At 40.0% G+C, this 72,089-nt stretch overlaps 1 protein-coding gene across 1 annotated transcript; it reads left to right on the plus strand.

Moving 5' to 3' along the window:
* The first annotated feature begins 695 nt into the window (after positions 1 to 695).
* LOC124238175 (plasma membrane ascorbate-dependent reductase CYBRD1) lies at positions 696 to 31,115 on the plus strand. The gene is made up of 4 exons (XM_046658817.1): positions 696 to 1,430; positions 14,536 to 14,744; positions 28,398 to 28,552; positions 29,110 to 31,115. Exons 1-4 carry the CDS (start codon positions 1,238 to 1,240, stop codon positions 29,408 to 29,410), a joined length of 858 nt encoding a protein of 285 aa, XP_046514773.1. The 5' UTR covers positions 696 to 1,237; the 3' UTR covers positions 29,411 to 31,115.
* The last annotated feature ends 40,974 nt before the right edge of the window (positions 31,116 to 72,089 follow it).

Raw genomic sequence — 72,089 nt, forward strand, 5'->3', positions numbered from 1 at the left:
CACTAATTCGTTGGCCTAAAACCTTGTCTTTTCCGTTGAAAATCACTCCGGTACACTTCCTGAATATTCTAAGGTCTTTCAAAATGGCAAGACAATATGGTAAACTAGTCCCTGGAGATGAGCTACAGGAGACAGAAGAGAATGTTCCCAATACATTCTAGAAGTCCGAATAGCCTAATAGCAATAGATAACACTGACACTTTTCTTGTCCAATGGAGAAAGAAGGGTGATGATAATGTTGGAAAGAGGGCAGGGTGTCAGCTTCACTTCATCAAGGCGGGGTTTTGGTCCAAATAGGTTTGGGCAGGTGGACACTTTTAAGATCGATTTTTTATTACACTACATAGGCAAGTCCAGGGTCCTCGAGGTGTCTGTCTTCCCTCTCCAAAGCACAAACTGCAAGTAGTTTCCTTGCAAGGTAAGTCCAAGCCCATGCCGCCCCGTAGGTTCCTTCCTGGGCATCAAAGACAGCCAATCTCGGGGCGCCTGGTGGGCAGTGCTTAAGTTTCTGCCCCCCGCTTTGGGGCCGGGGGTTTGCACGTTCAGATCCCAGGCTAAGACATATACCCCACTCATCAATCCATGCTGTGGCAGCCACCCACGTAGAAAATAGAGGAAGACTGGCACAAATGTTGGCTCAGGGACAATCTTTCTCAAGCAAAAAGAGGGAGATTGGCAACAGATTTTAGCTCAGGCCAATCTTCCTCACCAAAAAACAAACAAACAAAAAGAAGACAGCCAATTCTTCTAGGACCGGGGCTCAGGGGGCTTAGTTAATCAAAATCACACGCGACTCCACCCAGCGGACTCCTGTCTTCTGTTAACCGAGAGTGCACACCACTGCCTTACTCAGCCTCCCCACAATGAAGGAAGAGACATCGGAAGAGTTAAAAGAAAGTGGTAGGTTTGGAATCCTCGGAGCTCTCGCTCTGAACTAACTGGACCAGTTACTGGAACCCCCGGCAAGCTCAGATGCCGGGACAGGGGGCGGCTACTGCGCAGAGAGCGCTGGGCGGCCGCAAGATCCCAGGGGTGGGGCTGGTTTCTGAGCGAGGGCCAGCTGCCCACCCACCGAAGGCCGTACATCTCTGGCAGGCCGGCGAGAAAGCCCCTCCTCCCGGGCGGAGACTGCTTCAAGAAGTCGACGCCCGCGTCCGGCCGCGGGGCTGGTACCCAGAGGCCGCCGCCGCCTCCCTCAGTTCCTGTGGCTTGCCCAGGCGCGGAGTATGGGACTCTGATGGCCATGGACGGCTACAGGGGCTTCTTGGGGCTGCTGGTGTCGGCGCTGCTCGTCGGCTTCCTGTCCGTGATCTTCACCCTCGTCTGGGTCCTCCACTACCGGGAGGGGCTCGGCTGGGATGGGACCGCGCTGGAGTTTAACTGGCACCCGGTGCTTGTGGTCACTGGCTTCGTCTTCATCCAGGGCATAGGTACTGGGCGTCTCCTGGGAAGCGACGGGGAGGGAGGCGCGGGCTGGGGGTACTCGGCCGAGTCCCGACGGAGTGGGCCCGACGAGGGCGAGCGAGGGGGTGAGGGAGGAGCGCCGGGTGCGCGGGGGCCGGCGAGCCGGGTGCGGAGCGCGCCTGGGAGCCGAGTCGGCGGGGCGCGCGGCGGGAGGGAGGTGGGCGTGCTCCTGCCGGGCCCCGGGGCCGGGCAGAGTGGGACTTGGGCGGCCGCGGGCGATCGCGGGCGTGGCGGCGCTGGGGCGGGGCGCGCCGGGCCCGGGGGTCGCTGTGAGACGCATCCCGGGGGCGCTGGGCACGGCGGCGGCGAGGCGGGCGCCGGCTGCACCGGGTTAACTCTGCTGCGAGCGGCTGGGGCTCGCTCGAGGCGCCCCAGCGGCACCGGGAACGGGAACGAAGGGGAGGTGCCGGAGCCCACGAGCGCCCCCAAATCGTCCCCTGTGGCCCGAGCGCGCGCAGTCAGGGGCGCGGAGCCGCTCTGGAGGCGAGGCCTTTCGCTGAACTTGCTTCAAGTTGGGAGAACTGCAGATCGGGAGAGCGAGGCAGCCGGGGACAGTGGAGGGGCGAGCATTTGCCTTTTCGTCGTCAGCCTGAGTCAAGGGGCCGGCCAGCCACTAGCCGGGGTGTCAGCATCTGGTTTCACTCCTCCCAGAGCGTTCGACTCAGCAAGCCCGAGAAGCTGCCAGGACTCAAAAGGGTGTTTCGCGGCCCTGCCTGGTCGTTGGTCCGTCTTGAGCCCAGCTTGTTTTTGCGGCTGTCGACCGGCGAAAGTTCCCTTTCGGGGCCTCCTGTGCGGCGCTGCCGGGAACTGGGGCCGGAAATGCCCGCAGGCGGCGCGCGGCGGGCCAGCTGCGGGCCTGCCTCCTCGGGGTGAGGCTGGCGCGCGCGGAGGGCTCAGGCCGTGGCGTTCTGTTTTGCTTTGAGCTATAATTGACATCTGACATTCTGTTAGTTTCAGGTGTATAACGTGATTCTATATATACAGCGAAATGATCACCACACTAAGTCTAGTTAACGTTTATTGCCTGGCGTAGTTACAATTTTTTCTTTCTCGTGATGAGAACTTTTAAGATCTACTCTCTCTTAGCAACTTTCAGATATATAACAATACAGTGTTATTAACTCTTGTCACCATGCTGTACATTACTTCTCAAGGACTCATTTGTTTTATAGCTGGAAGTTCGTACCTTTTGACCCCCTTCACCCATTTCACTTGCTCACCCGCCTCTGGCAACCCACAATCCATGGCAGTTTCTATTGTCCTTGCATAGCGCGGCTCACGAAGTCCTGACAGTTTCCTTGGCTGCTGTTTGGCTGAAGGAACCTCTAGCTCGTGGTGAAAGCGCCATTTATTTGTAAGCACTTTCCAAAAAGTGAAGTCAAGGCCTTGGCAGAGAAAGTCTTTAGAAAAAGAAGGTAGTGGACTGGGGTCATGTCGCAGAAAATAATCGAGAGAAGAGGAAAGGGTTCAGAAGGAGGTGCCCACCGGCTGAAACGTCTAGCCTTGCCTCTGAACAGCCTGCCTTGTCTCCATCAATAGTTAACTCTCCACAAACAAGCGAACAAAAAAGCGCCGACCTCATTCCTAAAGAAAAGATTTTTGTTTCCACTTAAAACTTGTGCTGCAGCCTTCGGCAGGTGTAGCCGGCTTTCTCCCACTCCGAGATGTAGTGGGAGATATTGGTAAAGCCCAGCCCTGGTTCCGAGGCGTCCTAGTATGAGAATTGGCACCGGCATGTGAGTACCGCTGGCCAGCTAAGTTATTTCGTTGCATAAGTCCCAGTTATTTCGCCACTACACTAAAAGGAGAAAAACATAGTCAAGTTCCAAAGTCGCTGACATCAGAAGCACTCTTTCCTTCCTGGTGGAGCCCTGATGTTTGGCCCCAGCTGTCAACACCTTCTGTTTGCTCAAAGTAGTAGGAACAGTCTCTTCATCTCTTCCAACCAATTCTTCAGAGCAGCTCCTAATACCAAGAAACTTTTCGGAGGTTCTGGAATATCTTCTCCTCATATTTGAGGGTAAGAGAAACTTCCTGACTTACCAAGAAGGAGACAAAGTCAAAAAACAATAGCTAACATTTGTTGAGTGCTTTCTGTGTGCCCACTAAGGGCATTATTTCACAGGTTTATAAGAGTAAACAGAGGCACTGAGCAGTTAAGTAACTTACCCATGGGAGTAGTATAAGTGTTTTCAGTGGCCTTATTTTCAGGGTTCATTTCTCTGCTTTTACGGCCATATGCTTATTTTCTGCAAAGCATTCTTTTAAGGGGAGCAAAAAGCTTCATCTAAAATACACTTTGAAGCTCTTCATTCATGTCGATTACAGTTTTCCTAAAAGAATTTCTAATTTTTATAAACTTTGGAATTTTCTTAATCTGTTTATACTCACTTTTGGGCAAAAATGTGTAAATGGATATTTTGACAATTTTCATGTGCTGCTTTTATGCAAACCTTGTTTTCTTTAAGCTTAGTTACTGTATTTGTATTAGTTTTGGAATGTTTGTCCTGTCAACGTTACCTATCCTGTTTACTATTTGGATTCCAGATTTGCAAAGCGCTTTAATCACATAATACATTTAACTGACGTGAACATAAACTTTTTCATACATATAGGCACATGCATAGTACTCCTGAGTTCTTAGAAATCTTGGCCCACCTGCACCCCCTCACATCCAGCAGTAGGAGGGCTCCAGTAGAAACACTAGGAGTAGATGGCTGACTTTATAGGGCAGGAGGGAAATGCATGTGTTACAGACCAGCCATGTTATAACAGGCTTTTTTACTGTGTGTAATTGCTTCAGGTAGGAAATTTTTAGGCCATGCTATTTCAGATCTTTAATAATGAATATGATATGATTGAGTTCTGTGATACACAAATATTTAGAGATGAGGAAGGGAAGGCTGAAGTACAGTTATTACTCTAAGCATAAAATGCTTTACAAATGCAATATACAAACAGTAAACAATATTTGAAACTGTGTGGGGACAAGTATGAGTTCTTTGAAACACCTTTAAGAAATAAGCTCTGAAGAAAGCAAGGCTAACGTAGAAGTTACAAAATAAATCTGTGTCTGAGTGTGTACACGCACATACACCCACTCAAGTATATTTTGGAAAATACATGTATTCTGAAATAAAGTGTAACAGACTATAGGATATCTGAAAATAAAATAATGTTTTAAACTAGTAGGAAATCTAGAGAACATGAATGAGGAAAAGTTTCAAAGAGAACTTTAGAAAAGGCTTTGCGCTTCTCTAAAAGGAATGTTTCCCATGAAATAAGTATACTACCAGGAAATCAGAGAAACGAGCCTTGAAAAGAAGGCCGCAGAAAAGACTGAATCAAATAAATGCTCTCAAAGTGGCAGTTGACCTTTTAAAAGGTTCAGTAAGGTGGAATGTGTTCTTTAGTAAAAAGTAAAAGGTAGAAAATTCAAGTGTATAAATTTAGCAAAAAGAAGTCTCAGCAATTCTATACTCCTTACTTTTCCACAGGTAAGACTCTTTTTACTCGATAAACTGAAGGAAGAGAAATCGAATAGTCTAATGATCTCCAGTTGGTTTTGTGAGAGACTATAAGTACATTTAAGTAACATTTAAAAGACTAACAAAAAGAAATTCAGTAGTTCTTAAAAGGCAGTTGGAATATCCCATTAATGTATCTAACAGTGACCACATTCCGAGACCACTTAAATGTCTTTGAAAGGGCTCCCGGGTAAAACCTGGCAAAGAAGAGCCCAAAATACCTGCTCCAGAACCAGTCTTAGGGACACCATTGGTAATCAAACCTATCAGTCTTAGGGAAATGAGGGTTTTTATGTAGCATAAAGAGAGGATTTAAGACAACCCCAAACACATTTTTCGTTGCAAATAAATGCGTGCAGGTCTCTTTATAACGTAACTAGTAAAAATGTTTTAAATGTGATTATTTTCCTCACTGTTGTGTCCCCAGCAAGTAGAGTAACACCTAGAACTGGCACATGGTAGGCCAATAAATAGTTGTTGAATAAATGAATGGTTATTTCTGTACTACCATTTAATTGTTAGTAACAAAATGCAATTTTACAACCACTCATTTGAGTTGATCATAGTAACATCTAAAGTAAAAGTGCCGTCCCTTCCCCTAGGTGATTATCCTGTTTAGCCAGTTGGGAAGCACTGGTTTAGTAAACCTCAGGGGAGAATGGGCATCATATTACATTGGAAATGTGTCTTTATTCTAAGGCCTCAAACTCATTACAGTGTTACTGCCTAAATACTATCTGTGCCTCCTCTTGCCTACCTATGGACATCCCTTCATCAATTCTCCCTTTTTCCTTTCTCATCATTAAGTTTCTCCCCCATTGGATTATTTCCAACATGTTATAATTTCTATCATGTCAACAATAACCAAACTCTAGACCTCATAAGCTACTGCCTCAATTCTCTGCTTGCTTTGCCACAGAACTTTTCAAAATTTTTGCCAATACCTGCAGTCTCCAATTCCTCTCCTGTTCTCTCTTGAACCCACTCTAATCAGGTTTTCTCTCACTGCTCCACCAAAATTGTTCTTAACATAGTAGCCAATGGCCTCCACATTGCTAATTCCAGTGGTTAGTTCTCAGTCCTCATCTAGCTTGACCAGGAGGCAGCATTTGGCATAACTGACCCCTTACTCATCCTTGAGACACTTTCTTCACTTGCCTTCCAAGACACCCAACGCTCTTGGCTCTTTTCTCACTGGCTATTCCTTTCAATGCCCTTTGCTGGTTCCTCTTCATTTCCCTGGGCACTTAAGATTAGAGTGCCCGAGGCTTAGTTTTCTGACCACTTCTCCTTTCTTGATACACTCATTCCCTTGGTGACCTCATCCAGTCTTATGGCTTTAAACACCGTCAATTCACGGAACCCCCCTTGTATTTATATCTTCAGCCCGGACCTTCCCCGAACTCTGGACCCCAATATCCATCGATCTACTCAAATTCTTACTTAGATGTTAAATAGACCTGTCCAGATCTCAACTCTTGATCTTCCTCATATCCCTAAAACCACCTCTCCCATAGGCTTCCCCATCTTAGTAAATGGCGACTTCATCCTTCTATGTGTTCTTGACAAAACTATATAGTCATCCTTGATTCCTCTTTTTCTTCCATGCTTCTCATTCTGTCCATCAGAAAATTGTGTAGACTCCAAATTTAAAATACAGTATTATCCAAATTCTGACCACTATTTTAATTATTTGTTTACTCTGTGTTCTCCTACTAAAATGTAAGCTCCCAAAAGGGAGAGACATTTTCTTTTTCTTCATTGCTTCATCCGTGATGTGTAAAACGTCACCTAACATGTAATAGACATTCAATAAATACTTACTAAATTCATGAAAGCTCAGCCAACCCTTTAAACCAGGAGTCATACCTACAAGGACAGGATATAAAGTAAATAGGTGAAGTGGATTGGGTGTATAGCACAAACCAGGGTGTCATCCTAGGTTCAACTAACCATTCAGACACACAAGACTACCAAGACCACAGTGGGCACCAGTCTCTCAGAAGGATGGAGGATGGGAACTAGCACGTGCTGACAGGGCAGCATTAGGTACTTCTCAGCAGGCGTCCTTGTAGCAACAGTACATGTAGCTATCCACATAGTCCTCCATAAACTATCCTCGCCCAGGGGACAGCTCAGGCACTGGGAGACGAGAGATCTACATTGGAGGGATCAGGGCTTAAGGTCCTCATGCCCCACAGGAACCAACATCTCTTTTTTTTTTTTTCAAGGATTGGCACCTGGGCTAACAACTGTTGCCAATCTTTTTTTTTCTTTTCTGCTTTATCTCCCCAAACTCCCCCTGTACACAGTTGTATATCTTAGTTGCACGTCCTTCTAGTTGTGGGATGTGGGACGGCGCCTCAATGTGGCCTGACGAGCGGTGCCATGTCCGCGCCCGGGATCCGAACCCTGGGCCACCGCAGTGGAGCGCGCGAACTTAACCACTCGGCCACGGAGCAGGCCCCCCAACATCTCTTGTAATACTCTATAGGCCTGGTTTCCAGTGCCTCTGCAAGGGATACATAGTGGCTGAATAGTGGCCCCCCAAAAGATATGTCCAAATCTTGTTTCATGGACCTGTGACTGTGACCTGAGCATCTTTGCAGATGTAGTTGGGTAATGGATTTCAAGATGAGATCATCCTGGATTTAGGGTTGGCCCTAAATCCAATGACTGTTGTTCTTATAAGAGAAAAGAGAAGGAGCTTTGAGACACAGATGCACAGAAGGGAAGGCCATGTGAAGATGGAGGCCGAGACTGGAGTGATGTGTCTACAAGCCAAGGAACACCAAGAATTGCTGGCAGCCACCAGAAGCTAGGAGACAGGTGTGGAATGGATTCTCCCTGAGGGCCTCCGGAAGGAGGCAACCCCACCAACACTGTGATTTTGGACTTCTGGCCCCCAGAACTGTGAGAGAATACCTTTCTGTTGTTTTAAGCTACTCAGTTTTTGGTAATTTGTTATGGTAGTCCTAAGAAACTAATACAGGATATAGCAGTTACCATTGCACTATGGGAAGCCCAAAGTATGGCATTCTTATCAAGTATTTATAGATTTTTCATTGTTCCTCCCAGTCTAGACACAGTTTGCCAATCAGGGGTTGTTTTTATTATAAGCAATGTCACCTAATAACATTGATGACAAACCACTTTATCTGTTTAGTAGTACAGTTAACCGAAGGTCGGATCCTCGGGCAGCGGGATGTAGGTACATGCCGCGTTTGAGGGGTGGGAACTGTAGGGAACTGGGCAGTGCCTACTCCTGGCAAAATAGGAAACCTCTACTTAGCTCCAGCGGGTTGTGGCTGTATGGGGATGCCAGCCCAAGGTGGCCAGAGCTTCCCATTTTCCAGGAGAATCCAAGATTTTTAAAAACTGGTTCGAGCTAAAGTAAATAAGCCACAAAACCAAAACAAAACTCCCAAATCATTGTGCTGATTAAATAAAACACATCTGTGGACCAAATCCAGTCCATACCTGCCAGTTTACAAGTGACTTCTGCTAGGGTTTTCTGTCTTGACTTTGTGTGACTTTAAAGTTTTCCGTTAAAAAATTGAACAATCTTCCCTTTTCAGAAAGAGAGACCAGAAATCTTTGTTATAACTTTTTTTCTTCCTACAGAAACTTTCTTAAAAGATCAAGACAGGTTTTGAAATGACTGTACAGACTTCGGCTGTACATTTTTTAGTTCATTCGTTTATTCATTCATTCATTCTATTCCTTCATATATTATCCTATTTATTTAATTAGCATGCGTTTATTAAGTGCTTAACTGTGTTCCAGACACTGTGTAAAACAAATGAGTAAGATGTAGCCTCATCTACAAGCTGTTCAGATTTGAGTTCGTTAGAGCTGAGTTATGGTTTTCTTTTAGAAAACCTGTGCCTTAAATGTTTCCAGGTGGCTGGGATGTGAAGTTCAGCTCCTTATCTTAGAGCTCAAATGTCTGACCAGGGTGAGACAACCAGGTGATATCAGAACCAGTACTATTTCTAAGCTGTCATACACTGATATGCAGCACAAAAAAATATAGCTGATGTTTCCAACAACTCACAATTTCTGGGGGCCGGCCCGGTGGCGCAGCGGTTAAGTGCACAAGTTCCACTTCTCAGCGGTCCGGGGTTCACCAGTTTGGATCCCGGTTGCGGACATGGCACCGCTTGGCAAGCCATTCTGTGATAGGCATCCCACGTATAAAGTAGAGGAAGATGGGCACGGATGTTAGCTCAGGGCCAGTCTTCCTCAGCAAAAAGAGGAGGATTGGCAGTAGTTAGCTCAGGGCTAATCTTCCTCAAAAAAAAAAAAATTCTGGATGTTTGTAAATGTTTAGCCAGTTAATTGAATTTTTCTCTTTTCATACACTATTTGGTACCAAATCTGCCTTTGTGAGGATTTCAATCACTTCAAAGAGATGCTTCTAGTACCAAGATGCTAAAACAAATCTTCCAAATCATCTGAATCACTTCCTTCATTTTGATTCTCCAAAGGTTTTCATTGTCCTTGTATTCATGCTATGAGACAGTTTGAATGCACGGGCATGTTTCAAAGCTCAGATGCTCTGTGATAGCCACTGCAGGGATCTTTTCAAGAAGTTTATTTAAAGAGACTTCTCTGCTTTCACATTTAAACTTGAAGTCCTTTGGATAGAGGCTGGTAAACTCTTGTGTGCACAGGGAAATGAGTTGTTAAAGCTTGATAATCCTTCTCTGAACATTCAACCAAGGAAGGCAAAATAATACTTTATTCAAAGAGTTAAGAAAAGTGTAATGGGCACACCATATTTAAGTAAAATTTATAAGTGTTTTAAAGTTCCAGTGTACTTCAAACTCAATAACTTACTCTTATTTTATTTTGGGGTTCACTTAAAGCTTACCTAAAACTGTTGAGTGGGTCCAAGTGCAGAATGCTTTTTACGTATTTGAAAGGACTGTTTGGTCTTATATGAAGTAACACTTGGGTCAGCAGTACAAATTGTCTTGAGTTTTTGATTTGTACATTTTAAAAGAGGATCGCTCATTTGCTAGGGAACACTGAATGAATTACTGGGCTGTATTAAGATTTATTTATTCAACACATACTGAATTCCTACTATGTGTCAGGCTCAGTGCTAAATGTGGATGTTAGGGTAAACAAGATAAACGTGCTCCTACCCTCATGAATCACAAGATGTTAACATAGAAAAACATAGAGTCAAGTTGTTTTCTATGCTTGGGGACATTTCTTTCCCGCCAACTGCCCCTCTCCCCGGTAGAATTTGACACATTCTAAATTTGCACTGCTTGCTGTAAGACAAATTTGTGTACATGGTTTGTAGTGGTATATGGATGGAAAGCTGATGTCAAACCAGAGATTACATTTTAGAGAATATATATTTTCATTGATTGCTTATTTAAATACGTGGCTAGGAGCTGAGAAATTTTCTAATTATTAAATTCAAATTCAAGTTACTGTACTTTCCTCTTCATTGTCCAAGCAATAATTATACGCAGGTCTTCCTTCCTTCCTCCCTCCCTCCTTTCCTTCTTTTTTAAGTTTATCACAATAACATGCTCCACTACCACTAATTTTTCTTTTAAAAAGATTTAAAGTGTATGTCTCACGTATACGTGTTCATGTTTCCCTTCATTTTCTAGGGGAAAATGGTCTTGCCAACTAGGGCCTCTTAACAGAAAACCCTTGTTTCAGTCACAAGTAGCTGTTTGATACCATTTCCCCTCCTCTTGGGCTTATGAAACCTTTTTATTCCTTCCCACTGAACCTCAGGAATGGTGTCTAGGTAAGTGCCAAGCCAAAGAAGCAAGAAATATTTAAATTCCACTCTCCAGGCAGTTTTTATAACTGTTGAGAATAGCTTCTTGTTTAAGAAATGTGGTTTGATTTGTTAAGGTTGCCCTTTTCTCCTGAAGTCTACCGTATTTTGGTTATTTATACATTTTTAAAAGTATGTAAACACCTTATGCAAATACAACATTTTACGGTTAGCCTTCCTTTATTCTGAGAGCATTTTGAAGTATTTTCTGCCATCCAGCAGAGTTTCTATATAGGCAGGAGAGATGCTGAAGACTCCATGCCTCACTCATAGGAGAGCCCCTCAGATTTCCACATCTACCTATTTAGTAGTTGACGCTAATTGGCAGTTGGGCTTGCAAGCTTACGAAAATATTGTTTTAATTTTAAAACTATTATGTACTCTTTCAACCATACAGAAAATAATATAACAGATCCCCGTGTACTCACCATCCAGACATAACAGATATTAAGATTTTTGCCAACATAAAAATTTATAAGCTAGAACTTAGAGCTGGTAGGAATAAAAGATAAGGTAGGATGATGGAGGGGAGAGGTTGGAGTTAGGCACCCTAACCTGAGCAAGAAACTAAAAAAAGAAATAGAAAAACTCTAAACTAGACCCAGGACTAAAAAACCATGATTGTCTGGGCCCATTTTGATCAGAGGCAAGGACTTCCTCCTTCCAAAGCCCCTAAGGGCTTACTCTTATAGTAATGTGACAGTGTTTTATTGATAATCCCAAATCATCAATGAAAGATTAAATTGTGTTCCATTTGTGCTACTGCTAGAGAAGGAAAGCTAGTATGCAATTGATTTGAAAAACGAACACATCCTGAGTATTTCCTTTTCGTATGTAGATGTTCAAATTCATTCATCTAATGTTCCTTCCCCCTGGGTTGTGCTTGGATGATACGATGATGATGATGATGATGATATGATAACAATAATAGTGTTAATTTTAACATACTAACTGAAATTGAGCCGGCTACTTAACCTATCTCTACCTCAGTTTCCTCCTCTGTACAACGGCAATAATAATTGTACCTTCCTCACAGAGTCAAAGTAAAATTAAAGTGTAAACATGTAAAGCGCTTATCAATGTGTCCGCTGCTGAGCAAGGGCTCAATTGCGTGTGTGTGTGTAATAAATGACGCTACGCCAGGAGCGGGGAGATGTGTTATTAGGTCTTCACATATTACACATTTTAATTTTAATACTACCTGATCTCAGATTGCAGAAGGCTCCACTGAGTGCATAAAAGGTCACAAGTCATTGAGTAAAGAGGCCTTTGGTTTCTTTGAAAACCAGAGAATCATATAGGGTGTGCTGCTGAATCATCAGAGGAGAAAAGCATGAGAAGGGGAAACCACAGTGTTTGAGTTGACATCAATTGATTTCTAGCTTTGATCAGTCTGCAGAAAGTGCTTTACATTTATTTGTTTTGAAAATATTAAGGGTCACATGCACAAATAAATAAAACTGATGAAATCTGAGTAAGGTCAGTGCATTATATTGACATGAGTTTCCTGGTTGTGATATTGTACTATAGTTATGTAAGATGTTACCATCAGGGGAAACTGGGTGAAGAGTACGTGGGATCTCTGTGTATTATTTCTTAACACTGCATGTGAATCTACAATTATCTCAAAATAAGAGTTAAAAAAAATACTTATGCAGCTGCATACTTTGAGCCCAGGGCTCCTTTTGGCTCAGGGGATACAAGGAGAAACAGCAAGTTGTGTTCCTGCCCCCAGAGAGGATGAGAAGGGCCCTTGAAGTAGCTTTTAAAAGTATACCCTTTAAGGTGTTGCATTAAATGGTTCGAAAGATACATTGAATATAGAAATGATTATCCGAAAAGTCTCCATGTTCTCAAGGAAATATAATCAATCAGCATTTATAAGATACCCATATAAGCAGTAAACTTAGTAGGTAGTAAGTAGACTTTGGACTAGATAAAAGGAATACTGTCCTAATGGTGAGGGCTGTCAAGGAGTTGCAGTGAAACCAAAAAGTAGGAAGATTGACATCTTGTTCTGAAAGCTTTAAAGAGGCTGAATTCGCATCTGCCTTTGTAGGTTTAGATGTGTTTCTGCCGGAAAACGGACTAGATAATCCCTTACATTCTGATGATCCTATGAAGTTTTATATATTTAAATTATAAGTGTCTTTAGTAGGAAGAGGCACTTTTTTTGGCTGGAATTAAGAAGTGTACAGGATACTGAGTATAGTGGAATGCATCTTCCAAAGAAGTATTCTTTAAACTTTTCAATCTGCCATACGTTTTCAGAAACCTAAATTTTCCCTGACGTGGGGTAGGGGCAGGATATCGTCTTCAGGACAAAAATTAATTGGATGCTGGTTAAGGTGGGCGTATAATCTACTGCTTTAACAGAACACTTAAGAAAACCCTCTTTTTAAAAATCTTTTTGTTGAAGTTTAATCTACATGTAGAAAAGTGCACATATAAATGTATAGCTTGATGAATCGTCCCTCAGTGAACGCCTATGTAATCAACACCCGGATTGAAAGACAGAATATTAGCAAGAGCCTAGAAATTCTTTGTGTGCGTCCCTTCTAAGTAGCTATACCCCTTCGTCACAAGGGCAACCACCATCCTGACTTTTCGTATTGCAGAGATGAGTTTTGCATGTTTTTATACTTCCTATAAATTGCATCATACAGTATATGCTGGTTTATGTCGGGTTTCTTGGGATTGACGTTATAGGTTGATCCATAACGTTGGGTGGAGTTCTAGTTATAGATCATCCATTCTCTTTGCTGTATGTTACTCCATGTTATGAATATATCACAATTTATTTATTCACTCTATTGATGATAGGCATTTGGGGAGTTTCCAGGTTTTGGCCACTACAAATAGTGCTGCTAATAATATTCTAGTACATGTCTTTTGGTGAACACATGCCCATATTTCTTTTGGGCATATACACAGGAGTAGAATTGCTGGGTTATAAAGTATGCATAAGGTTAGCTTAAGTAGATACTGCTAATTTTCCAAATTGTTCTCATTTAAACTCCCATCAGCAGAACATGAGAGTTCTAATTGTTCACATCCTCTGCAATATTGGTATTTTTCAAATTGAGCCATTTAGATATGTGGTAGAGATATTCTCATGTAGTTTTAATTTGCATTGCTCTGTTGACTAATGAGGTTGATATCTTTCTTATGTTTATAAGCCACTTGGATGTACTATTTGTCTATTTAAATCTTGTTGCATATTTTTCTATTCCTTAGTCTGTCCTTTTTTAAAAAAATCAATCTAAGACAGTTATACAAAGAAACCAGATCATAAGATTAAGAATTTAATTTTGATGTGTTAAGTTTGAGATATCTTAGAGGCATCCATAGGAGATGTCAAGAAGCTGTTGGATTATGTGGGTCTGGAGTTCAGAAGAAAGTTCTGGGCTGGAGACATAAGTTTTAGAGTCTCTGCCATGTAGGTAGCATTTCGGTGAAAGAGTGAATGAGATCACCCACAGAGAGTGCAGAGGGAAGAAAATGTCCTAGGACTGAGCCTGGGGGGCACCCAGGTTCAGTCACAAGTCGGGAGTAAAGAAGATACCAGCAAAAGAGTCCAAGAAGGAACCACTGAGAGGCAGGCAAGAGAGGAGAAGCCAAAGCCAAGAGAAGAAGGTTTCATGGAAGGGAGTGTTCAGTGTGTCAAACTGTTCATCTTGTGTTGATTTGAAAACACACACACACATTCTGTCCCTTTTTGTCTCTTCCCAGCCATCATTGTATACAGACTGCCATGGACTTGGAAATGCAGCAAGTTCCTGATGAAATCCATCCATGCAGGATTAAACACTGTTGCTGCCGTTCTTGCAATAATTTCTCTGGTGGCCGTTTTTGATTTCCACAATGCCAGGAATATCCCCAATATGTACAGTCTGCACAGCTGGATTGGACTGATAGCTGTCATACTCTACATGTTACAGGTCAGTGTCTCAGTATATTTATAAACAAGATATAAAAAGTAAAACAATGAAATACTGTAGATGTTTTCTATGCATTCATAGGTTCTTGGAACTTATCTTATTCCCACTAGTGCTTGTTATATTTGTTGCCATTATATTTTCCCCTGAGGGGGCACTGGAACTGCAGAACTGACAGTCTGTGAACTTGAATGTGAGATTTAAAATATGGACATATGTATGGAGGGAAATTGCCACCTCGTAACATCTAGACTCCCATTGTTCGGACTCTAAGTTCTGTGTGCAGAATAAACTAACATAGGCAAGAGCTTTAGATTTCTTTCCCACATTCTCTGTCCCTTCTATTTTCTAGATGTAGCTTCATGAGTGAAGAGATGAATTTCTATCTCTTTGTTACTTTGTTAGATTTTGAAGCCTCAGTAGTTAGTTTATTTTTGCTCTGTCTTCTCTTCACTTACTAAAAACACATGCTCTTGAGAGCACTGTACTTAAACATTAAGTTAATAGAGTGTGATAGGGATTTGGCCGTTCTAGGTGGCTAAAGTAAAGGTTAATTTTAAAGTCTTTTTGGTGTTAACCACTTTGTTGAAAAATCTTTGTCAACTATGTTGATTCACTTTCCTTCCTTGGTTAGTACAATGTACATCCAGCTACCTGATTGGGACATGATGGTGAACTTTATTTTTCTGTGAATATAGGAGAAGTAAGAAACCAGAGGAAACCCATAAAACACCAAGGTGTATCTTAAAATATATGACTGTATGACCTCTTGAAAGTAGGACCTCTTATCAGACATTAATTTATTGTTTTTCTTCTTCTTAAAGAAAGGCGTTTGAAGTGATAAGTTTTTTGAGTTTTAATTAAATAAAAGTTACTATCTGTATGGACACTATTAATTATTTGTTTGCCTTACTGTGCCTGGAGCAAAGGATTGGGGAAGGGAACCATGTCAGACAGGAGGGAAACACAGAGAAAACCCTGCATCAAACATGATCTTCCTGATTAAGAAGGAAAAAGGAGAATATCTCAAACTGGATGGCTGAGCCAGCTCAGATCTCCTGTCCTCAAGGTGGATTTTCCCTCAGTGTTCTCAGCTACTGCCACAGATCTGGGAGCAGCTTCCTCTGCCACCACCAACTGGTGGACCCTTTCCCCTCAGAGAGTAGGATGGCAAGAACAGGGGCCGTTGAGATGCTGCCGGTTGCTTTGAGGACCTTTTTGGCTTACTGGCATCTCTCCAAGACTTTTCTCAGCTCTTTCTTCTGCTTCCAGCCATCTGTTCCTCTTGCTTTGCTTCACTTCCTCTGCGCCGCGTGAGAATGCAGAATGCCAGAGCCTGAGCACAGTGTGAAGCAGTCTACTTATCTCACATAGTCCTTTAAGTGAGATAGCCTTTACAGATGCTGAGGACACACAGGTTACACAGCTAATGGCAGAGCTGAAACTCAGGCCCAGGTCTGTCTAGGTCCTGGGCCCTCCCCACAAGCACTCGGTTCTGTTGTTTCCAGGATGTCCCCAGGATCACTCAGCCTGTGTTAGAGCATCCTTAGTAGAGGTCCGTATCTCTGAGGAACAGAACAGAAAGCAACCAAACTCTACGTAGCTTCCATGGGAGAAGGTTCTGTGGTTCTGAGTACAGTAGTTACGATGGACTGAATAAAATGCCTTTACTGAGTTAATTATATGCCAGGGCGTTCTCTGAACATCTGGAAAGATATACACCACCAGAACCTTAGCAGTAATGCTCTCTAGGTGGCTGGATTCTAGGTGATTATTTTTCTTTTCACTTTCTATATCTTCTAAACACACATTCATTTCTTGTATAATCATCATCATCATCATCATCAAAGCTTTTAAAGCTAAAAAAAAGCTTTCTATACCAAAAATGCCTTTTAATCTGGACTTTCTAAAAACCAACTTACACTCTGCTCTGTATCTTAACATGTAAAATTAAGAAATAGCTAGGAATTAGCAAAAAAAGAGAATATTCATTCTGAAATCTATGGGTCTTAAGTAAAATGGTTCTCAGAGGAATATAGGCTTAAATGCTTTTAATATTTTTTTTTGTGGGGGGTACTTAAAATACATAAACTAAGTATATGTTTAAGAAACTAAAGGAGAACAGCAAAATACACCAGGAAAATAAAGACAAAAAAAAATTCATGGACAGTTATGTTAGTTTTCTTTTGTTGCCATAACAAATTACCAGAAACTTAGTGGCTTAAAACAACACAAATTTATTACCTCACGGTTTCTGTACATCAGAAATCCAGGTTGGTTTGACTGGTTTCACTGCTCTAGGTCTCACAAGGCCAAAATCAAGGTGTTGGCCAGCCTGGGCTGTAATGGGGAGACTTTGGGGTAGAATCAGCTTGCAAGCTAATTCAGGTTATTGGGAGAATCCAATTCCTTGTGGCTGTAAGACTGAGGTCCCCATTTCCTCACTGGCTGTCAGCTGAGGGTTGTCTTTAGCTCATATAGTCCTCTCTCTGCTCCTTGCACATGGCACCCCTCCCTCTCAGAGCCAGCAGTGGTGCATTGAATCCGTCTCACTGGCTTGGAATCTCTCTGACTTCTCCTACCTCTTCCTCATCTTTTCTTCCTCCAGCTAGAGAAAGTTCTCTGCTTTTAAAAGGGCTCATGTGATTAGATTGGGCTGCCCATATAATCCAGGATTATCTCTCAGTCATAAGATCTAGAAGCCTAATTACATATGCAAAGTGTCTTTTGCTATGTAACATAACATATTCAAAGTTTCCAGGGATTAGGGCATGGACATCTTGCGGGTGGGGGAGCGTGATTCAGCCTACCACAACTATAAATAAAAATTAGAAGAAGTTATAAATGAAATGCAAAGCTGGTTCTTTAAAAAGCTAAAATAAAATAGATAAACCATTTCAAACCTGATTGAGGAAAAAACAGCATTCAGAATGAGAAAGAAATATGATCATAGGCACAGGTAATATTTTAAAATTAAGATGTTATTAAATTTTAATATATGGTAGTATACTTAAAAATCTTAAAGAAAGAAAAAAGGATTATTTTCATACCAAATATAAACTACCAAATTTGATCCAAAGAAGAATCAGAAAACCTAAACAGACCAATAACATTAGAAGAAATTTGTAAGGTCATTTGAAACCTATCACTAAAAAAGGCATGAGGTCCAGGTTGTTTTGTACCTTTAACCTTCAAGGAACAGATCCTTTAGACTATTCCAATACACTGGGAGAAAACAAACTCTTCTTAAAGGTGGCCCGTTGTGCACTATATACTTCCACATCTAAAGTGATAGCTCTGATGATAAACACCTTTACCAAGATCCAACAGCAAACATCAGCTTAAACGGTGAAATACTGAAAACATTTCCATTAAAATAATAATAAAGACATTGACGCTTACTATCATAGTCATTCAACTTTGTTTTAGAGGTTTTAGCTAATATATGAGATAATGAAAAACATCTGTATAAATAACAGAGACTTTGTGACTCTTTTTTTCTGTTTACAGATCATAAAATGTATGTCTAGAAACCCAGGAGATGACTAGAAGTAATAAGAGAGTTGGAAACATGGCTGGATATAGGATAGCCACATATAATTCAATAAATTTTGTCTATACTAGAAATAACCACTTGGAATAAAAGTAGAGTCTATTTATAATATGGATAAAAAAACTACAAAATACTTGGGAAATTAAACAATGAAAATATAAGATCTATATGTGGAATATGTAAAATACTATAAGAACAGAAAACATGGTATGATTAGAAAGATACCATGTTACTGAAGAGGAAAATTAATATAAAAATATCTTTCCCTCTCCAACTAATATTTATGATTAATATAATTTTAATTTTAAGCCCAATGGGAGTCTTAAACTTTATGCAGAAGAGCAAATATCCTAGGATAACCAAGAAAATTTTGAAAATTTGAAAATTTTGAAAAAGAAGTGAAGGAAGACTTGCCCTATTCAAAACAAGTTATTAACACAGGAATAAACAAAATACATTCATGGAAAGAACAGAGAGGACAGAAACAGTCCAAGTGTGTGTGAGAGCTTATTCTGTGACACGGTGGTATTTGAATTTAGTGGGGAAAGAATGCTTATTTAATAAATGTTACCATCATAGTTGGCTATCTGTTTGGAAGAAACCAACCAAGCAAAAATACTGTGCATCACACAAAAGAAAACCGAAAGATTCCAGATAGAGTAAAGGCCTAAATATTTAAAAAAAAAAAAAAAGCCAAAGAAAAGAGAAAAATAAAGTTAGGAAGTATATAATCTGTTTAATCTGAGGTAGGGGAATCCATAAGGTTGACAAGAAATCCAGAAGCTATAAGGAGAAGAAAGATATATTTGACTACATAAAAATTTTAAAAATTATATATGACGAAAGATAATCAAAATCAACAGAACTGCACAAAGAAATATGGGGAGTAACCGTGTCCTGTGTTAAGGGTTGGTGTGTTCCATATACAAAATAACTCCTAAGATTTAATAATAAAAAGGCAACCTCATAGAAAAATGAATAGAAGGTTTCAACAGGCAGTTCAAAGAAGAAAAAATTAAATCACCAATAAGCATATGATAAAATGTCCCACCTCACTAACAAATTAAGGAAATGTAAATTAAAATAACAATAAAATACCATTTCCCCCCATAAGACTGACAGAACAAGGAGAAGTGATGTCTGTTGCTGGCGTGGACGTGATTTAGAGGGTCCTCCCTTATGCTGCTGGTGGAAACGTGAACTGTTACCAAATTTTAGGAAAGTAGTTTGTTAATATCTATTGATTTTTTAAAATATGCTTACCCTTTAACCTAGCAATCCCACATTTTAGGAGAGCAGAAATAAAATGCCATACTTCACATAAGAGACTCTAGAAAGAATTTTTAGTGCAGCATGGTTTGTGCAGGCAGGAAATGGGAAGCACCCTAAATGTCCATCAATAAGAAAATAATTTGTGGTAAACCCATGTCAGATATTATACAGCGATTACGAAGAATGTTGCTGTGTCTACTGACCAAGAGTGAAATAATGATATGTTCTTCAGTATAAAAAGTACTAAAGAGTAATGTGCATAGTAAAATGTCATTTGGGGGGAAAAAAAGAGAAAGAAAGAAAGGAAAAAAAGAGTATGTGTGTAGAGGTGTAAAGAAAGGTATGGGAAACTATACCAAACTACTACCATTGTGGGAGTGAGTGGGATTGGTTGAGGGGTTATAAATCTTAAAGTATATCTTGTTTGATTTGCTTGAACATGTGGCTCTTTTAAATATAAGCAAGTCACATGTTACATAAAATATCATAATTTTTAAAACTAAGTGAAGGATGTCCCCTTACCACAGGTTGTAAATACTCATGTCATACTTGGTGCCTTCTGGTTGTTCATTCAGGAACCAGGTGAACAGATTCCCATCCCTATTCTGGGAAAGATGACTGCATTCCAGCTTTATTCCTTTTTGCCTAAAAGCCATTTTTACGTGATTTGCATTGCTTCTCCATAGCAGTGATAGAACAGATTACTCAGGTGTGCTCAAGAAGAAATTAAATGAAAGAACTTTTTGTTTCCCACTGGAAGGAAAAAATGCTAAGCTCGTTTTCCTCACTTTTGATAGGAGCTAAGCTCCTTTCTTATTATGAGTTAAAAAGATTCCTGCCTCCATACTCTTAGTTGCAAAAATTCATGAGCCACAAAAATACACTTTGACAGAGATGTGCTTCTGTCAGATTTCTTAAGTTAAAAGTAAAAAGGGGAAGCGGTTTCTATTTCTGCATCAGGCCGAATTCTCTGTAAGTGGAGATTCTTGGAGCTGCCTCTCGTGGTTGGAGAACAGGAAGTTCTCCCTCTCTCTCGGAGCACTGCCTGCTTGCCACTCCCTTGTGCAGCCACAGCTGGTGTGCACTTCAATCACAAAGTATAGTTGCGTGCAGACCATTCATCCCAGTTTGTCAGGTCAGTTTGCACTCCCCCCACGTCCAGCTCAAGAAACAAACCTACCAGAGTATGAAGAGTGTGGGAGAGATTGTTAAGATCAGATCTTCTCACCTTAACACTGTTGGGGTTTGGTTTAGCCACTATGTGTAAAACCAAGATTTACCTGCCAAATGAAGCCAGTGTTCAGCTTGTTTCAGTAAATAAAAGAAGGAGGGAAGGAGGGAAGCAAGCAACAAAACAACAGAACCAAAAAACACTGAAAGTTCTTCCCCCTTCCTCATGTTCATCCGTGGATCATAAAGCATTTCAAGTGTAGAATTCTTTCCTACTTGTAAGATCAAGCCTCTGGGGCATTTAAAAAAAATAAAATACGTATATAGAAGTTATGAATCATAATGAGATTAACTCCTATGATTCCACCATCAACCTAATTTAGGAAACAGAACGCCTACCTTCCCCCACCTTGATCCCACAGTTGTACCTATCCCAACCCATAGAGGCAACCATTCTCTGAAAGTTTTTTTCTCATTCCTGTTTTTCTTTATAATTTTACCATATACGGTGAATCTCCAGACAATACATTGTTTAGTTTTGCTTTTTCACTTTTTACAAAACAATCTCATAATATATGTATTCTATTGCAACTTTTACAAATTCTATTGCACCTTTTTTTTCCTTCTACTGATTCAACTATATTGATTCTTCTAGCTGCAGTTCATTCATTTTTACTTTTGTATTCCATTGTCTAAATATACCACAAGTTTATTTATTTGTTCTCCTGCTATTAGATGTTTGGGCTATTTTCAATTGTTTTGTTATGAACAATGCTGCATTGAACCTTCATAACACATCTCCTTGTCCTCATAGGTTTCTCTGGGCTTATACTTGGGAGTGGAATTAGATGCTCAGCCTAAAAAACTAATGCCAAATTGTTTTCCAAAGTGGTTGACCCCAATTATGTTCCTGCCAGCAGCATATGAGTTCCCATATGCCGCATCCTTGCCAACATGCATCCTCTTCAAACTTTTTAATTATTGCCAAACAGAGGGTCTAAACTGATGTCTTCTTCTTGTTTTAATGTTTGTTTCACCGATTACTCACGTTTCCTTTCCAAGAAATATCTGTTTCTGTCTTTCGTCCATTTAAGAAATGAGTTTTTCTTTTCCTTAAAGATTTGTGGGAGTTCTGTGTCAGATTCCTTTTCATTTATATGTGTTGCGTCTATCTTCCAGTTTGAGGCTTGTATTTTCTCACGTTTGTTACTATTTTTTGATAAATAGGAATTCTCAATTTTAATATAACAAATTAATCATCTTTTCCTTTAAGGTGTTATTTTTTGTTTTGTTTTGGTGACTTATTTATGAAACCCTTCCCTTCCTGGGGTCAAAACAAACCGGCCTCTCAGGTTCTATTTTAGACCTGCTGGATCAGAACCTCTGGGGGTTGGGTCCCAGCAATATGTGCTTTCCCAGGCCCCTCAGGTGATTCAGATGCCACTAATGTTGGACAACAATTGTCCTAAGGAAAAAGCCTGTGAACGGCCAGGAGGTTACATTAGAGTAATGTTAATGAAAATCTTAGTTTCTCTTATGTTTTCTATTAAGAGTATTAAAGTTTTTGTCTTTGATATTTAAGTAGTTAATTCATCTGGAATTAACTTTAGTGTATGATATGATGTTGTGGTCCAGCTTCATTTTTCTCCATCTGGATAAACTGTTTCCCCAGCATCATTCATTGAATTAAACCTCACCTTGACACTTAACTGCAATGCCAATTTTGTCATGTATCTTTTCCGCTGCATCCTCGCCAGTGCAGTATAGAATTGAAGAGTATTCAAGTATTGAAGTATATAGACGTGTTTAGAAGTATTTACAAAGTACGGAGTAGAAGTAGAGGTAGGAATCCTTGGTTTGTTCTTATTTTAAAGAGAATGCTGAGAATATTTTACTATCGAGTACAAATGTTTCACATTTCTTCCTATTCCAGTTTGTGAGAACATTTTGTTTTTCTTTTAAAATCATGAATGGATGTACAATTTTATTGAATACTTTTTCTGTGTCTGTTGAGATGAATATGTTTTTCCTTCTTTAATCTGTTAATATAGTTAATTAGATCTATAGATTTTCTAATATTGAACTTGGATGAATTAAAAACATTTTTAATTGTCTCAAGATTCTCTTTTGCTCTCTGACATAACCAAATTCTTATATTCTTATGTTTTATTTGTGTGCTAAGTAGGCTTCTCAGAAATGTCGTTTCACAACTTCATGACTTTTGTTTGGCAGGAGAAAATTTGGCCACTGGCTTCTCTTCCTTGCTCAGATCCAGGGAGTAGGCAGCATTTAAGAACACAGGACTTGCAATCAGGGTGACCTCAGTTTGAATTGGGTTCATCCGTTTGTAGCTGGTGACCTTGGACAAGTTACTGAACTTTTCTGGACTTAGTTTGCTCACCTATAAATTAAGGCTTTTGATGCACCCTTCACAACATCGTAAGAATCAAAGCCAAATATTATATGGAAAGGCTCAGCCTAGGCCTTAGGATACTGGAATGACACAAACCAGCTGTTGTTACTAGGAGTGTACATCTTGTGGTAGTCTCCTTTATGACCTGAAGATGGCATTTTTCATTTCTACTATAGATCATAGGCACCTTCATGGTTGAGAACATGCATTTTATGTCAGTGAAATTTTGTTCGTGAATCTATCCATTTATTCAACAGAGTTAAATACTTATTATGTGTCAGATTCCTTGCTAGGCTGTGGGGAATACATTGTTCCACAAGACAAGCATGGGCCCAAAGAGGCATGCTCTCTGCCCTCATGAAGCTCACAGCGGGAGACAGGTCATTGAGTATTTGATGGTGGGTGGGCATGGAGTGTTATGGGAGAGCTTTCATATGATGGAGGGGATAAAGGAGGTCAGACAAAAACCTGAAGTCATGAGCTTAATGTTGAAAGGGGAGAGAGTATTCTAGGTGGATGGAATAATATGTAGGTGAAAGTTTGCTTTATTTGAGGAACAGAAAGGAGGACAGGATACCCAGAGAGTGGTATGGAAAATGAATTGGAGGCTGGACAGAAGTAAATATAGGGAGACTAGCTTGAAGGTGTTTACAGAGATTCAGATGAGAAATGATGGTGGCCTGGAGGAGTAGCAGTAGCAGTGAGCAAAGTGGATAGTTTCTAAAGACATTTAGGAGGTAGAATTAATGGGATTTGAAAAGTCAGTGATATAAGAGATGAGAGAGAGCCACTTGCAGGCTCGAGCAAGTGGGTGGAGGAGAAAGGGAACATTAGAGAGGAGGGGGTTTGAGGAGTGTCAGCTGCTACTGAGAAGTCAAGGAAAATAAGCTCTAGAAACTGTGCATTGGATTTAGTGACCTGGAAGTCACTGGTGACTGCGGAGAGCAGTTTCCTTGGAGGACAGAAGCCAGATTTCATTGAATTGAAGAGGGAGTGGAAGGTGAGAAAATAGACAACTGAGCCAAGAGGTTTGGGTAGGATGGGGAAGAGAGAAAGAAGATGGTAACTGGACAGAGATGGGAGGCAAGGCAGGTGTTTGGGTACTTTCTGTTGTTTGTTTTAACTTCTTTTCATTGGTAGAATCTTGGGCATGTTTAAAATGCTCACAGGATAGCACCAGTAGAGAAGGAGAGGTTGCAGTAATCTATAGCTAGGTCTTTAGAAACAGGTTGCAGAGAACAGCTAGAAAATTGGAGGACTCCAACTCCATTGTAATTGAAGAAAGGAAGGAAGTGTTGGCTTGGGATGATTTTTTGGTGTGTTGGCTCTTCTCTGAAGTTGCCTCTGTTTTTTGCATGAGGTGGTGCTAAGATCATCTGCCAGTAGTGAAGAGGTACATGGGAGAGTCAGAAGTTTGAGGATGGGGGAGCACACAGGACCAGTTGATAAATCAGACAATAGAAGGATTGTTGAGCAATGTGGAAGTGCTCATAACTGTGATGAATTTATAGTGATGCTAGTTTCCTTGAGTGTGTGATTTACTTCAGTGGTACCTAGCAGACCAGGGGTAGTCCTGAAGATGGCTGAGCCGGGGTTGGGGTATTGCCAGGTGGACGTGATGAAAGACAATGCAGCAAAGAGATGTAGGATATTGACAGGAGACTTAGTACTCAATTTGAATGTCTGTCCTCCCTCTTTAGGAAAAAACTATGGACATATTCTAATTGGTGCTGATTAGATTTTTTTTTACCCCAGAAGAAAAGCGCTGTTATGTTTGAAGAATGCAACTTGGAAATGACCTAAGACAGAGCTCCTTAAAGTGTGGTCCCTAGAATAGCAGCATTAGCATCACAAGGGAAATTAGAAATACAGCTTCTCAGGTTCCCCCCCAGACCTACTGAATCAGAAACTCTGCAAATGGGGCCCAGCAATCTGTGCTTTAAATGAAGGAATGAGTGAGTGTGTATAGAAAATAGAAGAAAGATGAAGAGGAACTGGGAGGAGCCTCCAAATAATAATCTGTAAATCATTTGATGGCTCATTAAATCTACCTCTACACTTAAAAAAAAGCAAATCAGGGGCCCACCTGGTGGCACAGTGATTCTTCATGTGCTCCGCTTTTGCCGCCTGAGGTTTGCGGGTTCGGATCCTGGGTGCAAACCTACACACCACTCATCAAGCCATGCTGTGGCAGCATCCCACATACAAAAAATTGAGGACGATTGACACAGATGTTAGCTTGTGGACAGTCTTCCTCAAGCAAAAAAGAGGAAGATTGGCAACAGATGTTAGCACAGAGCCAATCTTCCTGGCCAAAAAAAAAAAAGCTAATTATACCTTATACAAAAGCTAGCTAGGTAGATGTTTCCTGGTTTCATTAATGACCTTTGCAAATAAAAGCTTTTGTTATGTCTAAAGGTTTACACATATCTTTTTTTAAAAAACTCATTTGTTTCATAAAGTGAGATAAAACTGGCATAGTAAAATACACTTGTATCTTTAAAGGACAGTAATAATTAACTGAGAAAAGCCCAGTTATTTAAAGACAGAAACTTTAAAAGTAAACTTTCATTGTCTATTTTTAATTATAAATGTAATGTACATTAATTTAAAAATTTATAAAATACAGAAAATATAAAGAAAAAATAAAAATCACTGATCAGGCCATAATCTAGAGATATCATTCTATTTTGGTTTATTTCCTTTAGGCTTTTATTATGCCTTTGAATATATATGCATATTTAATTTATATATATAATTTAATATATATATTTCATTTTTAAGCATAATTAGATCATACTACATGTTTTCAGCAGAGCTTCTAGACTGAGATAGACTAGGAAGAAGGACTAGCCACCCAGTTGTGGAAAACTGGCCGTGAAAACCCTATGAATAGCAGCGGAATGTTGTCTGATACATAGCTGGAAGGCGAGAGGACGGCGCAAAAAGATTGGGCAGAGTTTGCTCTGCTGTGCACAGGGTTGCTGGGAATCAGAACTGACTTGAAAGCACTAACAACAAACTACATTTTCACTTTCATATCTAAATAACTTTTTATGAGATTTTATTTTTCTTTAGCTCTCGTAGGAACTCCATTGGGGTGAAGAACAGCCTTCTGTAGATGATGGTTCCTAAACACTGGAGCACTTTATTTGCACATAGTTGGCACTTAATAAGTGACTGTAGCCTGAGGATATTGGGAGATTCCACTGTCTTCACTTTTAGGGGTTTTCCAGACTGCAGTTAACCCTATTCTCAACTAATTTGAGTGAATCAAAAGCAGTGGTCTTCAAACTTCAACAGGCATAAGAATCGCCAGGCATTCTGTTAAAATGCAGATTCCTGAGCCCTCCTTCCAGAAATTCTGATTTAGCAGATCTGGATGTGGCCCAGGGATATCTTTAAACACCTTACGTGTTTCTGATGCAGGTCTTCTGTGAACAACACTTTAAGAACCACCGATTTAAAGGGACTCAGGGATTTTGTAACTTTCAGTCCACTAAGTTTTAAGTTACCATATTCACTTGTAAGATGGTAAGGCTAAGACGGCTAAAAGGAAATAAAGAATAATTATTATAAATTATAAGTTTTTATAAATTATAAATTGGCATAATTTGGAATACTTTCAATCAAAGTTAAGCATTCTACAATTTTTATCCTTTCCTTTTAAAAGCAATTTTTTTTGTTGATAAAAATTTTTTTAATGGTGAAAGCGAGATTTAATTAGGCTTGGGGTCCCATAAACAAATTTCTGACATCCCATCTGCTTAGATCATTGAGCCCTACAGGATTACAAGAGACACACATGATAAATCCTGAAAGAAATGAGAGGAAACAGTAAGAATCTTAGGAATGAAAAGAGGCAGGAGAACAGGAATATGCAAAATGTAGGTTTTTGTGAGCAAGTCACAGACAAGAAATGGTGATTTGCTCACAGAAATATATTTGTGCAAAATCCTTGACAGTCACTAACTGGAGCCACATTTTCACATAGAAAGCACAACCTGTACATCAGGAAGCTTGCCCTTGGATATTAATAGAATCACCAGAGTTCACAGAAGGAGAATTAGGAACATTCTGAACCACCAGGGGGGAACCCTCTGAACCATTTCTAGTATATCCAGGCATTTGTGGTATTAAGTAGACAATAAAATGTAAGCCAGCCTATCAAATGCATTTTTGGTTACTTTCCATTCATTGCCATTGCCTGTAAGGTGATTCTAAATGTATTTTAGGGCCTCAGACCCCTTCTGCCTCTATCCTTCTGGCATCCCATCCCTGATTAGTCCTTAGATCTCAATCAGGAAAGATGAACAGTGATGTACGTGTTTTCTCCCATTCTCCTCTCTTCTCATAGCTGTTTTGTTAGGGTGGTAGATCCTAAATAGGTCCCTGAAAAACTTGGTAACTCAGTGGCCACCAAGTCATCTTTATTTTCTCGAGGAGAAGAGGATACTTAACAGGCAGGGAGTGTGGGGCAACAAAACAAAAGTGAAAGTGTTAACAGATTTCAGTTTACATGGGAATCTCACTGGCTTCTCTGCAGAGAAGTATCCCACTAGGAATTTAATTATCGAGGGAATGGAGATTACTTTTCTCCAGAACTCATCTCTTCCTTACAAAACAAAATTATCAACGTCTTTTCCCTGACTTAATGTGTCCTATTGTATTTGGCTTAAGTGACTTAAAAACCTTTTACTTCCCGTTTTACCTGGAATCCTTCAGGAAACTGATGAAAACAAACAAGTACTAGAATGTTCACTGTAGCCTTGTTAGTGATAGCAAAAAACTGGAAACAAGAAACGTCCATAAATAGAGAAGTGCATAAATATGTTACATCTTTAAAATAGAACGTTAGCCATTAAAATGAATAAACTAGAAAAACGTGTTGATAAGAAAAGCTCTCCAAGATATACTAAGGGCAAAAAGCAAGATACCTAACAAATGTGGATAGTAAGATCCCATTTATACTTTAAAAAATTCTCTCTCTCTATACACACACACAACACACACACCCACACACGTGCTTGTATAGGCATAGAAATTTTCCGGAAGGACATTGGAGAGAGTGATAATGGTGTTACCTTTGAGTGGTGGAACTGGAGTGGGGAAATTTACTTTTCGCTTTCTGCCTTTGTTTCTACGTAAAAAGTTTTCTCATTTTGCACATATTGTTTTTATAATAATAATTTCAAAGTTAGCTAAAACTTAAAATTAAATGATAACCTTTGCACTTTTTGATGTTTAGCTTCTCCTAGGTTTTTTCATCTTTCTGCTTCCTTGGGCTCCACTTTCTCTCCGAGCACGTGTCATGCCCATTCACGTTTACTCTGGCCTTCTCATCTTTGGAACAGTGATTGCAACAGCACTCACGGGAGTGACCGAGAAACTGATTTTTGCCCTGTAAGTTGCAGTTTTCCTAACTGTAATACTTAAGCTATAAAATGTTAAATACCTGTTTGTTGGGAAAATGTAATATAAATGTAACAATTTTTTTAATGTTAAAAATAGAAAGTTTTTAAAACATTTTTTAAAAATTTATTTTATTATATATAACAAAATATTACTAAAAGCTTAGAAGAAGGACCAAAATGTCCAACAAATTGTACCACTCTTACAAAATAACTATTGAATTTATGCATGCCTTTTTAATCTTTTTGATGTACATGTTTATTGTAATTATAGTTTACATCTACTTCTGTATCATCCTTTTTAAAATTTTTAAGTGATACAGGTGTTTCAGATGCTATATTATTTTCATACTTATGAATTTAACAATTTCATACTATTCCATTGAGTGAATTATAGGATAACTTAAATTTCTTCTTAAGATCAAGCTTTAAGGGAATTTACATTGAAGCTGTACCAGTATGCCTTTTGAGCAGATGAATTCAAGACTGTTTGCATGTTGCTGTATCACCCTATTTGTAACTGAACACGCTCTTTCTTTTTTTTTGTAGGAAAGATCCTGCATACCATTCATTCCCACCAGAAGGTGTTTTCACAAACACCCTTGGCCTTCTGATTCTGCTGTTTGGGGCTCTCATTTTTTGGATAGTCACCAGGCCACAATGGAAACGTCCTAATGAACCAAATTCTATCCTTCTTCAGCCAAAGGGAGGTACTACAGAGGGATTGGAAGGCTCCATGGCAATAAACGTTGGCAACGTGGACAAATCAGATTCAGAGTTAAACAACGAAGGCTCAGCCAGGAAGAGAAACTTCACCCTTGATGAGGCTGGACAGAGATCCACCATGTAAAATGTTGTAGAGGTGTAACCATATAACTTTGCTTTTAAAAACTAGCTCTACAGTTTAGCTTTTCCTATTTAGCCATAAGATGATTGAGCTCCAAAGAGTCAATATTTATTTTAATCATAAAGTAGGATTTCTTGAGAGTCTGTATTGATTGAAGCCTGTGAGCTTACCTGAATTGGAAAGGAGATGATCAATATAAATAACAGCAGATATAAACTGTGGTTATGTTACCACTTCCTTGTTGAGGACCAAGGCGTTTAGCACAGAGCCTTGCATAGAATAGATGCTCAAAATGTGTCTATTGGTTAGTAGATTTGATAGACTGCCAGCATCCGTGGGCTCTTATCACGCAGTCATTTCCTGTTAATTCTGGGATCCCAGTGATTTCAGGAGTAGGTGGAATCAGTTCTAAAGTTTTAGAATCAGATCTTGAATATCTGGGACAGGGTTTATGCTACACAGATATCATGAGTAGACAACAGAAAAAGTTTTAGGAAAATAACTGGTTCTCTTCTCCCTGCTCCTGCCCTCTGCTCCCTCCCCAGCTGGTTTGGGCTCAGACTGGCCCTGGAGACCAGGGTTTATATTAGTGTATTTTGGAGCAGGAACTGGTCTGTGGGTACCTGAAGAGATATTCTCTAGTTAGACCTGGAAGTTTTCCAAAACTCAACTTAGTCCCAAGCCTTCCCCAGAGTTTAGTGTACTTTATGATCCAGATTCCCAACCTAATGAGAATGAGAATATGCCTGAATGCTTAAACAGCAATAAACTGCTCTGTAAACCTCAAGGAGCATTTTCCCCCCCAAGTTTCTGTTTTTATTTTAAAAAGTACTTACATGGCACTTACTATGTCCAAGACACTATTCTAAGCACTTTATAAATATTAGCTCGTTCAATCCCCAGATAAACCTTATGAAGTAGGTACTATTATTATCTCCATTTTACAGATGAGAGATCTCCATCTGGGAGAGGTTAGTAGCTTGCCCCAAGCTCATGAGTGGTGGAACTGAAATTCAAAACCTGGCAGCCTGGTTCCTCAGTCTGCGATCCCAACCACTTCACTATGCAATTTTTTTTTGTTTTATGCTAATTTGCACCTACTTTGATGCACCCCTGGATAAATCTCAATTGCTGGAGTGCAGTGGAGTTGTTAAAGTTTACCTTCTGGCTCTCCTTTTCAAGGCAGATTTCCCAAATAACCAAGGAAAAGGGCCCACCCATGCCTGGAAATAGATCGTGGGTACCCTGCCACTGCCAACTAGCCATGGCCTACTGTGATGCCCCTTGGATCTTAAAATTCTGTCTTGGTGACAAAGAAAGGTTCAGGCAAGAACATCTATAGCTTTCAAGATTAATCAGTTGCAATTTTTGTTCTTGAGGATCTTAGCTGCTGATTAGCTTTGGGTTTGAAGATTGGAGAGACTTACGTCATGGTTGCTCTTCCCCGGGGTAGCAGCTGGGGTCCTTCCTACTTTTGTTGGAATTTTAGTGGATATCTTGGGTTCTCAGTAGTGAATTGAGACTCAGAAGTGACACGTTTGTGCGTAGAGCTCTCTGTCTAAGCTCTGGGCTGACTTAAAACCTAAAGTAGTGCTTATGCTGGAATGATGCTTTCTCATTTTGGTATTGTTTTTTGGTTTCCCTGCAATTTTAAACTGGAGCATTTTGATGTGGATAAAACATTACAGTTTATACCAGATACCTTTAACGTTTTTGGTGCTTAATGGATTTCCTTTTAGGTAACTAATAATTGCTGCCATAGACTGGATATAAGCTACACTCCATCACATTCTTTAAGCTTCACAGATAACCATTCAAGATTCGCTCCCTGCAAGTTTTTTTCTTATTTAATTAATTCTGTTTCTGAAGTTGGTGATGGTGTCAGAAGGATCCCCAGCGCCCAACCCAATGCCTGGCACATAGTGGGCACGATGAAATTCAATCTGAGTAGAGCATGCTGCAGTTTTGGTGCTAGGTGGAAGGAGTAATTGCATTGTCACTCATAAACATCTTTTGATAAATGGATGTTTCATTACATAAAGGTGCACAAAATTCTAGTCTTTTGGGGGGAGAGGTTAGTGACAGCCCCAAGAATCGAAGCTGCCATTCCATTTTCTATAGGCCAAGAAAGAGGTTATCAGTGAAAAGAATTATGGATTTGGCACTCAAATAATCTGCTCCATTGCAAAGTACTCAAGCACCCCTCCTCTCAGCCCTTTATTTCCTCTCTCCTGTGGGCTAATATGAGGGTAATCTTACAGGTATTATAGGAACTTCTCTTCTTTCTTTCTCAGCCTTTATGAAAACAATGCATAGTAAAAATATCTAGAAAACCTTTCTGTTTGAGAGTCTTTTAATGGGCTTTTTATTATAATGATAATTGTACCTTTATCTTTCAAAAGCTGGTATTTTCTACAGAAAGCTTCTCCCCAAAAAATATCTCATTAAAAAGCCCACAAAAAGAATAGGGGGGGAAGAAAGCCTTAGGTATCAATTCCAAAACCAAGATTGAAATCTCCCCAAATAATTATAGCTTATATCTTCTGCAGAGATAGTCTGGCTTGGCTTACCCCATAATCTAATTTCAGAAAAAAATAGCTTTATTTTAACACTCATCTAAATCAACACTAAAGCCTTTTCTCTCAAAGGGCTTATTGAGAAACTCAAATGAATATACTTTTGCATTAATATTATCAAAAGTGTATAGCTTCCTGTGCTCCTGTGTCAGACTGAATCCATTTCCCAAAGTACTTTCCTTTCCTTTCCTTGTGTGGTTTCCTCTAAGCTGTTGATTAGAAATAGCATGTAAGACCTTACAGTCAAATGACAGAGGAGGCCAATGCACTTTTTAAGGAATACTGACAAGTGGTTTCTGTTCTCCAAAGGACAAAATAAAGAGGATGTCTTGTTTTCAATTAGGCTCTTTTCCCTGCTGAGTTGGAAATTCTAGTGCAAAACCAGCTGACCACAGCTGCCAAATCTAAGAGAGCAAAGGAAGGAGTAAAGCTTTATGTTAACTTTAATGCCATATGATAGAATTTTTATCTTGACATGTCCTTTTTTAGATAAGTACAACAGAAAGCTTTAACAGCTATGTCTTAGAGCTAAACATAGGAAAGTATAGAAGAAGGAAAACTATAGAAAGTATAGAAGAAACTTTGTTTCCTACAAAGTACCTGAAAAGTTTAAGTGGAAAAGATTTCTTTGTTTAAATTTATCTTTTTATCTCAGCACATTCATGGAAAAATATTAAATAGCCTGAATATTTTATAATTTTGTAGGAAAAAAATGCATCTATTTTTTCTTGACTTGTTTTTATATAGTAATAAAAGTTATTTTGGAAGCTATTTGTGTGTGTGTGTTATCAATTTTTCCAGGCTGGAAGGTGTAGGCATTCTTCCGAAAGTTTATTTCCCATGATTTTTTGTGTTTGTTTTTCAATGGGAGATTTTTTTTTCCCCTCGGTAAGGAAGATTGGCCCTGAGCTAACCTCTGTGTCAGTCTTCATCTATTTTGTATGTGGGACGCCACCACAGCATGGCTTGATGAGAGTGTGTAGGTCTGCACCTTGGATCTGGGCCACCAAAGTGGAGCATGTGAACTTAACCACTATGCCCCCACCCGGCCCTGGGAAATTTTTCTTTTTTAAGTTTCCTTATTGAAAATGCTGTCAGAGTTCTCTGTAAGTGTACTCTGAGTACCACACCTTTTACATTGCTAGAAGGATTCAGAGGACTGTTTCAAAACTGTCATGGTTTTCTCCTCCATACAGATCTGAACTGGAACCATACTCTATAGTGTAGAAGGGAGCCAAGATGTAGTCACCCAAGGCAGATGCAGTTTAAGTTGGAAAAGCATGGAAGAAGAATCTATTAAAAGTGCTGGTTATTGCAGAACTCTGTGTTTATAGAAACTTATCCTTGAGAAGGTACATAATTCATAATGGATAAATTGTTGGGGTTTTTTCCAAATAAGAAAGAAGGATCATTAGCATCTAAATAGAGTCAATACTCATCCAATCCTAATTTCACAGCTCATTTAAACTTTCTTCACCAACTTTTTATCTCCTGGGAAATGTTAATGGTATTTTATGTTGTGTAGCTATAATAACATAATACTATATGTCCTATTATGCAAAAGAACTATAATAGTGTGTGTGAACCAAATTTTTGTGTTACATATTTTGTCACTGATTTATATTATTAATTTCGGGGGTACTGTATTTCATTTCAGATTGATCTTAATTGGCAAGTACTTTTGACACTTTATAAATATATGGCTCAAATCACATTACCATATATTTTACATATATTAGCTCATTTAATTTAATTTGCAGTTGTACTAGACACGTCAATCATAGTACCCACTATGCCCTAGCTTCTCCAAGGCAGCTCTGTTTTACTGACTTCATATTGTCTACATTTCCTCAGCCACAGCTAATTGATGAGGCTGGGAGAGAACATGCCACACAAATGCAGCCTCTCCACGGCTGGCCAAGACACTATGAATCTGCCTGGCGTGAAATGAGAATGTCCTTTCATTTCATTTCACGTTAAGGAATGAGGATTTTGGAAGATTTTGGTTCTCCTTCTTCTAGGAACTTGAACAGGGAAATACTTCAAGAATATGTCAGTGAGAACAGAAGCTAAATAAATGCCTAGAGACAAGAGCCATGAGGGAGAGTCTAGACCAGGGATCAGGAAACTGCAAAGAGCCAAACAGGTTTTGTGGACCACACAGTTTCTGTTGCAACTATTCAACTCTGCCATTGTAGCCAAAAGAGGCCACAGACAACAGTAAGTGAATGAGCATAACTGTGTTCCAACAAAGCTTTATTTACAAAAGCAGATGGCAGGCCCTATTTGGCCCACAGGCCGAAGTTTGACAATTCCTGGTCTAGACCATTAGGTGGGGCCATGGTAGTTCATGGCAGGCAGAAGTGATGAGAAATCAAGAAATATGTAGTAAAGGGAAAATACTGATGGTAGAGAGAAAGAATTGGTAGTTAATGACAGGAAGTACTAGTGGACAGTGAAACAGTCTTGGGGAAGGTGGCCGACTCAAATTAATGGCAGGTACTAGGGAAGATCCACGAAATCCTGCTGAGGGTTCCTGAAGGTTGATTTGGATCTAGTTCCAGTTCTCTTGGGGACTGCTCTTCTGAGAATTGTGGGAGATCTCTGTCTCCTTTTTTGGCCCTAAATAAAATTCAGTGAGTTAAATATATTAACTCCACTTTACAAACAAGAGAACTTAGGTTCAGAGAGGTTAAGTGTTTGCCCAGTCACCCGACTGGTAAGTACCAGTCAGAATAGACACCTAGGTCTTCTGACTCTTAATTCCAGATTGTGTTCCACTGTACCCAAAATCAACAGTTTAGCGCATTTAGAAAGTTGCTACTTAACAAAGCTCTGGGATCTACGAAGCAAAGATTGCTTTTTGTAAGATAACCATCTATTCATTTGTAAACTTTAAACATCTTCCATAAGGCATACAACTCTGTGCTTTGAATGGAAATTCTGGTACCAAATCTCCCCTGTGATAAATAATCTCCAAAGACAACCACCGTCAGTTCCTCTTTTCCCTGTAGGCACATTCTGCTCCTTATACCAGGAGGTGAAGTCCATTTCCTCTTCTCTTGAATCTGGGCTTCCCTTTTGGCTTCCTTTAACCAATGGGATGTAGAAGTGACATTCTAAGGATTTGAGCCCACGCCTTAAGAGAATTCACAACTTCTGTTCCCTCCTCTTTGACTCCAACCATTATGCTGTTGAGCAAGTCTGGACTAGACACCTGAGCGACCTGAAGAGAAACCCTGGAGGATGAGAAGTCATTTTGGATGTTCCAACCCCTTCTGAGCTCAGATGCATGAGAGATTCCAAGTGAGACCAGCAGGACTACCCGGTCAGAACTCCCCTGAGCTCCAGTCAACTCACAGAATCATGAGAAACGATAAAGTGTTGTTATTTTAAGCCATTGTGTTTTGGGGGTAGGTTATCATGCTGCAATGGATGAGATACCCCATTCTCACTTGAAAAATTGAAATGAATGTAAACTAAATCTAAATAGGAAGTATTTTCCAGAGAATGTTATACAGGGTTTATTTCATGTTCCTTAGAGCTTTTGTTTATTTTGTTTTGTTGAAAAAAGAAGTTTGATAAAAACAGAGTTAAACAAAGTTAAACAGGTTTCCAATGTAGGACTTTGCAGACCTTTTCTCCAATATCGTATTATGAACATTTTCAAACATCCAGAAAAGTTGAAAGAATTACCAAGTGAACACGCATGTACCTACCACCTAGAGTCTATAATTAACAATTTACTATATTTGCTTTATCACCTTTCTATCTATCTATCATCTATCTATATATCTTTATTCATCAAATCCTTTTGTTTTTTTCAAAACTTTTTCTTTGTCTTTTGTTTTTGGATTTTTGATTATCATGTGTCTTGGCATAGATTTCTTTGTCCAGTCATTACAAGCATATTCTCATTTATGTCCCAGAGCACAGTTACAATAGCTGCTTTATAATCTTTGTCTACTAATACCAACATCTGGATCATTTTGAGATGAGTTCCCACTGATTGCCTTTTCTCTTGAATCTGAGCTCCATTTAGTTATTTCTTTGTATGTCTACTAATTTTTATTGTATCCTGGACATTATGAATGGTTGAAGAAACTCTGGGTTTGAATACTCTCAAAAGAGTATTTACTTTTTAATAGTCGCTTACCTTGGTCAGACTTAAACTGTAAAGTCTATCTGCCCGGCAGCAAGCAGCAGCTGAAATCTCCACTCAGTTCTTTTAGATTTGGATGGGTTGCTTGGAGTCTGCCCCATGAGTGTGTAGTTCAGGGTCAGCCAGAGATGTGAGTAGAGTTTATGGGCAGAATTTAGGGATTTCCCTTACGGGCTTTCTTCTTTGTAGGATTCTCCCCTCACTTTCAAGCTGCTGTAGTCACACTGAATTTCGTCCTCTGGTTCTTTAAGCCAGTAAAACTGAGAATTTTCTATTGAGTTTTAGCCTCTTTGCTGTCCAGAGTCCAGGGCCTTCTCCCAGTAAAAACACTTAAAAATGGAAACTTATCCAGTGCCATTCCTTTCTTCCAAATCTAGGCTCTACTTCAATTTCTGCCTGCTTTTCATTGCTTTCCAGTGTCTCCAGTAGTTTTTCAAAAATATTTTTTCCAGAATTTTTAATTGTTATCTGTAGAAGGGTTTGTCGAATAGAACCTACTCCTCCATTACCAGAAGCCAGAACTTTGTAACTCCTTTAACTGCTAATATGTAACATGAATCTCCAAGATAGAGAATATAATACACAGTATTTTACTAAGTGACTTTGACCAGAAAGCTTTTTTTTTTTTTTAATGGAACAGCTGCAGAATGACTGCTTTGCTTTGGGAAAAGCTGATCAAAGGACAGCCTCAAGGTGCCCTTACAACTTCTCACCAAGTACAGACCTGGCTTATTATCCACTTAGCTTTAATGCTCACCTAATTAAATGCTGTAGAAAACACACCTGCTTTAAATACCTTGCAATTAAAGGTGAGAGTTTGACCTTCATTAAAAGATAAAGATGATAAGGGAGTGATTGTGATCTCCACTTAAAAATGTTTGAGTGTGGAGCCAGCCCTGATGGCCTAATGATTCAAGTTCTGCACTCTCACTGCTTCAATGGCCCGAGTTCGCTTCCCCGGTGCAGAACCACACTACCCATCTGTCGGTTGCCATGCTGTGACAGCAGCTCACATAGAAGAACTAGAAGGATTTATAACTAGTATATACAACCATGCACTGGGGCTTTGGGAGAAAAAAAAAAAGAGGAAGATTGGCAACAGATGTTAGCTCAGGGCGAATCCTTTCTTGCAAAGTTAAAAAAAATAATAATAATTTGAGCGTCTAGGTTTGCGCTACTGGACCAGAGAACAGTTCTGAATATGAGGTTGTATTCTGGCAGCTTGACACTTTGAGATGGTAATATAGACAAAATAAATATAAATAAAGATAGGTGCAGGAAGCAATATGCATCACGTGAAGGCAAAGGCGTTTTTTACATGGACTCTGAAAGGCATCTACTACCGACCAATTCAGTACTTTGTCCAAGTGAGCAATCCATTTGCATTTTCACAACTTTTTACCTTTAAATTTTAAACTGTAAAACAATTGGAAAAAACAGTATAATAAACACACATACCCTTCAACAAATTCAACAATTATTTACGTTTGCATTTACCACATTCACTTTCTCTCTCTCACTCCCTCCCTGACACAGTTTTTAAGGTAAGTTGCAGGCATGATAAGACATCACCCATAGATGCTTCAGCATCTCCTAGGAATAAATTAATTGAATAGCATCTAATATCCACTTGAGGAAAGTATATAGATCTTGTCCCAGATGATGTCTTTGGGATAAGTCAATTTTCCTCTTTAGTACAGAAATCATATCCCTTTTCAGAAAAGAGATGGTAAAATACAAGAGGGAAGGAGAGGGAAAAAAGAAGGAAAAGATCTTGTGAAGCTAATATTGGTTACTAATTTACACTAGTCCTGAAAGTACTATTGTATAGCACAGGATGCAATACAATGCTATTCTAGTATACTACACATCGTTGGTTTAGCAAATTAACTGCTCTAAGTAGTGGTTCCCTGCTAGGCTTAGGACCAATCTCTGCCCTCAAATAGTTTACAGGATGGTCAGGATCTTGTAAAACAGACCCAAATATCATGTACCTTCTCTACCTTGTTAAATTCAGCACCTCCTATAAAACCCAGACCAGGCGTCACCTAGAAAAACCCTCTCTGGCTCCTGCTGCTTCTCCTTTGCCCCTGGTCCCACCTTGCCTTGGTCTGGGTGGAGTGTTTCTCCTCAGGGCATTCAAAGAACTGGGTTCCTGCCACTAGTCCATCTTATCAGACTGTACCTGTTGCTCATTGGCGCTCCCTCCCTGATTTCTTTAAGTGTTGGGGAGTTGGAATTTGCTCCTCCAGGCTTATGGTAGGACCAGATAGATATTTGTGGACTGTTTATGAAGGGTTAATCAACAAGATAGGCAGAGTACGATAGCAAGAGAGAGGGTCAGTGGTGGAAAAGAGAACCAGTGTGGGGCAGCAGACCTGGCGGGAGCTGCCCCACTGTGGCTGGACAGTAGGGATTGTTGGCTTGACCCTAGACTGAATTAAATCTCCTTTCCCGGCTCACTGGCATTTTTTCCTAGTCTCTCCCCTCCCTAGTTTCTCAGTGCCCTAACCCTACCATTTCTCTCTCATCGAAACCATTCACATTATCTGGAAAAACGCCTCTGGAGCTACAGGCCTAGCCTAGTGCAGCAGCGGCCTCCGTTTGCTCCCGCCATTTGAGCAACCAGCTAGCCTGTCTCTCTACCCTTTACATTTTTTCCAGTCGGCTGGCCAGTTACTCTGTCCTTAGCCAGCACTTTAGAAATCTGGAGATATCTAAGGCATTTCTCCTTTCAGACAGTCTGTTCAGCTTTTTAGGTAGCCCTCTTAGACAAGACCTAAGACGACTTTTCTCTATGTGCCTCCCCTGGGTGTATATCTCTTCTTTAGAGAGATGTGGACTTTCTTGCATGATAATCAGATGCATGAAGAACATGAAGAACTCTTGGAGCCCAGAGAATAAGTCTTTAATTAGAGAATGTTAGGCTTTAGGGAGCTACAAAAGAGGAGGAGGAAGCACAAGCTGAAAAGGGCTCCCCTCACTCACCACAGAGGGACCACCCATTTTGAGGACAGGCAAATTTGGGTGGAGAGGATGCTGGAGAAGTGAAGTGTATTGGGTCCCACAATCTGCCAACCTCTGTTCATATTGGAGATAGCCCAACATGCTCATCTATATGGCAAATCTGGATAAGAGTATACTCGTTTTTTGTCGAAAAGACAAAGAACTCCTATAAAATTACCCAAAGCCTGTTCATTCAGATCTTGCTACAGTGAGGGAGCCAGCTACCACCACTTTCCTCTGGTAGGGACTTGAAGGTATGTGAAAGGAGAGTGAGGGTCATAGAGTGAAAGGCGGAAGTCTTACGCCAGTCTTTGATTGCCAAGTGTTCGATCAGGGTGGGAGTCCTGGAAGTGGGGGAGGCTTTCTGATTGACTCTGAAGTCCATCTGGCAGTCTTTGATTGGTTCATTCTCTACTGGTACATAACTGAGAGCTTTCCAGGCTGTTGGGGGGGGGGGGGGGCTGTATGTTTCAACCGGAAGGATATCTGTTTCAACCAGCAGGATATCCGGTCGTCAGCCTCGGGATCAGAATCTCGCGTAAGCAGCTCCTCCATTTGGTTAATGTTACAGCAGATTATTCTGAAGTCTAGCCCAAATAAATATTTTACATGTACTTATATCGATTGGTATGAATCTATCACATTGAAACTAGACTGAGACTTGTCACCAATTTCCTTGTTGAGAATGAAGGTGAAAAGGAAAAATGTAAGCATTGGATAAATGTTGAATGGGATAAGGTCTGAGGTTCCTCTAAAGTTAAGATTCTGAGGCGATTTCTTGAATAGGCCCCTATTCTGTAGCTCAGGGGCTGAAGGGACTCTGAAGTTGGACTGGATGAACTCCAGAGGACAGCCCCCAGCTCAGCTGTGGCACAAACAGGCAGGTCGTGGTCCTGGGGACACTGAGAGCTCTTTCCTCCCTGGCTGCGGCCCAGCTGGGGTGAAGGCAGAGAGAGCTGGAAGCATCCTTGCCCTTCCCAGACTCATCCAGCTCCCCTCCTCTTCTATCAGAGTTCATGTTTCCCTCATATCTCTAGCTAGGTGGTCTTGGAGCAGACTGTGGAAGATTCTGGGCCCAGTGAACTCACCTGGAACACTCAGTGAAGGAAGGAAAGTGAAGGAGAGCAGAGGCAAGGGGAATAGTGACAACTTGTAAGTGTGACTTTGTTTACCCAAGAGGGTGCAAAAGTACAAACGTAGCTCAAGTGTGTGCAAGAGTGTGAGTGGTGATTATGATTCAGGTCCCATGGGATAGAAAAATCATCTCTTTCTTACCTAGCCTTCCACTCCCATTCTCTATCTCTGTCTGTCTGTCTATCTGTCTGTCTGTCTCTCTCACACACACACCACACCCGTCCCTCCCTAACATGCAGTTTGCCAGTTTAAATCAGCATGAAAAACTGGATACATGTTTCTTTGCCTCATTAAAAAGACTTTTTAAAAATTCTATATCCAATCTTGAAAATTATATTAAATCTGTAAAGTTGTTCTCCTCGTCCTCTGCCCAATTCCCAGATTCCCGACATTCCCAACTACAAATACTTGATTGATTTCAAGAAGGAAACTCACAAGATCTGCAGGTTGTGAAAATCCTTATTCTTCCTTAAGGAAAACTAGGAGAGGGGCCCTGACGATCAGGCGGTCAGGTTCCGTTTTCCTTTGGAGCTCTAGCGGATGCTCGCAGCCCAATGCACACTGTCACTCTCTCTCTCTCTTATTTCCAGAGCACGGGATTGCAAGCGGGATGAAAGTGGAGACTGAGAATCACTACTACAGTGGCGATCTGAATGGCGAGTCATCTTTAAAGATTTCTTGTCTTTGGAAACAGTGTCCAATAGAGAATGGATAAATACAATGTCATACTGCAAAAAAATTATGTCGTCCAAAATTGTGTTGTAGATGAGTATTTCACAATATGGAAAGATGTTCATAAAATATTAAGTAAAGTAAACGTATATAAAACAATGTATAAATGTGAATGTGCATGCATATATGTGCATATATACGCAACTGAAAGCATACATGCCAATTGGTTAATTAGTTAATAATGGTTGTCTTTGGGGTAGAGTAGAACAATGGGGATTTTAAATTTCCCTCTTTTTGTTTTTTTGGATTTCCCATAATTAACACGTATTACTTTTATACTGAGGAAAACATTACAAGCACTTAAAAAACATGTATTATCGGAAATCCATCTGCCTGGTTGACATCATCCAAATCTTTGTTTAGTCAAATTTAATAAGAAATCAAAGACAATATTTTAAAACCAAAATAAATGCTTTCTTAACACCAGGAAAGAGGAACCAAAGCATTTGCCAAGAGCCCAACTCGATCAGACACCGACTGGCCTGAGAAACCACTTGCTTTGCCGCGCTGTTGGTCCCCAGATCCCCAGAGGCAGAAACATTCACAAGTCTTCCAAAGGTGATGCAAATTACTGGAAACTGGGCCACGTAGAATGGTAAGAACTGGACAAGACAGGAAGATCCGGATTCTTTAAGAACTCTACCATGGTCAGGAATGTAGCCTTGGACAAGTCACTCTCTATCCTCTACAAAAACAGGCCCTTTCTTATTCACTCGCCAGTTCAATTTTTGAGCCACTCCTGTGTCCATAGGCACTGTTCCTAGGTACTGCCCTAGGCTCATGATAGAATGCTATGAGTCTATGTTATTTTACAGACTTGCATCCAATTTAATATATACCATCATTTCTGTCCTTCAGCACAGAATTATCCAGAATTCTCAAAGCTTAAGAGTAGAATAAACCGGTGCCGGCCCCACAGCTGAGTGGTTAAGTTCGTGTGCTCCGCTTCGGCGGCCCAGGGTTTCACTGGTTCAGATTCTGGGCAAGGACATGGCACCGCTCATCAAGCCATGCTGAGGCGGTGTCCCATGTGCCACAACTAAAATATACAACTATGTACTGGGGGACTTTGGGGAGAAGAAGAAAAAAAAATTTAAAAGAAAAAAAAGAGTAGAGTAAACCTTTTGTAATCTAGATGATGAAGGCTCCGGAAAGGAGAGGCTTTGTAAGGTTGACAAAAGAGACGAAGCTAGGATAAGAGATAAACTGAGTAAAGAGTTAGAGACGGACCAAAGTGGAATCCACCCGACTCAGAAGAGCTTGGGGGCAGGGGGCAAAGGGGAGAAACCCTGAGCAAAAGCAATGGGGAAAATCACAGATCGTGGTGGTAAATTCCCAAGCACAATAATCTCAACACCTTATTTTCCTCATTGTACAATGCACAGCATTCATTATTCTTTTCAGGCAATAACAATCTGTGCTGAACAATGTTTATGTGTTTGCTGTCACTGCAAGAGAGGGAGCGATTAAGCTAAACATCTTTGTTCTTGAAGATCTAATACTGTACATAATGGTTAAGATCATAGGTTTTGATGAATACGGGGAACATGAGCCAAAATCAATAAAGACTGGTGTATTGTTCCAGAAAAGCTCCACAGACTGTGCACGACCATAAAGGGCACAATAGGGTTAGGCAAAGTTATTTTTATACTTCTCCGAAGATATTTAGATACATTGCTGGGCACAGCAGTCTGTTTTGGTTTTAGCATATTATAATTTGATTGTTTTTCCTCATTGCACAACAATTTTGGGCAATTGCTTGCTTTTCCTCATTGCACAACAATGTGCTTACCAAGAAAATTCAAAAGGCTATCAGTAATAAACCAATTATTTAAACCAATAAGCAACTGGAAAACAAACTAGTTGGAACATATGCACACAGGACATGCACTCACATTCAAAGACATACACACGCAGGCACAGATAAATCTAAGGAAAAGAAATACAAGGTATTCATTAAGGAAGATTGACTACTAATCAGAAATCTAACTATGAGGTCAAAAATACCTTTGGGCAAAAGTTGGTGAACACATTCTTTATGAAAGCCCAGACAGCCAAATGTCATTTTATTTAAAGATCTCCCCTGTGCTCAGTTATCTTAGCTAAATATGAGGCAAATAAGGTAAACGTGCATTGTATGTCAAACTAGAGGGTGGTTGATATAAATAAAGAACCTGGTTAGCTGCTTTGTCACAACTGAAGATACTTCTGGCCATTATGACAGTTTGAGTTATTAAATGAACATTAATGGCAAAATAAACTCATTTTCTTTATACAAAAAAATAATAAAGTTCCTTTATTATTTTCATAACCCATATGGCTGATGGGTTCTCTTACTTGTGTTAAGAAGATAGGAAAGTTCAATTAAGATCATATTAATGTTTACTCTTTGGCATCCAGAAATGTGCCATTTGAAGATTTTGGCAGATATTACATGCATGGACAAGTGCTCTGTATATGTTCTAACATTACTAGAGTATTTTGTGTGTGCAAAGACCTAGCAGAAAACTTCTGCCCTTACCTCTCTCTCCTTCACACGTCTACAACTCTGCTTTCCTAAGGAAAATGTTGTAGCATTGTAATGCTTTATGAGTTGTATGTTACATATTATATATTTAAATATGTAAAGTATACTTTATGGTCCAAAGCCTTATCACTTACTAATTGTAAGACCTTCAGCAGGTCAGTCTCTCTAAAGTACAGCTTCTGCATCCCTAAAATGGAGCTAAGAGTATCTTTTTATCAGTGATTAAAAAAAAAAAATTTTTTTTTGAAGATTGGCCCTGAGCTAAGATCTATTGCCAATCTTTTTTTTCTTTCTCTTCTTCTTCTTCTCCCCAAAGCCCCCAAGTCCATAGTTGTATATTCTAGTTGTAGGTCCTTCTAATTCTGCCATGTGGGATGCTGCCTCAGCATGGCTTGATGAGCAGTGCTAGGTCTATGCCCAGGATCCAAACTGGTGAAACCCTGGGCCACCAAAGTGGAGGATGCGAACTTAACCGCTTGGCCATGGGGCTGGCCCCTAATTTTTTATTTTATTTTATTGAGGTCACAATCTTTTACAACATTGTCAAATTCCAGTTGTACATTATTATTTGTCAGTCACCATATATGTGCCCCTTTACCCCTTATGTGCACCCCCAACCCACTTCCCCTCTGGTAACCAATAATCTGCTCTTTTCATCCATGTGTTTGTTATCTTCCACATATGAGTGAAGTCATACTGTGTTTGTCTTTCTCTGTCTGGCTTATTATGCTTAGTATAATACCCTCAAGGTCCATCCATGTTGTTGCAAATGGGATGATTTTGCCTTTTTTATGGCTGAGTAGTATTCCATTGTGTGTCACATCACATCTTCTTTATCCATTCCATTGTGTGTCACATCACATCTTCTTTATCCATTCATCAGTTGGTAGGCACTTAGGTTGCTTCTGTGTCTCGGCTATTGTGAATAATGCTGCAATGAACGTAGGGGTACATAAGTCTCTTTGAATTGTTGATTTCAAATTCTTTGGATAAATACCCAGTAGTGGAATAGCTGGGTGGTATGGTATTTCTATTTTTAATTTTTTGAGAAATCTCCATACTGTTTTCCATAGTTGCTGCACCAGTTTGCATTCCAACCATCAGAGTATGAGGGTTCTGTTTTCTCCACATCCTCTCTAACATTTGTTATTTTTTGTCTTGGTGATTATAGCCATTCTAACAGGTGTAAGGTGATATCTCATTGTAGTTTTGATTTGCATTTCCCTGATGATTAGTGATGTTGGATATCTTTTCATCTGCCTAGTGGCCATCTGTATATCTTCTTTGGAAAAATGTCTGTTCATATCCTCTGCCCATTTTTTGATCAGGTTGTTTGTTTTTTTGTTGTTGAGTTGTATGAGTTCTTTATATATTTTGGAGATTAACCCCTTGTCAGATATATGATTTGCAAATATTTTCTCCCAGTTGGTGAGTTGTCTTTTCATTTTGTTCATGATTTCCTTTGCCTTCCAGAAGCTCTTTAGTCTGATGAAGTCCTATTTGTTTATTTTTTCTTTTGTTGCCCTTGCCTGAGTAGACGTGGTATTCAAAAAGATCTTTCTAAGACCAATGTCAAAGAGTGTACTGCCTATATTTTCTTCTAGGAGCTTTACGGTTTCACGTCTTACCTTCAAGTATTTAATCCATTTTGAATTAATTTTTTTATAGGGTGAAAGATAATGATCTACTTTCACTCTTTTGCACGTAGCTGTCCAGATTTCCTGACACCATTTGTTGAAGAGACTTCCCTTGTATGTTCTTAGCTCCTTTGTTGAAGATCAGCTGTCCATAGATGTGTGGTTTTATTTCTGGGCTTTCAATTCTGTTCTATTGATCCCTGTGTCTGTTTTTGTACTAGTACCATACTGTTTTATACTATAACTTTGTAATATATTTTGAAGTCAGGAATTGTGATGCCTCCAGCTTTATTTTTTTTCTCAGGATTGCTTTAGCTATTTGCAGTCTTTTGTGCCACATATGAATTTTAGGATTCTTTGTTCTATTTCTGTGAAGAATGTCATTGGAATTCTGATTGGGATTGCATTGAATCTGTAGCTTGCTTTAGGTAGTATGGGCATTTTAACCTATGTTTATTCTTCCAATCCATGTGCATGGAATATCTTCCTATTTCTTTATGTCATCATGAATTTCTTTCAATAATGTCTTATAATTTTCACTGTATAGGTCTCTCTTCTCCTTAGTTAAATTTATTCCTAGATATTTTGTTCTTTTTGTTGTGGTTGTAAATGGCATTCTATTCTTGAGTTTTCTTTCTGTTAGTTCATTATTAGAGTGTAGAAGTGCAACTGATTTTTGTAAGTTGATTTTGTCCACTGCAACTTTGCTATAGTTGTTATTTCTAATAGTTTTCCAATGGGTTCTTTAGAGTTTTCTATGTATATAATCATGTCATCTGCAAACAGTGAGAGTTTCACTTCTTCCTTGCCCATTTGGATACCTTTTATTTCTTTTTCTTGTCTAATTACTCTGGCCAAAACCTCCAGTACTATGTTCAATAAGAGTGGTGAGAGTGGACACCTTGTCTTGTTCCTCTTCTCAGAGGGATGGCTTTCAGCTTTCCCCCGTTGAGTATGATATTGGCAGTGGGTTTGTCATATATGGCCCTTATTATGTTGAGGTACTTTCCTTCTGTACCCATTTTATTGAGAATTTTTATCCTAAATTGATGTTGGATCTTGTCAAATGCTTTCTCTGCATCTTTTGAGATGATCATGTGATTTTTGTTCCTTGTTTGTTAATGTGGTGTGTCACATTGATTGATTTGTGGATGTTGAACCATCCCTGAATCCCTTGTATAAATCCCACTTGATCGTGGTGTATGATCCTTTTAATGTATTACTGTATTCGGTTTGCCAATAATTTTTTGAGGATTTTTGCATCTATGTTCACCAGCAATATTGGCCTGTAATTTTCCTTCTTTGTGTTGTCCTTGTCTGGCTTTGGGATCAGGGTGATGTTGGCCTCATAAAATGTGTTAGGAAGTGTTCCAACTTCTTCAATTTTTCGGAATAATTTGAGAAAGATAGATATTAAATCTTCTTTGATTGTTTGGTAGAATTCTCTGCCATCTGGGTAGGCTTCTCACCATCTGCGCCTGGATTTTTATTTTTCAGGAGGTTTTTGATTACTGTTTCAATCTCTTTACTTGTGATTGATCTATTCAGATTCTGTATTTCTTTTTGATTCAGCTTTGGGAGATTGTATCAGTCTAAGAATTTATCTATTTCTTCTAGATTGCCCAATTTCTTGGAATATAGTTTTTCATAATATTTGCTATAATCCTTTGTATTTCTGTGGTATCCTTTGTAATTTTTCCTCTTTCACTACTAATTTTCTTTATTTGAGCCTTCTCTCTTTTTTTCTTAGTGAGTCTGGCTAACAATTTGTCAATTTTGTTTATCTTCTCAAAGAACCAACTCTTAGTTTCATTGATCCTTTCAACTGTTTTTTTTTTTTTTTGGTTTCAATTTCATCTATTTCTGCTCTAATTTTTATTATTTCCCTCCTTCTGCTCACTTTGGGCTTTGTTCTTCTTTTTCTAGTTCTCTTAGGTGTATTTTAAGGTTGCTCATTTGAGGTTTTCCGTATTTGTTAAGGTGGGCCTGTATTGCTATGAATTTCCTTCTTAGGACTGCTTTTGCTGCATCCCATATGAGTTGGTATGGTGTATTTTTATCTTCATTTGTCTCCAGATTTTTTTGATTTCTCCTTTTATTTCTTCAATGATCCATTGGTTGTTCAGTAACATGTTGTTTAGTCTCCACATATTTGTCACTTTCCCAACATTTTTCTTGTAGTTTATTTCTAGTTTCATATCATTATGATCAGAAAAGATTCTTGATATGATTTCAGTCTTCATAGATATATTGAGATTTGCCTTATTTCCCAACATATGGTCTATCTTTGAGAATGTTCCATGTGCACTTGAGAAGAATGTGTATTCTGCTGATTTTGGATGGAATGTTCTATATATCTATTAACTCCATCTGTTCTAGTTTTTCATTTAGTTCCACTATTTCCTTGTTGATTTTCTGTCTGGGTGATCTATCCATTGATGTAAATAGGATGTTAAGGTCCCCTACTATTATTGTGTTGCTGTTAATATCTCCTATTAGGTCAATTAATAGTTACTTTATGTACTTTGGTGCTCCTGTGTTAGGTGTATATGTATTTATAAGTGTTATGTCCTCTTGGTGAAGTGTCCCTTTTATCGTCGTATACTGTCTCTCTTTGTCTCTCATTGCCTTTTTTTTATCTTGAGGCCTACTTTGTCTGATATAAGTACAGCAGCACCTGCTATCTTTTGTTTGCCGTTAGTTTGGAATATCATCTTCCATCCCTTCACTATAACCCTGTGTTTGTCTTTAGAGCTGAGATGTGTTTCCTGGAGGCAGCATATTGTTGGGTCTTGTTTTTTAATCCATCCAGCTACTCCGTCTTTTTTTTTTTTTTTTTGGTGAGGAAGATTGTCCCTGAGCTAACATCTGTGCCAGTCTTCCTCTATTTTGTATGTGGGATCTGCCACAGCATGGCTTGATGAGTGGTGTGTATGTTTGTGCCTCAGATCTGAGCCTGAGAACCCTGAACCACCAAAGCAGAGCACGCAAAGTTAATCACTATGCCCCTGAGCCAGCACCCACTTTGTGTCTTTCAATTAGAGAATTCAATCCATTTACATTTAGAGTGGTTACTGATATATGAGGGCTTAAAGCTGCCATTTTATCACTTGTTTCCCAGTTGTTCTGTATTTTCCTTGTTTCTTGTCTCATGTATTTTAGACTGCTAATTCAGTTTGGTGACTCTCTATGATGGTTTTCTCAATTTTCTCTTTATTTATCATTTGTGTCTTTGTTCTAATTTTTTGTTTAGTGGTTACCACGAGGTTTGTACAAAAGATCACATAGATGAGATAATCCATTTTCTAATAGCCTCTTATTTTCTCAATCTAAGCAGACTCCATCCCTTTCCTCTTCCCCATCTAAGTTATTGTTGTCACAACTTATTCCATTTTGTGTTGTGAGTTTGTGGTTAAAATTAAGTGATTATATTTATTCTTGATGTTTTTTTTCCCTTTATCTTTTTTTGGGGGGGTGAGGAAGATTGGCCCTGAGCCATCGTCCATTGACAAACTTCTTCTTTTTGCTTGAGAAAGTCTGTCCCTGAGCTAACAGCTGTGACAATCTTCCTCTGTTTTGTATGTGGGACACTGCCACAGCATGGCTTCATGAGCAGTGTATAGGTTCCTGCCTGGGATCTGAACCTGTGAACCCCATGCTGCTGAAGTGGAGTGTGTGCACTTAACTGCTATGCCACTAGGCCAGTCCCTCCTTCCCTTTATCTTTAATGTTATAACTAAGTGTCTGCTAACCTGTTTTGATAGAAAGTTGAAATTTTCTGATTTTGTCTGCCTATTTGTCTCCTTGTTCAAGGCTTTGTAAACCCTTTCTCTTTTTTCCAGGTGTGAGGGCCTTCCTGATCATTTCTTGTAGGGGGAGTCTTGTGGCAATGAACTCCCTCAGCTTTTGTTTATCTGGGAAAGTTTTTATTTCTCCATCATATCTGAAGGATATTTTCACTGGATAGAGTATTCTTGGCTGAAAGTTTTGTCTTTCAGAATTTTGAATATATTATTCCACTCTCTCCTAGCCTGTAAGGTTTCTGCTGAGAAATCCACTGAAAGCCTAATAGTGGTTTCTCTGTAGGTTATTTTCTTCTGCCTTGCTGCCCTTAATATTTTTCCTGTGTAATTGACTTTTGCCAGATTTACTACTATATGCCTTGGAGAAGGTATTTTTACATTGATGTAATTAGGAGTTCTATTAGCTTCTTCCTTTACAAGTAATTCCAGTTCCTTCCCCAGGTTTGGGAAATTCTCAGCTATTATTTCTTTGAACAAACTCTCTGCTCCTTTTTGCCTCTCTTCTCCCTCTTGAACACCTATAATCCTTATGCTGCATTTCCTAATTGAATCAGATATTTCTTAGAGAATTTCTTCGTTTCTTTTTAGTCTTAGTTCTCTCTCCTCCCCCATCTGAAGCATTTTTATATTTCTGTGCTCTAATTTGCTAATTCTTTCCTCCATAACATCAGCTCTATTATTTAAGGACTCCAGATATTTCTGTGTGTTGTCCATCTCCAACATTTCTGATTGGTTTTTCTTTATAGTTTCAATCTCTTTTTGAAGAATTCCCTCTGTCCATTAATTCTATTCCTGATTTCATTGAACTGTCTTTCTGAGTTTTCTTGTAACTCATTAAGTTTTTTTATGATAGCTATTTTGAATTCTCTGTCATTTAGATTGTAAATTTCTGTATCTTCAGGGTTGATTTCTGGATGTTTGTCTTCTTCCTTCTGGTCTGGAGTACTAATATACCTTTTCATACTATTTGATGGGGTGGATTTGTGCCTTTGCATAGTGATAATATGTGGTTGCAGATTCCACTGCCACTACTGGGGACAGACAGGAGCTGTGTATTCTGAATCCCCTATGATTCCTGGCAGCTGTGCCTGCCTGAGCCTGGCTTGTTCCTTGGGACCACAGCAGAACTTTAGGCTCTCCCACTGAATGGGAAAGCGATCATAAAGGGGCTCAAGGCCACTGCTGCCTGCTCCTACAGTCCCACCAAGGTGTGCTCCCACCTTTGAGGCTGCAGTGGTACTATAGGCACTCACAGTAGCTGGGAAGTCATTTGCCTGGGTGCACAGATCCACTGCTGCCTTTACCTAGGTCTCACCAGCCGTTGTGCTTGGTGGGCAGGGCCTCTCCACTGGGTTAGAGCCTGGGCCACTCCCTGGGACCATGGTGGCACTGTGGGCTCTCCCACCAGGCAAGAAAGCAATCACGTGGGGGCTCCAGGCTTCCATCACCTGTTCCTGAAGTCATGCTCATGCATCCTCCCACTCTCAGGGCTGCAGCAGTACTATGGGCACTCCAGCTGGGAGAGGAGTCGCACACATGCACAGGGCTGCTGGGGGTTTAGAGAGGGCTCACCTATCCCCCCCACCTCCCCAGGGATAGTCCATCCACCTTCAGATGTATACCTGTACAGGTCTCTCAGGCATCCTGTTGTGCTGTGTGGGTATCCTCTGTTGATCAATGAATGTCCATTTAGTTGTAGTTCAAAAGCTGAGAGGTAAAGGGAACAGCTCACTCTGCCATGTTGCTGACGTCACTCTCCATGGTTTTAAAACTGGTCCTGTAATTCTTTGATATTCTTCCCTTCGAAGGTGGAGTACAATTCTCCTCTCCTTAAATATGGGCCAGACTTAGTGACTCACTTTTAAAGAACAGAATGTGGCAGAAATCATACTATGTGACTTCTGAGACTAGGTTCCCCCTGGCTTTCTCTCTTGGAAGGCTTGCTCTTGGAACCCAACCACCTCACCATTTGGTGAAAAAACCAAGGCGCCACATGGAAGTGTCACATGTAGGATTCCAAAAACAGTTCCAGATGAGCTCCCAGCTGACAGCCAACATCAGCCACCAGACGTATGAGTGAGTTTTCAGATTATTTGAGCCCCCAATCTTCGAGCCACCTCAGCTGACACTGAGTAAAGCAGAGATATACTGTATCCTCTGAGTTCTTCCAAAATTGTAGATTAATGAGCAAATAGATGTTATTATTGTTTTAAGCCATTAAGTTTTGGAATGATTTGTTTGCAGCCACAGATAACCATAACAAAAGCCAAAAACATGTAGCAATGACTTCAGGACTGGGCAGCAGGCAGAATTTGGGAGTGTCTCCCAGAGACTGCTAGTGGAAGCTTCATGGTTCTTCAAGAAGTTATTGATAAGGGTTGACAAGAAAGTGAGGAGAATGTTATTGGGAGTTGTCACGTAGGGCAAGAAAGGTTAGCACTGTCCACTGTGGTAACATGGAAGATGGAAAATATGCCAAATTAACTGAATGACCTATCTAAGGAGATTTTCAGGAAGAGCACTGAAGGTGCTGCCTGGTTATTCTCACTGACCATAGTAAAACGCAAGAAGAAAAGGGTAAGCTAAAGAAAGAACCATTAAATATATAGGAGCCAGGAATGCTGGGTTTGAAAATAATGATTTCTCCTTCCTCACCTCTCCACATGGCAAAAGAAATGACTTCCAGGTGAAGATTAAATCCAGAGCAGTGTCAGGAAAACACGGTCCAAAGGTGAACCCAGGGGTGTGACCATACAATTCTTTTTAAGACCTTGGCAAGTTTTAAGGTGTTGCTTCTTAGACCCCACCCAGCATACAAAAAGCCTACAAATTGTAAGGATGTTATCACACAGCAGCTTTGGAGAGTCTAAGCTAGAGAAGAGCTACCCGAGATTTGTGGGTGTGGCTTTTGCCTAATGGAGTTGGTTATGAATTGATTCATAAGAAGCCTAAGTTTTCTTAAAGAATTATAATCAGCTTAGACTGAATGGTATACTCAGGCCTTTGGCTTCCCAGACTTGTAAGGACAGGAAGCAGCCTGAGAGAACTACTCAGCTGCAAAGATGGGCTACTTTTAGTGGAGAAAGAAGAATGACTCAAAGGATGGAACCAAGAGCCCAGTGGGTGGAGCCAAAAGCTATGCTGAACAACATCCAGCTGGTAGGACTGAATCCTAATCAAGGAACTAGCAACACATGCTCAGGTGGACTTCAGAACTGCTGTGTACCAGTGAGTGCTGTGTGCCTCCTGTTTTCCCCCATTTTTAACAGAAGGGTTTATAGTGGTTATTCTGTAGTTGTTCTACCTCTGTATTTTGGGGGTGGTGGGAAGATGGCTTGTCTATTGGTTCACAGGTCTTCAGATTGAGAGGGGCTGCACTCGGGAACAGTATCCAAGGGGCCTCAGCTGCTCCTGGACCTGATTTACGTGTCCAGATCGTGGACCTCAAGCCTGAGGCTATGATAGGTACAATGTTTAAGGGGTCTAGAGAGAGGGGAGTAAGTATATCTTACGTGTAGGGGAAAATGTAAAGAATTTATGTCCAGTGGGGTAATTGTGATAGTCTTAAAACTCGTCCACAAGTTACTTGAAATTCTTCTCAGCAAAAGGCGGAGCCTAATTCCCCTTCTCTTGAATAGTGGCTGGGCTCAATAACTTGCTTCTAATAAGCAGAAAGTGGCAGAAGCCATCCTGTATGATCTCTCAGATGAGATCACAAAAGAGGAGGCAGCTTTTGCCTCATTTCTTTTCTCTTGGGGTGTTTGCCTTTGGAAGCCAGCCACCATTGTGGGAGGAAGCCAAGCAGCCCTGTGGAGCAGCCATGTGTAGGTGTTCTGGCCCCAGCCTCAACTAAGGCCCTGCTGACAACCAGCATCAACCAGCAACCTGTGAGTAAGAGTTTTCAGATGGTCCCACCCTCCAGTGTCCAGCCACCCCAGATGACACCACAGGGAAGCAAAGATAATCTGTCCTTGCCAAGCCCTGCTCGAATTACAAATTCATGAGAAAAATAAATGCCGTCATTGTTTTAAGGCACTAGGTTTTGGGATTGGTTTGTTATGCAGCAACAGGTAACCAGATGTTGATATGCAAATACCTACTAGAAATAGCCGCATATCTAAATAGAACCTGGAAACTGTTATAACATTTCATGTATTATTAATTACAATTACTTTATCATCCTCGGCTTCATCACTAACTCTGGGGCCTTTAGTAGGTCAGTCTCCTGAGCTTCAGTTTCTGCAACTGTAAGATGGAGATGAAAATACTTGTCTTTTTATATAACAACAAGGAAAATGATGATATATTGTAGGTTCTAAAACTACATTCAAATGACTACAACTATAAAAATATGCAGATGAAAAACAGATAGAATAGGTTCGTGGGCTTAAAAGTAATTTTTCCTTCCATTTCCCAGACTTCTGTAAGATTATTTACTTTAGTAATCAAAACAATGTAAGTGTTTAAAAACTCCCTTTGTGCATTCCGAGCCCAAACCCAGTGATTGGGTCGGTGTTATTGCCTCTCACTGACCTCCTTGCTGGTTAATCAGATAAAATGGCTTGGAAGAGAAACAGGGCCAAAACAGCATCCTGTTCCTTCGAGTTTGGGGATCAATAGAGGATTGATTCCAGAGCCCAGATTTCCTGCCTCCCCAACCAGCGCATGCAGCATTCTGTTCCCCTGTAGCCTCTCAATACTAGCTAGTTTTCTCCTACATGGGCGAAGCATTAGAACCAATGCCACATGAAATGCCCTTTATTTAAACGACCAGAAGTCCTAGCTATCAGAGCTTAGTGGCCATATAAGCCAACGGTCAGGGGAGTTGGTCAAAATGCATGGAGTGGCAACCTGCCTCCACCACATATTTTCTGGGGTCCTAACAGTTGTAAGTAAGGGTCTTGGGAGGAGATCATCCTGGCTTACACAGGTGGGACCTAAATCCAAGACAAGTGTCCTTATAAGAGAAGAAGACACAGAGAGCAGAAGGCTATGTGAAGACGGAAGCAGAGATGAGAGTTATGTAGCTACAAACCAAGGAACGTCTGGACCCACCAGAAGCTGGAAGAGGCAAGGAACAGATTCTCCCTGAGAGCTCCAGAGGGAGTACAGCCCTGCAGACACTTTGATTTCAGACTTCTGGCCCTCAGAAGCGTGAGAGAATAAATTTCTGTTGTTTTAAGCCATGAAGTTTGTGGTAATTTGTTATGGCAGCCCTAGGAGACTAATGTAATGGATGAATCCCACAATCATAACATTGAAGGAAAAAAAAATTCAAGTTACAGGAAAAAACTCATTTAAATAAAGTATTAAAAACAGATACTTTGTATGGTTTATGGATACATTTGTTTTGATAAAAGCATAAAGAAACAAATGGGAAAGATAAACACCAAATTTAGGGGCGTGGAAACTGCGAGGTGATGGGGAGGAAAGAGACACAATGAGGATACACAAAGGGCTTCGCTTGTGTTGATAATTTTGTTTCTCAAGCTGAGTGGTAGGGTCAAACATGATCATATTTTTATACCATTATGTAGGACTGAACTATTTCATAATAATTAAACTTAAAATTTAAAAGGAAAAAGAAAAAGGACCAGAAGGAGGGTTGAATCACCTTGAAGATGGAGAACTTCTTTCCTGGATAACGTGTGAGCTTTCAGATGTCAGCCAGAGCAACATGAGTCGGTGCATATGTATCTCCTGATACTTAATAAGCAGATGAAAATCACTTTGTTAATATTCAGCATTCTGATGTCATTTATAAATAATTCCAATAGTAACCTTTTTCTTTGGAAAAACACCTGTACAGTGCCGACTCTGATTACTCCCTGTGGATATTGCTTAGCTAAAAATTAATATATCATACCTTCAAGAATGACAGACTGTGGGCTGGAATAAGAGAAAACAGTAATTTATATGATGGCGTAATTACTGGAGGATCCGGGTCCTATTTACTGATTTTCTTCTTCTTTGTTCTCAAGCCAACAAAATTATTGAGTCCACATTCCCAGAGTCCTTTATTATCCTTAATCTTAGGTTGTCCATCAAAAACAATACGGTTGTGGATTAATAAACACCGCAAACCGGTAATAACCTGCACAGGCCCTTCGTCTTTCGAGGTACTAAGGGAGCTCAGCTGAGGCATTACCAAAGCGCGACTGACTAGCCGGGCTGCGGGGCTCTCGCTCCCTTGGCGCGGCTGAGGCCGCCTCCCTGGCTGCGCTATCTGGAATATCCACGAGGTGGCAGCAACTCCACGGCTGCCAACCAGTGGCCTCCAAGGGCAACCGAGGCCGCCATTGACTTCCTCATCACCAACAGGGAGGTTCTGGTTTCAAAGTCAGATTTGCTTGACTCTTTCAGTGCTGGGATTTAGAGAAACATCGTGACCATCTTCAATTAAAAATTATTCAGGTTTAATCACAACTGACATAAAACAATAATTTGATATCTAGCATAAGCAGCCTCATATTCTTTTTTTTCTCTTTTTTTCGGTACACTTGATGGTGAAATGATTTATTATTTTAAAAACATGCCTATTTCCCAAAGTGCAGTAGGCTTGTGAATAATTTTAAATAAGAAGACATAAATTTATACTGTGAAGGTACAGAGGAAGTCAACATCTACAATATTCAGAGAAACAGTCTTTCAAACAATTTGCATTTATAAAGGGCAGAGTCATTTAACAGCAGGTAAATTACAGCTGGTTCCAATGGTCTCTTCTCATAGGGCACAACTGCTAAAATCCAGATACAAATGGGAAATGTCACATCAAGTCTCCAGTTTGCTTACTCTGTCTTACAGTGTCCAGGTTCGGAAGCTCTGAACCCTTTAGCATCTAAGCCCCTCAAAGGATGATTAGATAGTGGTCCTCAGAAATTTCTGAACTGACATTGCCTCATTTTCAATAAAGAAAGACTCTTTCACATCCCTCAGATGTAAACATTCTAAGCATGCTTGAAATGTGTAAAGAAAAAGACAGAACCACAAACCTGAAAAATACCTTCTCTGAACGTAAATGTGGGACTCTAGAAACAATGTGTTAACATAAAGAGCACTGGCTTTAGAGTCCAGGAACACAGATTTGAGCCGTTTCCCTAAGGAACTGTGGCATCTGGGATGTCTCTTCTCTGTAACGGACTTAATACCTCTCTTACTGACCTCCTGGGTTACTCTGAGATTCAAATGGAAGAAAGAATCTAGATGCTCAATAAATGTTGAATATTGTTGAATAAAATGATGGCGAGATGACTTTAAAAGTTGTACTTTAGAGGTCTGCCCAGTGGCATGGTGGTTAAGTGTGCATATTCTGCTTCTCTGTGGCCAGGGGTTCGCAGGTTCGGATCCCGCTTGGCAAAAAGCCATGCTGTGGTAGGCGTCCCACATGTAAAGTAAAGGAAGATGGGCACGGATGTTAGCTCAGGGCCGGGCTTCCTCAGCAAAAAGAGGAGGATTGGCAGTAGTTAGCTCAGGGCTAATCTTCCTTAAAAAAAAAAAGTTGTACTTTAATAAACAACCCAAAGTGTTTTGTAACTAAGATAGTGTAAATGGTTTTCAGAAATGAACTAACTATGAATATTTTTCCATGCATACTGAGCAGTGGTTCTCAACTCTGGGAAGCTTTTACAAATTCCCAGTGCCCAAGATTTTCGGGGTGGAAACCAGCCATCATTTTTGTGTGGCTGTTTAGTTGTTTGGCTGGTTGTTTTAAGCTCCCCAGGTGATAATAACCCGCAGCCAGGAATGAGAACCGCTGCTCCAGTGTAAAAGTAAGTTAGTGTCATTGGCGAACATTGGCGATAATTGAATCAGAGTAGAAATGAGTTTCTAGATGAAAGAAATTTCTACTATTTACAGCCAGAAATACAAGGCTGTGTTTTGATATCTTTTCTTTATGACACTCTTCTTTTTCTCTTTGTACAAAAGAAATAGTGCTTGATGCAGAAAATGTGAAAAGCACAGTGAAAATAAAATTTAAAAAAAAGCCACTCTAAATCTGTAACCACTTTAACACAATGGGGCATGTGCTTGCAACTTTTTTTTCTTGTGTGTATATATGTATATTATTTATTTATTTATTTGAGGAAGACTAGCCCTGAGCTAACATCTGCCAATCCTCCTCTTTTTGCTGAGGAAGCCCGGCCCTGAGCTAACATCGTGCCCATCTTCCTCTACTTTACACGTGGGATGCCTACCACAGCATGGCGTGCCAATCGCTGCCATGTCCGCACCCGGGATCCAAATCGGTGAACCCCGGGCTGCCAAGAAGCGGAACGTGCGCACTTAACCGCTGTGCCACCAGGCCAGCCCTAATTAAATTTCTTTAATTGGTAATAGCAGAGTTTCCTATCTGGTGTGCCACATAAGCAAATGTTATACGTTATACATGGGATGCCTACTACAGCATGGCTTGACAAGCGGTGCCATGTTTGCACCCGGGATCCGAACCAGCGAACCCCAGGCCGCCAAAGCGGAATGTGTACACTTAACTGCTGCGCCACCGGGCCGGCCCCTATATGTATATTTTTAAAATGAAAATGGAATCAAGTCACATTTTGTAGCCAGCTTTGTTCACTGGAGAATACACTGTGGACGTTTTCTCATGCCAGCAAACTTTCTTCTGTGACATGGTTTTTAATGGTTACTTTGCAGCTTTTAGATGCACCATAATTTCCTTAACTGATTTTTTGTTAACATTAGATTGTTTTCAATTATTCTGCTATAATAAAAATATTACAATGAATTCCTGTAATATGGTTTTTTGCACAAATTTCTGATAATTTTCTTTGAATAATTACCCCACCTTTCATTTACTCCTGATCGGTTTGGGCAGACTTTTAGACGAATCAATGAACAGGAAGATGAGCTTCTTGGAAGTAATGACAGCAATGACCTACCCCCCACATTCCAGAAGTGCCTCCACAACAGCTGGATCTCTTGGCTAATACTGACAGGTAGGGTAGCTCAAAATTAGCCAAATATTCAATCGATCAGTGGTTCTCAAAGTTTAACGTGCATATGAATCACAGTCAAATGCAGAGCTTGTCAAAAGCAGAGCTCAGATGGAGCTGGAGATTCTGATTGTCTAACAAGCTCGCAGGTGATGCTGATGCTGCTGATCAGCGGCCCACACTTGAGTAGCAAGGACCAAGATTCCATCCCCATGAGACTGAGTACATCTGTGTCTCGTCTTTGGGCTTCCCAATTTGATAAAACAAAATGACTTCCATAAATAAAGAGGCAGAGTTGAAATGAATATCTACTTTCAATGATATGTTTATTTAAGTCAGTTCATTTGGACCTTGTTTTTGAAAGAAAAAAATTTTTGCTCTTTATTTTTAGTGTTCTAATTTTCAGGTGACCATAGGCAACTTTTCTTTCAATATAGTAATTATATAAAAGAGAAAATTCAAGGTTTTATAGCTGACACTGAGGATATATCACGGATCTCAAAAGTGAACAAAGCAGAAATACCCTTTCATCCATTCAGTATAGAAATCTTTCCACTTTCATGGGTGGCTTATCTTTGAAATCTGAAATATAATGAACATGCTTAGTAATTGGTGCTATTTTCCAGGAAATATGACCCTTTTTTTCTTTGGCCAGAAAAATATAAATAAACCTCACAGTTTTTGTTTTAATAAGGTAATGTAATCCACTATCTATTTTGAATACGGACAACACTGGGCATTTAAACAAATGTTATTACAAAAGAACAATTCATGTTTGTTGTAGGAAACTGGACGTTAAAAAGTACTAACGAGGGGCTGGCCTGGTGGTGCAGTGGTTAAGTTTGAGCACTCCACTTTGGTGGCCCAGGGTTTGCAGGTTCAGATCCTGGGTGTGGACCTAGGCATCGATCATCCAGCCACATTGTGGTGGCATCCCACATGAAATAGAAGAAGATTGGCACAGATATTAGCTCGGCGACAATCTTCCTCAAGAAAAAAGGAAAATTGGCAACACATGGTAGCTCAGGCCCCAAATTCCTCACACACACACCAAAAAAAAGTACAGAATAAAAATTACCCTAAATCCCATCACCCAGAGATAACCACTGATAATGACCTATTACAAGCATCCGGAAGCACTGCAGAAAATCAGGAAAATCCCTGTTTCCTCTCTGGTTCACAAAATCTACTTCCAGACACAAATCTTGTCCAGTTTTTCTGCTCCTTATCCTAGGAAGTAGGCATAGTAAGTCTGAGACACTCTTACAAGCTGTTTCTTCTTCGCATCCTTCATCAGTCGTATTAAATGTTTTATTTTGGGAAAATTATTATTAAATTATTTAAATTTTATAGTATTTATTTTCATAGTGAAATTATTCTATTTGTTTTTACACGTGGAAATTTAATTGTTTAATGATTTCTAGTCATTTTCCAGTATCAGTTCAGCAACCTTCCTTAGAGAGTGGGCAGCCCACACAATGACAAGCAAATTAAATATATGAACTCTAATATGTATGTCAACTCATATAACTGTGTTCAGTCAGTAAAAATGCTATGCAGTACTGCAGAATAATCACTGGAACCACGATTTGGTCGGTGTTTCAGACTTTATGATAAGTCCATATGCAGACGTTTCACGTGTACTATACTATGTTGTCACCATAGCAACTGTGTGAAACATTAGTTCTATCTCTGTTTTGTAAGTGAGAAAACTGAGGTTCAAAGATGTTGAGTGATTTGCCAAAAATTTCGTGTTCAGAGAGTGGCAGATCAGAGAAAATGGTACTTTTTTGGATTTTCTACTACTGACGAATTTTTGTTCTTAATTTCCTTATTAAAATGTTGAGAATAAAAAAGCTTTCATTTACAAATATAAGATACAAATATGCAGATGTTCATGTTCTTGCCATGCTTGAGTAATAAATTCCTTTACTCTGAAAATGAAATAAGATAAAAATATAACTCTGCACTATTTTTTCGATTTTTCGGTAAATCTAAAACTGTTCTAAACAAGTTTATTTAAATGTGAAAAAGATAATCTTACAAAATTACATTCATTGTGTCAGAATATCTTTTATATAAATAGTCCTTTCCTAATTTCCGTCTGTCTTCACCGCTTTATAATCCTGTGATGTCCGGTAACCACAGACCTCTGCTCCTCTTCATATTAGACTAGGCTGCTGAGATCTTCCAGCCGAGAGACCGCATCCCGCATAGTCCAGAGGCTCTGAGTATAATGAAGCATCTTTTCCAGTGTGGCCACAGACACATTTCCCTCTAGGTTTCTAATTCTTTCAGTCCCAGAAATGTGCTGGTATCCATAATTAAATTTTACCCCTTTGGAAGATGAGCATTACTGAGGGATGATGGCCTTAGAACACTGATTCTGTAAGCACGTGCTCCCTCACTGTCCAAGAGCCCACAACATTGCCTACAAGTCTTCTCTGGAATTCACTTCTGAGAGAAGTATGGCCTTAGCGCAAGGTTGGGTCACTTTGCCTGCCTGATGGCATTATACTTAAAATCACCTTTCTTTAGACCTAGCAAAATTTAAGTGTTTGGCAACTCTTTTTTGTTAAGGAGGATTCCATTTTTGCCCACTCTTTTTCTTTCTATCTTCTGTTTTTCAAGGGTGGGTCTGCCAGACGGTTCCTTGGGGTATTTGGGAAATTAAATTTGTGAGAAAGGGGAGGTGAGTGAGGACAAGAAGCGCTCAGGCCAGTGGTGGTAGAGCAATATCTCAGAGAGAATCCATCATTTTCATTTGGGTGTGTTGCCTCCCAGAATCTCTAGCTTCCTTTGCAGCTAGATGTGGCCATATGGTGTGGCCATATGACTAAGTTCTGGCCAATGGGATGTGAGCCAAAATGTGTGCAACTTTTGGGTTATGCCTGTAAGGGAAGGGGTGTGTCTTCCCTTCCTCCCCTCTTTCTGCTAGCAGGAATATGAGTGTGGGAATGAGCTATCTCAGTCATGAAGATGAGGGCAACACCCAATAGATGATAGAGCTACAAGAGGGAAAAAGCCTGAGTCCTTGATTACTTTGCCAAAGAAGCCCACCATACTTTCACATGAGAGAGAAATAATCCTCTAACTTGTTAAAGCCATTAGATACCATTTTTTACCTGTTTGAGTGGATTTCCTCCCAATCTCAATATCTGTGTCCCTCCGGAGTACTGTGCCAGCTCTGGGACCTCCCAGCACCCCCTACCCCTCTATAATTAACCAGGCCAGGTTTAGGATACTGCCAGGTACAATTTGTCCTGTACTTTCTTTCTCTACTCTCTCTCTCTCCTGTGGTTCTTAGGTATGTACTCTGTGAAAGCATTACACAATGTTCTTTCCCTCATTCTGTTCTCTGCTCTTTCAGTCAACCAACCAATCTCTCTCGCTCTCTCTAAGGCTCTGTGATTAAGCTCACCGCCTTTGTGCTGCTGGAATCTATTAAGCCTGCAATTCTGTGGTTCTGCTGCTCATTCCCGACTGACTTGTTGCACAGTAGAGTGGGGCAATTAATTATCTTCAGAAAACTCTGTCTCTACTTATATAGTAAAAGAACAGGCTCTCTCACATAAAACCGCTGGGAAGATGACTTTCCCAAGGAAAACAAACAAATTATCACTGTCATATCTCCTGACACAGCCACTCTTGGAAGAACTAACTGGATCTCAACTGGATCCAGAGACTAAAATCAGCCCCACTCCATCCCTGTGGGAAGGCTAGCAGTTGTAGGGGGTGGAGGGTCATCCACGCAAGTCAGCGAAGATTGTATCTTGAATCAGAACAGTTGGTAGTCCAGGCAAGCTGTTGACACCATAAAGACGCGGCAAGAGTTACAGTGACCTCTTTATAGGAAGCCCGAACATAGCACTGCGAAATCCAGGAGTAAGCTATGTTTGGAGAACTTGGTTTATAGTTGGTATTAGGGAGGTCTGTCAGCAGATAGCAGGACTCCAGGCATCAGGCAGAAGTTTAAGGACAGGACTTTGGGCCCTAGAGTGGTGATTCTCAACTGGAGGTGGTTTTATCTCTCCATGGGATATGTGGCAATGTCTGGAGACATTTTTAGTTGTTGTAATTGGGGGATGCTAATGGCATCTAATGAGTAGAGGCCAGAGATACTGCTAAACGTTCTATAATGCATAGAGCATCTCCTACTCACAGACACCCACAACAAAAATTGTCCAGCACAAAGTGTCAACAGTGCCAATGCTGAGAAACCCCACCCTCGAGGGACTAACATTAACAGGGCAGGGCCCCTACTTCAGGGACGTCATGGGTCCTGAGCAGTCTGCCAAGCACAGGCTCAAGACCAGAAAAGTAAGGCCTGGCCTTGATTACCGAAGCTTGAATCCCATTTATCAGAACTGGGGCATGATGTTGTAGCCCGATTAGGAGCAAAGTAAATTAATCCTGAATGCCCAGGGTACCCCAACAGCAGAACTTAAACCTCTCTAGAAATCTAGGACGATTGTTCTACAGCAGGATTCTTACCTGGTTCCATAAATCTGTTGGAGGCAGGGGAAGACCCACCCACATAGATAAGGGGATCTTTATCCTCCTCAAATTATATGCAAAATTATATGTTCTTGCATTGTCCTGGGATAAGGATCCAAAGCTTCTCTCAGGATCTAAAAGTGACTCATAAAAGGTAAAACCCACTGCTGATGGCTTAAGGCATCAGGTTGAGCCTGCAAGAGGAAAACACAAGGTCTTAAGTAAAGGAAGAGGAAGGATGTAAAGATAAGGATAACAGCTAGCAGCAATTAAACACCTACTGTGTACTAGGTACTTCTCTGTTGCCTAACTTGGATCAACCATTTAATCTTCATAACAATCTTATGGAGCAGGCACTTTTTCAGTCCCATTTTGTAGATGAAGAAACTAAGGCTAGACTTTCTCTAAAGCAATGCTTTCTAACTGTCTTCACATCATGGCACACGAGTACACAAAAGCTATTACATAGAAAAACTATTAGAATTAATAAGAGAGTTTAGTAAGTTGGCCATAAATAAGATCAATAGACAAACTACAATTGCAAGTCTATATTTTAGCAACAAATATTTTAAAAATACAACTAAAATAAAGATCCCAATCCAATAACAACAAATTGTAAGGCACCTTGGAATAAATCCAACAAAATATGTACAAGATTTTTATGGAGAAGTAAAAGATCTTTAGTAATATACATCAAAGGCACAAAGTGGATAAAGGGACAAGGATGCTTATGACCAGAGGCAACTAGGCCAGAGGCTCCTGCAGCCCTCTGTCCACTTCTCACCAATCTGCTGAGGCCTCCTCAGGGCTGAAGTTTTAAAATCTCTGAAGCCCATTCAGAACACATCCATTTGCTTATGTGGCACACCAGATAGGAAACTCTGCTATTACCAATTAAAGAAATTTAATTAGGGCTGGCCTGGTGGCACAGCGGTTAAGTGCGCACGTTCCGCTTCTTGGCAGCCCGGGGTTCACCGATTTGGATCCCGGGTGCGGACATGGCAGCGATTGGCACGCCATGCTGTGGTAGGCATCCCACGTGTAAAGTAGAGGAAGATGGGCACGATGTTAGCTCAGGGCCGGGCTTCCTCAGCAAAAAGAGGAGGACTGGCAGTAGTTAGCTCAGGGCTAATCTTCCTCAAAAAAAAAAAGAAAGAAAAAAAGAAATTTAATTAGTAGTTATAAATCTTCCAACAAAGAAAACACCAGGCCTGGCTATTTCTAAAGGCAAGAACAGGCAAATATTCAAGAGAGAATTCCAATCATACATGAAATCTGGGAGAATAGAAAAAGAAGGATTATGTCCAACTCATTATCTGAAGTTGGTGCAACCTTGATACTAAAACTGGACAAAAACTAGGAAAAAACTTTCAGGCCGGTATAAGATCAATAAACAAAACGTAATTGCAAGTCTGCACCTAAGCAACAAATATATATAAAATACTATTAAAAGAAAGATGCTAGGTACAATGGCAACAAAAAAATTAAAGCACTTTCGAACAGATCTAACAAAAGATGTGCAAGTCTTTTATGGGAAAAATCATAAAACTTAAATAAGGGACATTAAAGAAGATGTAAACAATATTTCCCTAAAATGACTGATATATTTAATAATATTCTATTCATGGAACTTGACTAGCTGATCCTAAAATACAGGAGAGCCAAGAGCCGAGAATAGCCCAAACACTCCTGGAGAAGGACAAGCGGAAGCAATGACTCTACTACCAGGTATTAAGATTCATTATAAAGTCATTAGTAATTGAGAATGTGTTAGTTCAGAGATAGCTCAACCGACCAAAACAAAGTCCAGAATGAGATCCATGAGTAGATTAATATACAGAAAGCTTACCCATGGCATTGTAGGTTAGGAGGAAGGGCACAGACTATTCAATAAGTGTTACTAGATTAGCCACATGAGGGAAAAAGTTAAGAGAACTCCTACCTCACACTATACACAAAAATCAGTTCCAGATGGATGAAGGACTTAAAGACAAAACTTTAAAACTTTAGAAGAATATGTGGAATGTTATCTTTCTAGCTTTGAGGTAACAAAGAATTTCTTAACACAAAACTGGAAGCAAAAATTCAGCTACATCAAAATAATAAAACTGGTGTTTCTCCAAAGATATCAAGATATCAAGAAAGTGAAAACAGACGACAAAAACTGGAGGAAGATTCTCACTACACATATAGGGGACTCAGGGTTAGTATCCAGACATATGAGCTCCTTTGAATCAATAAGAAAAAGATTTTAAAAATTCTAATATAAAAATGGACAAATATGAAGAGCCCTACACAGAAGAACACATCTAGGTGGTGAGTAAACATATGAAAATCTGCTCAACCTCATCAGTTCTAGAGAAATATGATGTTTTATACACACCCAGATTGGCAAAAATTAAAAAGTCTGACGACAACAAGGTTGGTGAGAATTTGTAATGATGGTAACTATCAAACACTGTTAGACGGCAATCCGGAACTATCCAGTAAGGCTGAATGTGACGCATCAACCCTACCACCCAGGGATGGTAAGGTGTGTGGTAAGCAGACTTCTGAGATGGCTCCCAACGATCTCCACTTCCTGGTTTTTATGTCCACGCATCATTCCCTCCTCTTAAGGGTGGGCTGCACCTAGTGACTTGCTTCTAACTAACAGAATACAGCAAAAGGGAGGGGATGCCACCTCTGAGATTTGGTTTCAAAAGCCTGACTTCTGCCTAGCTCTCATTCTCTCTTTCTCTTCTTGCTTACTTGCAAGCAGCAAGTTGCTGAAGCAAGCTGTACCTATGGAGAGACCCACAGGGCAAGGAACTGAGGGCTCCAGCCAACAACTAGAGAGGAACTGAGGCCTTCAGTGCAACAGCCCAGGAGGAACTGACACTTGCCAACAACCAAGTGCATGAACTTGGAAGCGGATTCTTCCCCAGAAGATGACTGCACCTCCTGCTGACATGCTGATAGCAGCCGTGTGAAAGCCCAGAGCCAGAGGTCCCAGCTAAGCCACATCCGGATTCCTGACCCACAGAAACTGTGAGATAGTAAATGTACGTTGTTTTAAGCTGTTAAATCTGGGGGTTATTTTTTATGCTGCAGATAACTAATACATCTAAGTGTAATTCCTAGCGCAAAGCTTCCCAGCAGGAGAACCAAGACACACTGGTATGCGGAATATGGATTACCGACGAGCCCAGGAGATTGGTCCTTCAACCCCTGGGGCTGCCAGGAGCAGGTAGGTCAAGGCAGGCCTGGGATAAGTAGAGTTCAAGAGCAGCCTCATCTGTTTACTCCAGGGTGCCATACAGTATTATTGAGGTTTCTGTGTGTGTGCACCATGATGTGAAGAAAATAAGAAAGCATTGAATTATAAAATAATTTCTATTTCTTCTGGAGTGTATTTGGTAATTTATATTTTCTGGGACAGTGTTCTCAATGTTTCATCACTGGGAAGTTGCTTAAAATGCAAATATTCAGATTCCATCTCAGACCTACCTATCAGGTACTCTAGAGGAGTGTCCCAGCAATCTGTATTTTTAAAAGCCTTCCAGATGATTCTGATACATGCTAAAGTTCGAGAAACACTGTTCTAGGACTTTGTGCATTTCACCTGGTTTCAAATTTATTGGCAAAAGTGTTCCAAACATTTTCTTAAATCCTTTTAGCATCTAAGTTACGTCCTCTTTTCATTGCTAATGTTGTTTGTGTTTTCTCCTTCTTCTGGTCAAGCTCTCTGAAGGTTTATCCCTACTGTTAGTCTTTTTAAAAGATATACTTTACTGTTTCTTCATTTGCTATTTCATTAATTTTTTTCTCTTATTATTTCCATCCTTCTGCCTTCTTTAGATTTATTCTGATATTCTGTTCCTGTTAACCAAATACTTGGGAGCACTTTTTTTTTTTTTACTTTTTATTAAGATTATGATAGTTTACAACATTGTGAAATTTCAGTTGTACATTATTGTTTGTCAGTCGTGTTGTAGGTACACCACTTTACCCTTTGTGCCCACTCCCCACCCCCCCCTTTCCCCTGGTAACCACTAATCTGTTCTCTTTGTCCACATGTTTAACTTCCACATATGAGTGGAGTGATACAGAGATTGTCTTTCTCTGTCTGGCTTATTTCACTTAACATAATACCCTCAAAGTCATCCATGTTGTTGTGAATGGTACGATTTTATCCTTTTTTATGGCTGAGTAGTATTCCATTGTGTATATATACCATATCTTCTTTATCCAATCATCACTTGATGGGCACTTAGGTTGCTTCCAGGTCTTGGCTATTGTAAATAATGCTGCAGTGAACATAGGGGTGCATGGGACTTTTGGAATTGCTGATTTCAAGTTCTTTGGATAGATACCCAGTGGTGGGAGGGCTGGGTCATATGGTATTTCTATTTTTAATTTTTTGAGAAATCTCCATACTATTTTCCATAGTGGCTGTACCAGTTTGCATTACTTGGGAACACTTTTAACTGAATAGTTGGCTTAGATTTATTGGGGATTGGGTAATACAGATGGTATAAATTCTGGCTTAAAACACATGTGATAACAAACTTGTGGTTAGATATTCTCCTAGTATTTTCCTCCATTTTTACTTTTCATTTAGATCTAAAGTCAATAGATAAATTCCCCCCACTGTCTCTTTCTCTTGGGCACACCCATCCTCACCACCATGCTCTGATTCAACCCTTTTGAATGTACCTAGAATTCTGGCTTCATAGGGATGTTTTCCAGTGCATTCTCTCACCTTTTACAGGCCCTGTGTTTTTATCTATCCTCCTCAGCATATGGCCACCTAATATAGCCAGAAACCTCCATGGCAAACGCCAGCATCAGATAGTCTTACCTCTCTGGATTTTACTTTCACATTATCTAAGGCAAGGATAGTCCTCCTTTGCCCAATAAGCCAGCCAATTATTTTAAAAGATTTTTTAAAGTATGTTTTATCCAGAATTTCTAGTTCCATACTGGAAGATTTTCTCAGGACATCTGGTCTTCTATATAACTATAAATGGAAGTCATCATGTTTATAACATAAACATTTTCTTTGTCTTTTCCTAACTTTTTAAGTTGAGTACTTATTTCATTTTTAAGACTTTCTTATTTTTTATATTTTAAGCTATAAATTTCCCTCTGAATACCACTTTACCCCACAATAATGATCAAGATAACAAAATTTTGTTGAGTACTTGCCATTACTATGCAATAGTGGTATTGCATAGGTGCAATGCAAAATGTTCTTTAGGTATTGTCTCATTGATCTTCACAAAACTCAATGAGATGTGTAATATTATTATTCCCCATTTTTTCAATAAAGAAATTGAAGTGAAGAAAAATTAAATACTTTCCCTAGGATCATAAAGATAGGTAGGTAGCATGCAGCAAAGCTAGGATTCCAACCCAGGTTTGTGTGAATTCAAAATGAGTTCTTGCAACCTATTTAACGTATTTTATGAAAGGAGGTGGGGCAGATATTTGAGATAGTGCAACGGGAAAAATGACATCATTTAGTTTTAGAGGGTTAAAGTACCTCACAATTTGAACTGAGGGAGAGAAAAGATTATTAAGGTAATAATAACAATCCAACCCAAACTCAGAGAACACGGTGCACACAGAGAAAGTGTGGCAGCAGTACCAGGTGTGTACGAACAGCACCTGGGTTCCCAGGCGCCCTGACAGAAACTTCTCTTTCCCTGCCTAATTCAAATTGTTATTAATTTGCGCTTTCCTGGCAATATCTCAACTTACAAAAAAACACCAATTTTTACTCCAAATGGCCATATTTGTAATGTATAGAACCATCACTGACAAACATTTTTTTAGCTCAAAATAAAAGAGTTCCTTCTGCTAATCCCAGAACTTGGCTCCAAGCCAACTGGCTTCTTGCTTTTATTATTTGCAACAGAATCCAGGATTCAGAGTGAATAAAAGAGCCGAACAGGAATATAACTCCCGATAATATTGTCTCTGTGCCTTGTGCACTTATCCTTTTTGTCTCTCCCCAGGGGAAAAGCAGTTTTTCTTACTTATGCTAAATCCAGTTGCTCCCCACAGCGGCCGTGTAAATCTTGGCACCAAGCACGCGGCAGAATAAAAGTCAGGGCTGTGGGAGGTGTTCACATGAGAGCAACAGGCGGCCCCAAAGCCCCAAACTGTTCCATCCATTTTCTCCTAAAAATAAAGGGTCCTATTCATCAAAAACTTTTATATATTCTTGTGATTTTTCTTACGAGAAAGCCAACATGATATGCAGGCAAAGAATAACAACTCCTGGTTCACAAACCGTGCCATCTTTTCATCTCCCGGAGTAAGCAAATAATCCAGAGAGGACAAGCGGGAGAGGCTCGGCGTTGCCTGTGTGAGCCAGACAAAAACCCCTTCTGCAAAAGGGAGTCTGACCTCAAATTAGACGTCGAAATTGTTCCATTTGGCGGAAACGGTCTCCTTCCTGCACACGCATCTAACGAAATGAATTACCCAAAGCTTACGTGTGAGATGTTAGAGTTTTGTTTTAATGTGACTTCTAAGTATAGATTTCTTGTCATTTCTTCTCAGCCAAGGAGAATTGATTAGTTAGAATTTACCAAAATTCAAAGATTATTTAGACTTTCTTCTTCTACTCTCTCCCATTTCCTCTCCATCTTTAAAAGCGATCTTTCTGTTGTAAACCCAAATTATTGTATGCTTTAGAATGTTTCCTCTGCTTATTAACACAATAATACTAGCTAAAAATTTTAAAGAGTTAAATAATCACAATCCCACCCTACTAAAAAGTCAGCTCGTTTCCAATTTCCAGGCTTCCTTTCTATTCTGAATTTGGATGCATTCATTCTACACAGATATAATCCTAGCATAGATTGGCTTTTTACAAATTTTTATCATTTTTACCATTTATTTAACATTTCATCATGTCCTGACTTTTTTCTGTTTCTCTCTTCTTTAGTATCTTCCTTAAGGATTGGGGAAAAAAGGAAAAATTCCGAACTAGTGTTTTAATTGTTTCACTAGATAAAATTGTTCATGCCCATAAAAAAGAATATGTTTAGATAGATGTTGAGGATACTAGTGAAAATGAGGTGGGTAGGTCCTCAGTGGATTTCACTTATCTTACACGTAAAATAGAAAGAATTGGCTATGTAGAAAAATCTAGTAATGGAGCTATTTCAAGGATTGGTTGTATTGTGGACTGAATTGCTTCCTGTGGATAGAATGATGTCATGCACATCTCGCACTGTAATTCAGGAAATCTATACCGTGAATTATCCGGGAGCCCAAATATCCACATTATAAAGAGGATTTCTGTGCTGTGTTGCACAGGTTGCAAGAAACTTCATCAAGATACTCAAATATTGTAATATAGCAGATAATATCAGTTAAGGTTTTCTCTGCAAGCTTTCCTGTAACCATTACATGTCTCTCCTTTTCAGACAGCAGGTAACTTTCCATGCTCAATATCTTTAGGAAGAGAGTGTATGAAGGCAAGAACAAAGAACTTATTGTTTAGCTTTGAGTTCCAATTCAGATTTTTAAAACTAGGAACAGAAACAAAAGTAGTCTTGGAAGTAAGTTTTCTAATGCAGGAGTCAGACAGGTTGAGAGAGGCCAGTTTGGTTGTATTTCCTGAAAGGGTTCACCACCTGGGAGCATGATGCAACAACCTACAGAGAGGAGAAGCACTCATGAACACTCCAGAGCAGGTTACCTATCTCTCAAAAGTGAATTTTCAGCAGGGGATAGGAAAGAAGATCCTAGGAGAACTCATCCAGGACTTGAGTTTCATTCAGCATAGGCTAGATTGTGTGTGACAGAGTGCAGATTGTTAAATGAAAGCTAACATTTGGGGAGCTCCATGGACAGAAGGGGCTGTGCCTGGCCCCCAGGGCTGTAGCTGGAAAGAGTTCAAGTCTCAGAGAGAAGTGCTGCATCCCGAGCAGACTGTGATGGCTGGGGGAGGGGTCTAGGAAGATTCTAGATTTTTCACAACTAGGTTAGGGCATCCTCTCACAATCCAGTGAACAACAGCATGGTTCTGAGAACACAACCATCAGTCTCTGACCCTCCAAGAGAAAATGGAGGTGACTACTTAGGCCACTGAAGGAAGAAGAAGCACAGTGTCGGACCAGTCTCAGAGCCGTTAGAGTTAGAGCCATCAGCCAGGGATGCAGTGGAAACAAAGGCGATCACTCAGGGCCACATGGGCCCCTGGGGGAGAGTGAACATTGCAGACCAGTGCTTGCTCCTGATGCCAGGGCTCCATGTACATGCCCATTCCTCTCCTCCTGGGAATTTACATCCCTCCAGGGAGAAAGGAATGAGAAGAGGGAAGAGAGAATTCCATATTTGATGTATATTTACCCAAAAGAGACTGAGTTGAAACTGAAGATGACAGTTGAGTTAAAAAAAAATCTTTGCACTTCTGAGTCCTAAGACTCTAAAATTCATACCAGTTATAAAAGGATAAATGTGTAAAGAGACCTTAGAAAAGCCAAATAACTAGACCTTAGAAAAATAAGAATGGGTAGTTGGGTTGGGCCATAGGGGCTTCTCAGTGGCATTCAGCCATTAAAGTGATTCAGCTTCTTGCTCTTCATGTATTGCTCCCCTCTTGAATCCTCTTCCAACTAGCCAGTTCTTTGTGTTTGCAGATCAGTTTGCCCAGAGAAGAAATCACATTGGCCCAGCTCCTCTCTTCACATCCTCTCATCATAGTTAGGCAGCCCAAAGACTTCCTTGGGTCAGTGTCACCCCGATGGACCCTCCCAACCTCCCTGCTCTCCCCCACACCCCATGCAGGCACAGATGTATTTGTAAAGACCAGCTAAAGTTGAGTGAGGCAAACTTGGGGAATGTCCTTCCCAATATCTATAGTTAAAATATGGAAGAAAAACTTCCATTGTACAAGTCACTGCGATCTAGGTTTTTCTGTTCCTGAATATGAGCTTAAATGAAGTCATATGTGTGAGTGCTCCACATGGCCTGACATGTACTGGAGCCCTCAGTGTTAACTCTCATTACCCACACAATTAGCTTAGAACAAAACCTTGGCCTTTTTTTTTTTCTCCTAAGTTTCTTCTTCCTTCCTCAGGAATTCTCTAATTGTTCTCTATAATTATTCCACCCATGTAAATCCTACTTCTCTAACAAGACCAAAAAATCCTTTAGGATTTTTTCCTATTTTTCTTTTGGGCCCTCCACAGACTCTGGGAGAGTGTTAAGTGCATAGAAAGTGCTCAAATGATAGAATATTTTCAGTTATTCATTTGCTTTGCTAGGTCTTCATTAAATTGAATTGGTGTTTATTGAATTGAATTGAAATTTCCCATTCCTAAGACAGTAATTCTTTGGAATACACAGAAGTTTTACTAACAAACACCTCTAGAGCAGTGAGACAGTGTGTGTGTAGTTCTCAAACATGCCGGCCTCTCCTATGCCTGTCTGTCTTTGCTCATGCTGTCAACCTGGATACCACATTTTTGTTCTTTCAAAATGTTGTGCAAAGTCCACTTTCTCTGAAGTCTATCTTTTCCACCACCCCAAGATATAATGGGCCAATCCCTTCTTCAGGCCCCTCTAAACTTTGTGCCTACTTTCTCATAGTAATTTATTTATTATGAATTCTAAGACCACCTCCTCATGAGAGTGTAAGCTCCCTAAAGTCAA

Source organism: Equus quagga, chromosome 4 (assembly GCF_021613505.1).
Source record: "Equus quagga isolate Etosha38 chromosome 4, UCLA_HA_Equagga_1.0, whole genome shotgun sequence".
NCBI classification, from domain to species: domain Eukaryota; kingdom Metazoa; phylum Chordata; class Mammalia; order Perissodactyla; family Equidae; genus Equus; species Equus quagga.

Coding starts and splice junctions, on each gene's coding strand:
- LOC124238175 (XM_046658817.1), top strand. CDS start 1,238: ATGGCCATGGACGGCTACAGGGGCTTCTTGGGGCTGCTGGTGTCGGCG. Junction 1,431..14,535: donor CGTCTTCATCCAGGGCATAG/GTACTGGGCGTC, acceptor GTCTCTTCCCAG/CCATCATTGTATACAGACTG. Junction 28,553..29,109: donor GAGAAACTGATTTTTGCCCT/GTAAGTTGCAGT, acceptor TTTTTTTTGTAG/GAAAGATCCTGCATACCATT.